The 67,719-nt window shown below is 44.7% G+C and overlaps 7 protein-coding genes and 3 long non-coding RNA genes across 15 annotated transcripts; 5 read left to right on the top strand and 5 right to left on the bottom strand.

Annotated features, from left to right (window-relative positions):
• Positions 1-1,692: 1,692 nt before the first annotated feature.
• Positions 1,693-8,139, top strand: LOC115200974 (UV excision repair protein RAD23 homolog B-like). The gene is made up of 3 exons (XM_029764142.1): positions 1,693-1,821; positions 7,486-7,647; positions 7,767-8,139. Exons 1-3 carry the CDS (start codon positions 1,756-1,758, stop codon positions 7,926-7,928), a joined length of 390 nt encoding a protein of 129 aa, XP_029620002.1. The 5' UTR covers positions 1,693-1,755; the 3' UTR covers positions 7,929-8,139.
• A 1,393-nt stretch (positions 8,140-9,532) lies between these two features.
• LOC115194953 (ubiquitin carboxyl-terminal hydrolase 37-like) lies at positions 9,533-18,119 on the bottom strand. The gene is made up of 15 exons (XM_029754887.1): positions 17,635-18,119; positions 17,441-17,526; positions 17,310-17,352; positions 17,013-17,132; positions 16,711-16,842; positions 13,572-13,710; positions 13,308-13,444; positions 11,580-11,673; positions 11,400-11,479; positions 11,056-11,193; positions 10,879-10,952; positions 10,651-10,718; positions 10,413-10,482; positions 10,202-10,340; positions 9,533-9,988 (listed from the first exon to the last, which is right to left on the bottom strand). The coding sequence occupies exons 1-15, from the start codon at positions 18,117-18,119 to the stop codon at positions 9,952-9,954; spliced, it is 1,842 nt and encodes a 613-aa protein (XP_029610747.1). The 3' UTR covers positions 9,533-9,951.
• A 1,023-nt stretch (positions 18,120-19,142) lies between these two features.
• LOC115200987 (UV excision repair protein RAD23 homolog B-like) lies at positions 19,143-25,761 on the top strand. The gene is made up of 3 exons (XM_029764165.1): positions 19,143-19,943; positions 25,108-25,269; positions 25,389-25,761. Exons 1-3 carry the CDS (start codon positions 19,878-19,880, stop codon positions 25,548-25,550), a joined length of 390 nt encoding a protein of 129 aa, XP_029620025.1. The 5' UTR covers positions 19,143-19,877; the 3' UTR covers positions 25,551-25,761.
• Positions 25,762-27,178: 1,417 nt separating this feature from the next.
• On the bottom strand, positions 27,179-28,632 carry LOC115200962 (ubiquitin carboxyl-terminal hydrolase 26-like). 2 transcript variants are annotated; one of them, XM_029764125.1, is made up of 4 exons: positions 28,487-28,632; positions 28,259-28,326; positions 27,746-28,026; positions 27,179-27,532 (listed from the first exon to the last, which is right to left on the bottom strand). In XM_029764125.1, the coding sequence occupies exons 1-4, from the start codon at positions 28,548-28,550 to the stop codon at positions 27,496-27,498; spliced, it is 450 nt and encodes a 149-aa protein (XP_029619985.1). In that variant the 5' UTR covers positions 28,551-28,632; the 3' UTR covers positions 27,179-27,495. The 2 variants fall into 2 exon arrangements, with proteins under 2 accessions (XP_029619985.1, XP_029619990.1); XM_029764130.1 differs by lacking the exon at positions 28,259-28,326 and having other exon boundaries at positions 27,746-27,884; positions 27,957-28,026; positions 28,487-28,626.
• On the bottom strand, positions 28,334-37,765 carry LOC115200929 (ubiquitin carboxyl-terminal hydrolase 37-like). Of its 2 annotated transcripts, none has more exons than XM_029764063.1 (10): positions 37,734-37,765; positions 35,071-35,633; positions 34,877-34,962; positions 34,735-34,777; positions 34,463-34,582; positions 34,163-34,294; positions 32,618-32,756; positions 32,442-32,490; positions 28,664-29,260; positions 28,334-28,560 (listed from the first exon to the last, which is right to left on the bottom strand). In XM_029764063.1, exons 1-9 carry the CDS (start codon positions 37,740-37,742, stop codon positions 29,247-29,249), a joined length of 1,155 nt encoding a protein of 384 aa, XP_029619923.1. In that variant the 5' UTR covers positions 37,743-37,765; the 3' UTR covers positions 28,334-28,560; positions 28,664-29,246. The 2 variants fall into 2 exon arrangements, with proteins under 2 accessions (XP_029619923.1, XP_029619916.1); XM_029764056.1 differs by lacking the exon at positions 37,734-37,765 and adding an exon at positions 37,583-37,617.
• A 433-nt stretch (positions 37,766-38,198) lies between these two features.
• On the top strand, positions 38,199-39,165 carry LOC115201001 (uncharacterized). Its single transcript, XR_003879663.1, has 2 exons — positions 38,199-38,673; positions 38,793-39,165. It is a non-coding gene; the product is annotated as an uncharacterized LOC115201001 (long non-coding RNA).
• Positions 39,166-40,582: 1,417 nt separating this feature from the next.
• LOC115200712 (ubiquitin carboxyl-terminal hydrolase 37-like) lies at positions 40,583-48,262 on the bottom strand. 4 transcript variants are annotated; one of them, XM_029763915.1, is made up of 16 exons: positions 48,080-48,114; positions 45,533-46,098; positions 45,339-45,424; positions 45,197-45,239; positions 44,900-45,019; positions 44,598-44,729; positions 43,029-43,167; positions 42,765-42,901; positions 42,496-42,589; positions 42,316-42,395; positions 41,979-42,116; positions 41,802-41,875; positions 41,574-41,641; positions 41,343-41,412; positions 41,132-41,270; positions 40,583-40,915 (listed from the first exon to the last, which is right to left on the bottom strand). In XM_029763915.1, exons 1-16 carry the CDS (start codon positions 48,107-48,109, stop codon positions 40,879-40,881), a joined length of 1,953 nt encoding a protein of 650 aa, XP_029619775.1. In that variant the 5' UTR covers positions 48,110-48,114; the 3' UTR covers positions 40,583-40,878. The 4 variants fall into 4 exon arrangements, with proteins under 4 accessions (XP_029619775.1, XP_029619774.1, XP_029619773.1 ...); XM_029763914.1 differs by lacking the exon at positions 48,080-48,114 and adding an exon at positions 48,231-48,262 and having other exon boundaries at positions 41,132-41,412; XM_029763913.1 differs by having other exon boundaries at positions 41,132-41,412.
• Positions 48,263-48,778: 516 nt separating this feature from the next.
• On the top strand, positions 48,779-49,651 carry LOC115201005 (uncharacterized). Its single transcript, XR_003879667.1, has 2 exons — positions 48,779-49,159; positions 49,279-49,651. It is a non-coding gene; the product is annotated as an uncharacterized LOC115201005 (long non-coding RNA).
• A 1,417-nt stretch (positions 49,652-51,068) lies between these two features.
• Positions 51,069-57,033, bottom strand: LOC115200941 (ubiquitin carboxyl-terminal hydrolase 37-like). Its single transcript, XM_029764078.1, has 12 exons — positions 57,020-57,033; positions 56,718-56,849; positions 53,603-53,741; positions 53,339-53,475; positions 53,070-53,163; positions 52,890-52,969; positions 52,525-52,662; positions 52,348-52,421; positions 52,120-52,187; positions 51,868-51,937; positions 51,657-51,795; positions 51,069-51,443 (listed from the first exon to the last, which is right to left on the bottom strand). Exons 2-12 carry the CDS (start codon positions 56,819-56,821, stop codon positions 51,407-51,409), a joined length of 1,080 nt encoding a protein of 359 aa, XP_029619938.1. The 5' UTR covers positions 56,822-56,849; positions 57,020-57,033; the 3' UTR covers positions 51,069-51,406.
• A 7,091-nt stretch (positions 57,034-64,124) lies between these two features.
• LOC115201010 (uncharacterized) lies at positions 64,125-65,129 on the top strand. The gene is made up of 2 exons (XR_003879671.1): positions 64,125-64,326; positions 64,757-65,129. It is a non-coding gene; the product is annotated as an uncharacterized LOC115201010 (long non-coding RNA).
• Positions 65,130-67,719: the final 2,590 nt, after the last annotated feature.

Raw genomic sequence — 67,719 nt, forward strand, 5'->3', positions numbered from 1 at the left:
AACCAAACAAGGTACATAACCAAGATACTGGAAAGGTTTGGTATGTCAGACTGTAAAACAAGGTCAACACCATGTGAACAAAAACTAAACTTTGATGGTGATGGTGAACTTATTGATTCAAAACGGTATCGTGAAGTGATAGGCAGCTTGATATATGTAATGACATGTACAAGACCGGATATCAGTTGGATTGTCAGCAAGCTGTCACAATACCTATCAGAACCAAAAGAGCAACACTGGATAACAGCTAAACATGTGTTGAGGTACTTGAAGGGAACAATGAATCAGGAGTTGTGTTACAAAAAGGGGGTGGAAAAACTCACCTCGTAGCGTATAGTGATGCTGATTGGGCAGCAGATCAAAGTGACAGACGAAGCATAACAGGGTATTGTTAAGTTTAACTAAATGTGGACCTGTCATTTCATGGAGGTCTAAGAAGCAGCCAACAGTAGCTTTATCTACATGTGAAGCAGAGTACATGGCACTGGCTGCTACTACACAAGAAAGTTTGTACCTTGTACAGTTATTGGGCGAGATGGATAGTGAGTGCCAATATACACCAGTAACAATCTTTGAAGATAACCAAGGTGCAATTGCTCTGTCAAAGAACCCAGTATGTCGTCAGAGATGTAAACATGTCGACATCAGATATCATTTCATTCGATCTGCACTCAGTGATGGTAAAATAAGTATTGAATATTGGTCCAACGGCAGACATGGCTGCAGATGTTTTGACTAAACCTGTAACGAAATTCTTGGGTTACATGTTTGGAATATAAACTGACATTTGTGAGATGAATAACTGTAAGCTAAATGTGTTGATAAAGTTAGGTTGAATACGACTTGTACAGTATAAGAGCAAGTGGGGGTGTTGGCATGTGGACTAATATGTTGTTGAGTTGTGTTCTTACACTGGTACAGTCATGCACGATGAGAGATGTATGACTGCGCATGTGCGAAAATAAATAAGTGCATTTTCCCCCCGTTCTGGTTAAAACACCAATGATGAACATGTGTGTTTATTCCTCCGTTAAGTAAACCGGTATTCCTGTCCTGAAGATGTCGGCACCAACAGATACAGATCGAACGTGTAGCTTTGCAATGGTTGTTAGGATGACCTTTGAAAAAGAAGGAGAGCCGCACTCTCTAGCTCAGACTCAATAATTGAATAACCTAATATCCAACGTTCCGACCGACAAGCTGTCTTCATCAGGGTATGTTAGGAGGACCTCTGACCGTACCTCATTGAAAAGGTGCCACTCTGCCTAGTGACTGTAAACTAAACAAAAATACTAACGTTAGTACATTTGTTGTATATTTGCTGTTCTGTACACCCAGTTGGTCGCCACCGCACCGGTCACAACTGTCAACAGATCATGCCATAAATGCAAAGCATCATTTGTTCTCGCAAAGTAGACTGTAGATCCTACTACCACCTGGATGAACTGGCACCCCAGGTGTGTGATTTCACCGGGATATTCATATGATTGACCAGTTAGTGGTTGTAGCAATCAGACTCAGAGAGCGCTCGAGGCTGCAAGTTGGGCAGCAAACCGTTACGCTGCACCTACTTCTGAGTTTTGTGTCATCAAAGATGGCGATTTTCTGAGTGCTCATGGACACATCTCATGGTCATGGATAAATATTCTCTCGCTTGAACTTGTGGTTAAATGTAGTTTGTGTTTTTACTTTTGAATATTTTAAAACACAGCTGTAATCGAAGCTCTAGGGAAAACAGCGTTAGCTACCGCAACAATGCAAATCACGCTAAAAACACTGCAACAGCAGACCATTCAAATTGACATAGACCCAGATCAAACGGTAAGTGCCCATTTGTTCATTTTATCTAGCCCGCTTGGCTAACTATTTTTTGTTATTTGCACGAAAGACCAAATGAATTGGTCCCAGATTATCAATTCGGATAATACAACTAACAGGCTAACGCTAGCTAGCTAGACGTTATTGACACCCCTAGCATTAGCTAACTAGCTAGTTCTTAGTCTTAGCTTTCCAGCATGACATAGTGTCTTGTTTTGTACGCTTTGTACAAAATAATAAAACGCAGAACTACAGGATGTTTCTTAACATAACTCTTTATTAACTAGCTACAACTGCATGTTCGCCCATCTCCAACCACGATCAACTGACCATGACCTAACCGTCTGGGTGGTTTTAACCAATCACCGCACAGTATGATACAGCGGTAAAATGCATCCAATTATAATTCAGTATGTATTCACATATGAATATTACACATAGCTAAAGCAAACTAGCTTGCAAGCTAATGTGTGTCAATTGCTAATCCAATGTTGAGTCTAATTATTAGCTAGCTAGGTAAATTATTCTCCGCTAAAACATCAGCTTGCTACATGACTAGCCAACGTTAGTTATCCCTCATCGCGTTAATGTCAGTTTAAGCCAACTATTGTTATGGGTGTAAGATGGCACAGTGCTGCCATCTGTTGGTAAATGTTAATTACTGCAACTCCAGTGTTTTACCGGTGTGCTTGAAATACCCGGATGTATGGCAATATACTGAACAAGACTGGTTACTCGCATCAATGCCTCTGTCTCGTCATTTAACATTCAAACATGGTGTCAGAGTCGGATAACTAACCATGCTTTTTGCAAATTAGAGCCACCTGTTCTGGTTTACCCCTGAAAAATGCTTATTTGAGTAAAACTTCGCCTGACGCCGGAATTGACCTTAGCTAGAGTGAGTTTGCTAGTTAGCTTCAGTGTTGTTAGCACCGGTTAGACATGGCAGCGAACATTCCCCCTCCCGCCGTTATGAAGCTTAGCGGAGACTGGAGCACAAACTGGGATACGTTTAGAGGTGAATGGGAGGACTATGCACTAGCAACGGGACTTCAGGAAAAGGACGATGAGGTAGTGGCTGCCACTTTGAGGACTATAATGGGAACAGAATGCCGACACGTATACAAACACAACCTGAACCTAACAGCAACTCAGCAAGGTAACGCTACAGCTATTCTTGATGCTCTTGAACATTACTTCAAGCCAGCAAAGAATGTTATCTACGAGCGTTATGTTTTAGGTTGTTGCAAACAGGAGGACGGGGAGTCCATTGACAGCTTTGTCACTAGGCTAAGGGAAAAGGCAGCTACATGTGACTATGGTGCTTTAAGAGATGAACTGATCAGAGATAAGCTAGTGCTTGGCATAACTGATGAGGGCACCCGCAGACGTTTGCTGAGAGAACTTGACCTGACGCTGGTCTTGGCAGTGGAGACATGCCGTGCAGCAGAGCTTACTGATATACGGATAAGGTCCATGGAACTAGAAAGACAACATATGGACAATGTCAATGCTACATTCAGGCAGCCAGTAAGGAAATTCCCCTTTGCCACAGCTAATGCTAATACTACAGCCAACTCTGCAGCAGACAACCCCAATACGTGCAGATATTGTGGCATTTCTCATGGACGAGGAAAAGAATACTGCCCAGCCTATGGAAAAATATGCAAATCCTGTGGTACAGCTAATCACTTCGCAAGGGTCTGCATGAAAAGCAAGAGAAAGGAGGGTAAAGTGCACTCCATTGAAACAAACACAGATGAAGGGAACAACAGCACAGAGGATGTATATGCTAGCGAGTGCATAGGGGCACTGAGGGCAAAAGGACAAAAGTGGTTTGTCACTCTGCTACTTAATAATAAACCACAGCAATGCCAGCTAGATTCAGGGGCCACATGTAACGTTATGAGCCTTAAAGACAAAAGGAGGCTCGCGCCCAGAGACAAACTCACACAGAGTAGCACCAAGCTGAAACTGTATTCAGGACAGTTCATGACCTCTTTAGGCCTGTTTGTGACAGAGTGTGTTTTACGTGGCCAGAAACACACCCTTGAGTTTGAAATAGTTGAGGCTAGTCAACAGCCATTACTGTCAGGTTCTACATGCGAGCGCCTTGGACTTATTAACTTCACCATCCCAGCTGATCTTAACATTATAGACAATGTCCAGGCTGGGCCCCTGAGCAAGGAGACACTCCTAAGCAAGTACCATGATGTCTTCAATGCACCGGTTGAGTAAGTTCCCGGCGAAGTCCACTTTGAGTTGGACGCAGCAATCCAGCCTGTCCAGTGTGCACCCCGCAATGTACCAGTGGCCATGAAAGCAGCTACAAAGGCTCAGCTTGACAAATACGAAGCAGATGGCCACATGATATCCGTCACCGAGCCTACAGACTGGATAAGTAATATGGTCATCGTCAAGAAACCAGACAAGCTACGGATATGCATTGATCCTAAACACCTCAACCGGGCTCTGAGACGCTCACATTACATTATGCCCACGTTGGAGGATGTTCTTTACAAGCTCCCAAAGGCCAGAGTCTTCACGCTCGTGGACGCCAGAGATGCCTTCCTGCAGTGCAAGCTCGACGAGCCCAGCAGCTACATGACCACCTTTTGGACACCCTGGGGCAGGAAGAGGTGGTTGAAGCTCCCGTTTGGTGTCTCCGTGGCTCCAGAGGTGTATCAGCGGAAACAGCATGAGCTGTTGATGGGACTCAGTGGCGTGGAACCCATAGCAGATGACATCCTCGTAGTGGGCTGTGGGGACAGTGATGTGGAGGCAGAATGTGACCATGACGCCAAGCTGCTGGCCCTGATGGTCAGATGCAGACAGGTCAAGCTAAGGCTAAGCATAAAAAAGCTTCAGTTTAAAGTGCCAGAGGTCCGCTTTCATGGGCACATCTTGTCCTCCACTGGATTGAAGGCGGATCCTGAAAAAGTGAAGGCTGTCTTGGAAATGCCCCACCCATCTGACGTGAAGGCAGTGCAGCGCTTCGTCGGATTCGTCACCTACCTGGCCAAATTCCTACCGCGGCTCTCTGAAGTGTGTGAGCCACTAAGGAGGCTCATGGACAAGGACACCATCTGGTATTGGCTCCCAAAACATGACGCAGCGGTGAGGGAAATAAAACAACTGGTCACCCAGACACCTGTACTGCGATACTACGATGTGTCAAAACTGTCACGATTCAGAGTGACTCAAGCCAGTATGGACTTGGCTGTTGCCTCATGCAGGAGGGCCAGCCTGTGGCATTCGCCTCTAGGGCACTCACCCCAACAGAGCAGAACTATGCCCAGATAGAGAAGGAGTGCCTCAGCATTGTGTTTGCATGCCAACGCTTCCACCACTATCTGTACAGGTGCAACAATATTACCGCAGAGACAGATCACAAGCCCCTTATTGCTATATTCAGCAAGCCTCTCCTGAATGCCCCGAAACGACTGCAGAGCATGCTACTGGCCCTACAAAACTACGACCTCAAGGTGGTGTATAAGCCAGGGCCAGAGATGTATGTGAGTGACACGCTCAGCAGGGCTACTGCATCAGGCACTCACACACGCTCCATGCATGAACGACACGCAGTGTGCAGCTTACAAACAGAGCAAGTGGATGTTGAACACATCAACCAGGCTGACTACCTCAATGTCACGGACCAGCGCCTTATACAAATCAGACAGCACACAGACAGGGACGAGCAACTCCAGGCATTGAGGTCTGTGATTCTGATGGGCTGGCCCGACTGCAAGGAAGAAACTGCTTTAGCCGTCAGAGATTATTGGCCAGTCAAAGAGGAGCTCAGTGTTCAAAACGGAGTAATATTCAAGGGTCAGAGAGTCGTTATTCCCCGGTCTCTGCGCCCTGAGATGTTGGCGCGCGTGCACTCAAGTCACATAGGAGGTGAGGCCTGTTACAGACAAGCACGTGACACACTGTATTGGCCAGGAATGCAGAGTGAAATCAAAGACTATGTCAGTAAATGCACAATCTGCAATGAATATGCCACTGAGCAACAGAGAGAGACGATGATGTCCCACGAGCTACCGATGCGCCCCTGGCAGATAGTAAGTCTAGATCTCTTCCAGCACAGTGGCAAAGACTTTCTGCTGGTAGTCGATCATTACTCAGACTTCTGGGAGATTGACCTCCTCCCCGACCTCTCAGCAGAGACAACAATCAAACGCTGCAAGGCTCAGTTTGCCCGCTATGGCCAGCCAGATAGGGTAATTTCAGACAATGGACCCCAATTCTCCGGAGTTGAGTTCCGAAAATTTGCTGCAGATTGGGAATTCGAGCACGTCACTTCATCACCACGACACCCAAAAGCTAATGGGAAGGCGGAGTCCGCAGTCAAAATCGCAAAGAACCTCTGCAAAAAGCTCTGCGAGAGGGCAAAGATGCCTGGAAAGCAATCCTGCAGTGGCGCAATACCCCGACAGAAGGCATGGATAGCAGCCCGGCCCAGCGCCTCATGGCACGGCGCTTAAAAGCAGCTCTGCCAGTAGCCAGCACTCTCCTGGAGCCATGTGTGGTGACAGACGTGCTGGTGAAGCTACGTCACAGAAGACAGGTCTCCAAGTTCATCTATGACAAATCAGCAAAAGACTTACCTGAGCTCAGGGTGGGTGAAACGGTGCGGATGAAGCCACTACCAGGGGACCGGACTGGCCTCTGGAGACTCGGATCCTGTGTACAGAAAGTGGCACCACGCTCCTACTTGGTCGAGGTGAATGGATCACGGTACCGTCGTAACAGGGTTGACCTTCGGATTGCTGAGCCAGCACCTACTCAGAACCCTGATGGTCAAAGGAGTCGCATGACAAAAGACAGAACCCCAGCAAGTCACATGGGGCCTGAGGCACTGGGCGAAGAGCCAGGGGATCACAGGTCGGCCGCTCCCTCGCCCATCAATACTCCCCTTAGACAGTCAGGTGACACGCCTGTGCGGGAACCCGCAGTCCTCGCAGACAAGCCCCCTGTCTTTTCACGCTGTGGGCGTCTGTCCCAGCCACCAAAAATACTTAATCTGTAGGTTTCCCATTAGGGATTGTTGACAGACAGAGATAAAAGTGAAGAGAGTATCAAAATGTGTTAAGTTGTTACCTGAGAAGAAAATAAATAAATAAATAAAATACTAAACTGTTCATGTTGGAAATTATTACTAGGTTTGTTTTGTTAGTGAATTGACAGCTCCTGTCCTATTTTATAAAAGGAAAGATGTTATGGGTGTAAGATGGCACAGTGATGCCATCTGTTGGTAAATGTTAATTACTGCAACTCCAGTGTTTTACCAGTGTGCTTGAAATACCCGGATGTATGGCAATATACTGAACAAGACTGGTTACTCGCATCAATGCCTCTGTCTCGTCATTTAACATTCAAACAACTATCTAGCGTTAGCTAGACAGCCATATTACTAGCTAGCTAACTACGTTATCTATTTTAGTCTATGCAAGTCTAGTTGGACGATTAATCAGCAATATTCTAGCAGACATTTAATAGCTAGGTCATAACGAGTGAAAATGGCTAGCTAGCTACATCATGTAAGGTAAACCGCAATGTAAAAAGTTGGGCAATTCAAACAGTCAGTGTTAGCGAGCAACTTTTTGGTTGCACTGTGTTTAACAATTAAAGCAAGGCTGAACAGCTTATTTTTGGTTTCAACAGGTGAAGGCACTGAAGGAGAAGATAGAAGCAGAGAGGGGGAAAGATACCTTCCCAGTGTCTGGACAGAAGCTCATATATGCTGGCAAAATCCTGCAAGATGACACACCTATTAAAGACTACAAAATTGACGAGAAGAATTTCGTTGTAGTTATGGTATCGAAGGTACATTTCCCTAATCCATTTTACTATGGCTCATAATGAGCTGCACCCACCTGTTTTGGGTTACATGATTGTCTGCATAGATGACAGTAATAGCCTGTTTATATCTCCTCTGGAACTAGGCAAAGTCTGCCACAGCTGCTTCAACACCTTCCTCAGAGGCACCCAAGGCCCCTGTCCAGGACTCTGGGTCGTCTGCGGACCCGGCCCCTGCAGCCATCCCTATCCCCCCAGAGGAGCCCACACCTCCAGTCGCAGAGCCCCCAGCTCTGATGTCCTCTTAGTATTTCCCACAGTAGTTGTGGGTCAAGACTGTCTTCCAAACTGATCTGTGATGTATGGTCTGTTACATTGCCATTCATTGCTCCATTACTTTATTGTATTTGTGGTTACATTCAAATCCTGAGGGAGTGCGTAGATAGACTGTGCACAGACACACAATATTGTTTTAATATTATTAACTTTTTCCACTTTTTACTCAACATGAATGAATGATAGAGATTGCCTCTTATACAGTGCATTCGGAACGTATTCACACCCATTGACTTTTTCCACATTTTGTTACGTTACAGCCTTATTCAAAAAGGATAAAAAAATTACAAATCCTCATCAATCTACACACAATACCCCATAATGACAAAGTGAAGACAGGTTTTTAGACATTCTAGCAAATTTATACAAAATAAAAAACAGAAATACTTGATTTGGAAAGGCACACCTGTCTATATAAGGTCCCGCAGTTGACAGTGCATGTCAGAACAAAAACCAAGCCATGAGGTCGAAGGAATTGTCCTCCATCATTCCTAAATGGAAGAAGTTTGGAACCTCAAAGACTCCTAGAGCTGGCTGCCTGGCCAAACTGAGCAATCAGGTGAGAAAGGCCTTGGTCAGGGAGGTGAACAAGAACCTGATGGTCACTCTGACAGAGCTCCAGAGTTCCTCTGTGGAGATTGGAGAACCCTCCAGAAGAACAACCATCTCTGCAGCACTCCACCAATCAGGTCTTTCTGGTAGTGGCCAGACGGAAGCAAAAGGCATATGACAGCACGCTTGGAGTTTGCCAAAAGCCACCTAAAGACTCTCAGACCATGAGAAACAAGATTGAACTCCTTGGCCTGAATGCCAAGCGTCTCATCTGGAGGAAACCTGGCACCATTTCTACGGTGAAGTATGGTGGTGGCAGCATCATGCTGTGGGGATGTTTTTCAGCAGCAGGGACTGGGAGACTTGTCAGAATCGAGGGAAAGATGAACGGCACAAAGTACAGAGAGATGCTTGATGAAAACCAACTCCAGAGCGTTCAGGATCTCAGACTGGGGCGAAGGGGTCAACTTCCAACAAGACAACGGCCATAAGCACACAGCCAAGACAACGCAGGGGTGGCTTGGGGAGAAGTCTCTGAGTGGCCCAGCCAGAGCCCAGACTTTAACCTGATTGAACATCTCTGGAGACCTGAAAATAGCTGTGCAGCGATTCTCCCCATCCAACCTGACAGAGCTTGAGAGGATCTGCAGAGAAGGATGGGAGAAACTCCCCAAATACAGGTGTGCTAAGCTTGTAGCGTCATACCCAAGAAGACTCGAGGGTGTAATCGCTGCCAAAGGTGCTTCAACAAAGTACTGAGTAAAGGGTCTGAATACTTATGTAAATGTGATAGTTAAGCTTTTTGTTTTCTTTATAAATTTGCAAAAAATTCAAAAAACCTGTTTTTGCTGTCATTATGGGGTAGATTGATGAGAAGAAAAACAATTTAATCCATTTTAGAATAAGGCTGTAACTTAACAAAATGTGGAAAAAGTCAAGGGGTCTGAATACTTTCTGAATGCACTGTAGGTACAGTTATTAACTACCATGTACAGTAAAGGAAAATGAATTGCACTAGGTAGGTGAGATGTTTTATATTTATATAATTGTAAACATACAGTGGATAGCCTACAGTGGTGTAGGCTGTTTCTTCTGGTGGTCTAGGGCAGCCTGATGTCCTGGTGTTGTCTAGAGCAGACTGATGTCCTGGTGGTCTGATGGTGGTCTAAGGCAGCTTGATGGTGGTCTAGGGCAGCTTGATGGTGGTCTAGGGCAGCTTGATGGTGGTCTAGGGCAGCTTGATGGTGGTCTAGGGCAGCTTGATGGTGGTCTAGGGCAGCTTGATGGTGGTCTAGGGCAGCGTGATGGTGGTCTAGGGCAGCTTGATGGTGGTCTAGGGCATCCTAATTCGATGAATCTGATGTTTCTTGGTGTGCGGTAGGTGCTACTCCAGGTGGTCCCTGAGCGCTGTGCCCCTAACGATGGGTTCTCCTGGTGCTTCTCCTAGTAGTGAGGGGCCTGGTCTCCTTCACCTGGTCCACTACAATGAGAAATGACAGGGAGATCTTACATGTACATACAATGTCTGGAAAATAACACATACAGAGGGATTACAGGTTAAAGGGATAACTCTTAATGCATGGTCAATTAATCATCTTTCTAGCTTTGAACAATTTTTTTTCCCTTGATGACTCATTGTCGTGATTGACTCCATTTGTGGCATTCTTCTCAAATGTGTGGGCTAGAGCCTTACCTGCAGACATAGAACAGGATGTAGGCAGTCTGTGCCGTTGCCCTCAGCACAGTGGCCTCATCTGTCCTCAAGACATGTGCGTCATCCAGGCAGAGCCACCCACTGCCACGGCTGTCCAAAACATCACTGATGTAGTGGCCTAGGGAACAAGGGAAACAGAATAGGGTGTACATTAAGCTTTCAGAATTGTGTGTGCGTGCGTGCATTTTACCTGTACACATGTTGTCTCCCAGATGTGAGATCACACTTGACAATTTGTAGATATTGTCTGGCTGGTGTCTCTGTAAGGAAACACATTTAATAATAGGATTGTTATTTTGTCTACAGGATAGGGGTGGCTTCTATAACTGCCTTATCTTGATCCGCCCACTATCTCAACTCGATGGAATTATCTGTTATCTATTTTTCTATCTCTCTCTCTCTTTCTCTATTTCTCTCTCTCTCCTCACCACAGCGGCTGCCTGCTGCTCTTTCTCACTGTCAGCTGGTTTCTCTAGCTGGTCAGAGGAATTTGAAGCTGGTGGGGGTATATCAAATATAGTGTAAATGCAAACCAGAAAGTGAAGTGGAAACCTATCAATAAATATACTCTTAACTTCAGCTTCTGACTTGCTTTCCTCAATAGTCCTGTTTCATGAGAGGCTGTTCTGCATGATGTCAGTAACACAATGTCCTACCTGGTCTATCAAGGGTGCCTTTCGGGGAGTTTGCAGGTGTGTTGTCCATGTTATTTTTCCCCATGGAGCTTGCCCTGTGTAAATTGATGGCATTGAAAATAAATATCTAGTGTGTGAAAATCATGGTGTGTGTTGGCTACCCAATGTGCAATGTGCCCAAACAGAGTCTAAACCAACCTGGCTCCATGCTGGACAGGGGCTGTCGCCCCACATACGGCTGGGAGGGTCAGTTCTGCAGGGATGGATATGGGATCATCCACCTTCTCTGGCTCCCAGTTGCCTGCAGTAAACCGCTTGATATGAAGCATTAGGACCCTGCTCAGAGACAGACAGGCATTCACACACACACACAGACAGACGGACAGACGGGCAGAGGCAGGCAGGCATTCACATACACAGACGACCAGGCAGGCATTCACACAGACAAAGGCATCAGTCTTGTAGTCAAATCAATAACCCAGTTTGGTGAGTTAGATCAGGACTGTCAATTGTAATCTGAGATGATGATGGGGGGGACTCACCGGGGCAGCGTGAGGAAGTGCCTAGTCACAGATGCCATGCTGCCTGAGCACACCCTGCATGCACACTCTAACGCAGATGGCTAGGTAACAAAGAATAGCAATACAATTATGAACATTATGACATTAATGATAGTGTTCCTTGACATACTCACTAACTCTTGGTTGAAGCTAAGTGCTGACCTTAAAGTAGAGGTCCAGGCTGTGTGTCAGGTCTTGGCTCAGGTTCAGTGACAGGTGATTGTAATCCTCCTGACCATACACTATAACTCCACAGCTTCAGAGGTACGGAGAGAAATGCATCAGCTCTCCAACACAAACCTTTTGATCCCTCTACACACTAACTATCTTAACTTAAGCGTCTCATCCCGTTAGCGGGATCATTTTCCAGCGAAAACTCCTAGCGACATTAGCATAACGAAATTCAATATTTTTTTTTCTTTCAAATATAGGACTGTCTCATTTCGTTTTATAGTTCCACCTCTCTTGAATCGACCCTCGTTGTCCGATTTCAAAAAGGTTTTACAGGAAAAGCACAATATTAGATTATGTTAGAGGAGTACATGGTAAAAGTAGCATCATATGAATTTTCCGACCAAGCACATGCATCACATATAACCAAAAAACAGCTAAATGCAGCACTAACCTTTTACAAACTTCATCAGATGACACACCTAGGACATCATGTTACACACAGCATGCAATCTTTTGTTCAATAAAGGTCATATTTCTATATAAAAACAGCATTTTACATCGGCACCTGACGTTGACTAACTATTTTCCCATAAAATGCGTCCCGGGAAACAGTGCTACAAATTTATAAATTACTATTCGAAAACGATTATTTTTTTTTACATTGTCATTCTAAGATTTATATATGAATATCTCTTGAAAACACCCGTCATAACAGATTTTAAATGAACTTTACAGGGTAATCACACTGAGATAAAAGGGGATGCGATACTCAGAAAATGAGCTAGAAAGCCTAGCTCGTCGCCATCTTGGAACAATCGCACATCACATCTGATCTTGTATAATATTGCCAATAATCCCTCACCTTTAGTTGTCTTCATCAGAAAGCACTTCCAGGAATCCCAGGTCCACGACAAATGTATTTTCGGTCGAAAAAGTCCATCCTTTATGTTCCATTAGCTTGATGTTGTTAGCGCGTCCGAAGGCTGTAACCAAAGGTTGATACGGGCGCGGGACTTGGCTAACGAAAAATGACTATTTTCCCTTCTTTAGGTTCGTTCAAACATGTCAAACGTTGTATAACATTAATCTTCAGGGCCTGTTTCAACAAGAGAGCCAATAAGATTCGAGTGGGACGATTTCATTGTGTTTCAAAACGTTTCCAAAGGTGGGGGCAGACACGGCCGCCGACGTCACAATGCTGATGGCCCTACTACTGTGACCAATTGCCTCATCGTCTCCTACACTGAGTTTCGACAGCAGAAGCCTCAAAACACTTTGTAAAGACTGGGGACATCTAGTGGAAGCACTGGAAAGTGCTCAATTATCATTTTTTCACGTTGTGAATTACAGGGAAGGCTGTGAAGTCGAGTCCACAATTCAGAATCCCACTTCCTGGTTCAATCGGTCTCGGGGTTTTGACTGCCATACGAGTTCTGTTATACTCACAGACACCATTCAAACAGTTTTAGAAACTTTAGGGTGTTTTCTATCCATATAAAATAAGTATATGCATGTCCTAGCTTCTGAGTTTGATTAGTAGGCCGTTGAAAATGGGAACGAATTTTTTCCAAAATGCGCTGTGGCGCCCCCAGTGGTAGGATACACGCAAGAGGTTAATGCTTTACCTCTGTATCCTGCATGTTATGCTGACATTAAACCTCCTCACAAATGTGTTGAAGACATCAAGGTACACCATATACAAATGACAGCTGTTACCTGGTGCAGGTACGGAAAGTCTTCAGCTTGAATTCTAACTGCTTCACGGGGCAGGTGTATGGCTCTGGGGAGCCCTTTAATGCCATACCCTCCTCCTTCAGCTGAAAGAGGAGGAGCAACACACATTCATGGGCATCCTAAGAGAAGAATGGGAAAGAAACAGAAAATACATCAACAACTACAACTGAAACAGAGCTAACGAAAAAGATGGTCACGTGTCCCAGGTTTATTGTTAAGTGAGTCTTTTAGCATATAATATCTTACCTGTTCACCGTCGTCCTCATAGTCCTCATTGACAACGGAGAGACAGCGCTTGACTGTTTGAAGGATTTTCATCTTTTCCTTTTTCTTAGCATTGATAGTGCCTCCAGAAAGCCTTGCCTGATGTAACTCGGCAAAGCAGCTGTGGAGGGAGACAAAGAGCATGCATTCAGGTTTCACTCTCTCACTTTGGCCACAGATTAGCTCTGTGCTTCTACTTTAGCCTCTGATCAAATATGATTCAACTGATTCCTGATTGTGACAGGAAATCATCTCTGGTGTTAATCAGTAGCTGAGTTGGGTGTGGTTTTATCTTAAAAATCATATGAGGCACTAAGAGTGTACAAAAGACAGTATACATACATATATACATACATACATACATACATACAGTACACTGAACAAAAATATAAATGCAACATGTGAAGTGTTGGTCCCATGTTTCATGAGCTGAAATAAAAGATCACAGAAAAGTTCCATATGTACAAAAAGCTTATTTTTCTCAAATTCTGTGCACAAATTTGTTAACATCCCTGTTAGTGAGCATTTATCCTTTGCCAAGATAATCCATCCACCTGACAGGTGGTATATCAAGAAGCTGATTAAACAGCATGATCATCACACAGGTACACAGGTAAACCTTGTGCTGAGGACAATAAAAGGCCACTCTAAAATGTGCAGTTTTGTTACACAACACAATACCACAGATGTCACAGGTTTTGAGGGAGTGTGCAATTGGCATGCTGACAGCAGGAATGTCCACCAGAGCTGTTGCCAGAGAATTGAATGTTCATTTCTATACCATAAGCCATCTCCAACATTGTTTTAGAGAATTTGGCAGTACGTCCAACCGGCCTCCCAACCGCAGACCACGTGTAACCACACAAGCCCAGGACCTCCACATCCAGCTTCTTCACCTGCGGCATCGTCTGAGGGGGTGCTGAGGAGTATTACTGTCTGTAATAAAGCCCTTTTGTGGGGGAAATCTCATTCTGATCGGCTGGGCCTAACTCCCCAGTGGGTGGGCCTACGCCCTCCCAGCCCCACCCATGGCTGTGCCCTTGCTCAGTCGTGAAATCCATAGATTATGGCCTAATGAATTTATTTCAATAGACTCATTTCCTTATATGAATTGTAACAGAGTCAAATATTTGAAATTGTTGCATGTTGCATTTATATACACTGCTCAAAAAAATAAAGGGAACACTAAAATAACACATCCTAGATCTGAATGAATGAAATACTTTTTTCTTTACATAGTTGAATGTGCTGACAACAAAATCACACAAAAATAATCAATGGAAATCCAATTTAACAACCCATGGAGGTCTGGATTTGGAGTCACACTCAAAATGAAAGTGGAAAACCACACTACAGGCTGATCCAACTTTGATGTAATGTCCTTAAAACAAGTCAAAATGAGGCTCAGTAGTGTGTGTGGCCTCCATGTGCCTGTATGACCTCCCTACAACGCCTGGGCATGCTCCTGATGAGGTGGCGGATGGTCTCCTGAGGGATGTCCTCCCAGACCTGGACTAAAGCATCCGCCTACTCCTGGACAGTCTGTGGTGCAATGTGGCATTGGTGGATGGAGCGAGACATGATGTCTCAGATGTGCTCAATTGGATTCAGGTCTGGGGAACGGGCGGGCCAGTCCATAGCATCAATGCTTTCCTCTTGCAGGAACTGCTGACACACTCCAGCCACATGAGGTCTAGCATTGTCTTGCATTAGGAGGAACCCAGGGCCAACCGCACCAGCATATGGTCTCACAAGGGGTCTGAGGATCTCATCTCGGTACCTAATGGCAGTCAGCCTACCTCTGGCGAGCACATGGAGGGCTGTGCGGCCCCCCAAAGAAATGCCACCCCACACCATGACTGACCCACCGCCAAACCGGTCATGCTGGAGGATGTTGCAGGCAGCAGAACTTTCTCCACGGCGTCTCCAGACTCTGTCACGTCTGTCACATGTGCTCAGTGTGAACCTGCTTTCATCTGTGAAGAGCACAGGGCGCCAGTGGCGAATTTGCCAATCTTGGTGTTCTCTGGCAAATGCCAAACGACCTGCACGGTGTTGGGCTGTAAGCACAACCCCCACCTGTGGACGTCGGGCCCTCATACCACCCTCATGGAGTCTGTTTCTGACCGTTTTGAGCAGACACATGCACATTTGTGGCCTCCTGGAGGTAATTTTGCTGGGCTCTGGCAGTGCTCCTCCTGCTCCTCCTTGCACAAAGGCGGAGGTAGCGGTCCTGCTGCTGGGTTGTTGCCCTCCTACGGCCTCCTCCATGTCTCCTGATGTACTGGCCTGTCTCCTGGTAGCGCCTCCACACTACGCTGACACAGCAAACCTTCTTGCCACAGCTCGCATTGATGCGCCATCCTGGATGAGCTGCACTACCTGAGCCACTTGTGTGGGTTGTAGACTCCGTCTCATGCTACCACTAGAGTGAAAGCACCGCCAGCATTCAAAAGTGACCAAAACATCAGCCAGGAAGCATAGGAACTGAGAAGTGGTCTGTGGTTACCACCTGCAGAACCACTCCTTTATTGGGGGTGTCTTGCTAATTGCCTATAATTTCCACCTGTTGTCTATTCCATTTGCACAACAGCATGTGAAATTTATTGTCAATCAGTGTTGCTTCCTAAGTGGACAGTTTGATTTCACAGAACTGTGATTGACTTGGAGTTACATTGTGTTGTTTAAGTGTTCCCTTTATTTTTTTGAGCAGTATATTTGTTTAGTATACATAGATACATAGATACATAGATACATACATACATACATACATACATACATACATACATACATACATACATACATACATACATACATACATACATACATACATACATACATACTGTACATACATACCACAGGAGGTTGATGGCACCTTAATTGGTAATGGCTGGAGCGGAATCAGTGGAATGCTATCAAATACATCAAACATATGGTTTCTATGTGTTTGATGCCATTCCATTTGCTCCATTACAGACATCATTACGAGCCGTCCTCCCCTCAGCAGCCTCCACTGACACATACATTGAGGCGGGACTTGTGTACTGTAACTATAAGCGTATAGATGGGTGGGTCAGTATGTGTACAGGTGGGACAGGAGAGTGAAAGCGAGGCTGTATACCATAGCAGTTTAGAGGAGGGGGAGGAACTCCAAGTGTCCTGCTGTCTCAGGATGTCTCTGCAAAATGCTGGCAGCCCCAGCAGGCACTGCAGAGCAGAGTTCATGAAGCAGGTGTTGCCAATATTAGGCAACCTGTGGGAAAGAAGCCATCAGTTACACACTAATATCTGAACAGTGGACCAAAGGTAAACTAATGAATGGATTTGTAAGGCATGAACGCAAGATAACTCTGAATACCACACAGAATTATTTAAAACAAAAAGCAGAGCTCAGAGATAAGAGTAGGTGTGTGTGTGTTTTACCCGAGGAGCTTGGTGTTGTCTTCGCCCTCGCCTGTGCAGCTCTGCTCCCCCAGCTGGGTGCTACTCTTGCTGAACAGGTTTGGGAGGCGAGCCATGGCTTCCCGAGGCATGACCAATGGCCTGGAGGAAGGGAGACTGGTTAGAGGCCTCAGTAGCAGTAGCTCGACACCAACCGGTCTGTTTGAACACTGTTTTAATGTACAAGCATACAGATATTCCTTACCATGTCATGGTGTGAGTGACCACTCTTATGTAGAGTCGAGTGAGATGAAGGTGGCTATTGTCTACAGTACTTACCTCTCCAATGAGACAGAGGAATCCCTCAGGTCAATGGAGGCCTCTGCAGAGAGAGACCGAGAGACGGACAGCGGTAAGAAAGAAGCTGTGTCAATAAAAATAGCACCAACATATGGCACCCGTTTACAGACCTGCGATGCCAGCAAATCGGGGTACCATTCTCTTTGTCTGTGGAACAACTGCCCCCATCTCTTTGACCTCAGAGCTTACAAGATCTCTGTAAAGACACACAGACATATGCATTAGGTTAGCTATATTATATTGGCTTTTTCATTTCAATTCAATGGTGTTGGTTGGCATGAAATTTGATATCAGGCTGCAGTACCTGGCAGTCTCACTGTCTTTGTTGGTCTCTCCACGGTGGTCCAGGGGGTTTGGAGAGGAGGACTGGGGGGCAGGGGAGGAGACGTGGGTTGTGGAGGAAGGGCAGGCAGGACTGGGGGGAGTGGCAGAGGAGGATGACTGAGTTGAGACAGCCAGGGAAACAGAGGAAGCACTAAAAGGGGAGGAGGTCTGTGATCCTTCCTCTGAAGAAGAAGAAGAAGAGACAGATGACAGGTGGAGAGAGGAGAGGGAAGAGAGGCTGAAGAACTTGGAGAGAGTGGAAGGGGATCTGACAGGGGATCCAGGGGGTGAGGGGGGTGAGGGGGATGCAGTGCCGATTGGTGTTCGGCCAGACAAGGGGTCGAGGGGTGTCAGAGATGTTGTAGACGGTTTCAAATGGAAAGAAGAGACAAAGGAAGAATCAAGTTGGTGGTGATCCTTTACGTTCTTCTTCTCCCGGTTTTTCCAAACTGACACAGTTACCATGCTGGCATCCAATGACGTCAGTTTGGGTGGGATTGGGAACGGCGATGGACAGCGGCTCCCAATCCCGAGGCGAACTCTGCACTTCTTTTTCTGTTTGGAGAAACATTATATAGCTAATATAGTACATAACAAATCAAATAAAAAGATCTTACTTGCTTCACAACAGACCTTGTTATATTTGAACTAGCAGCAAAGGTCACACCCAAACCACATGATCTGACCATAAAATAAAGAACTTGTCGCCCAATCATATTGAATTCTGTATCATAGGCTAACAAATAGCAAAAATACATGTTTATAAAAATAAAACCATTGTAACCATACAGTTATACCCTCTGTCCCAAATCCTGCCATATGGGACACATAAATAGACAATGAAACAACTAGGAATAGCTGAAAAGAATAGAATATACTCTAAATTGTAACAGAATTAGATCAATTCTAGCCCAGACTAAACATATACCTTTTTACAGCAACACAAACATCCCATTTCAGTGTATTTGTAGACTATGCCTTACTTTGCAGAACATCAAAATATGTTGCCTATTTAACATTGTGATGTCATAAACCAAATTATGATGCGCTTGACTACGCGTTACCAGCGTAAATAGCCAACAAATCACACAAACCAAAATGTTGAAAAATTATTTACAAAATGAATTGATCGTGTATTCAGAGTTATTCCTATTTCATAAAATATACAAAATAACTAGGTTCTTGCCAATAAACCTGTTTTTTTATTGAGGAAACATTGTCTTCTCTTTCTCCCATGCTCCCTGGGTCACTGACGCGTGATTGTATGGGATATAGTAAGAGCCTAGGAAATTCGAAGTACTGTCTATCAGAATCAAAATAACTTGTATTGCCCAAGTGGCCTACATTCACACATTCACAGAATTTGACTCGGTGAATTGGTGCTGCCAGCAATAGACAAATGTAAAGACACATTTACAGCCTATACAATATACAGTAAACATAAAACATATTTATTAGGTTCTATCTTCTTAAAATACTTTAGAGTAATATTTTATTATGGAAAGTAAAATGCCTATTTCACTTCAGTTGACGCTGATCTGATACAGATCGAACGTGTAGCTTTGCAATGGTTGTTAGGATGACCTTTGAAAAAGAAAAGGAGAGCCTCACTCTCTAGCTCAGACTCAATAATTGAATAACCTAATATCCAACGTTCCGACCGACAAGCTGTCTTCATCAGGGTATGTTAGGAGGACCTCTGACCGTACCTCATTGAAAAGGTGCCACTCTGCCTAGTGACTGTAAACTAAACAAAAATACTAACGTTAGTACAATTGTTGTATATTTGCTGTTCTGTACACCCAGTTGGTCGCCACCGCACCGGTCACAACTGTCAACAGATCATGCCATAAATGCAAAGCATCATTTGTTCTCGCAAAGTAGACTGTAGATCCTACTACCACCTGGATGAACTGGCACCCCAGGTGTGTGATTTCACCGGGATATTCATATGATTGACCAGTTAGTGGTTGTAGCAATCAGACTCAGAGAGCGCTCGAGGCTGCAAGTTGGGCAGCAAACCGTTACGCTGCACCTACTTCTGAGTTTTGTGTCATCAAAGATGGCGATTTTCTGAGTGCTCACGGACACATCTCATGGTCATGGATAAATATTCTCTCGCTTGAACTTGTGGTTAAATGTAGTTTCTGTTTTACTTTTGAATATTTTAAAACACAGCTGTAATCGAAGCGCAAGGGGAAAACAGCGTTAGCTACCGCAACAATGCAAATCACACTAAAAACACTGCAACAGCAGACCATTCAAATTGACATAGACCCAGATCAAACGGTAAGTGCCCATTTGTTCATTTTATCTAGCCCGCTTGGCTAACTATCTTTTTTGTTATTTGCACGAAAGACCAAATGAATTGGTCCCAGATGATCAATTCGGATAATACAACTAACAGGCTAACGCTAGCTAGCTAGCTAGAAGTTATTGACACCCCTAGCATTAGCTAACTAGCTAGTTCTTAGTCTTAGCTTTCCAGCATGACATAGTGTCTTGTTTTGTACGCTTTGTACAAAATAATAAAACGTAGAACTACAGGATGTTTCTTAACATAACTCTTTATTAACTAGCTACAACTACATGTTCGCCTATCTCCAACCACGATCAACTGACCATGACCTAACCGTCTGGGTGGTCTTAACCAATCACCGCACAGTATGATACGGCGGTAAAATGCATCCAATTATAATTCAGTATGTATTCACATATGAATATTACATCCCCCTTCTTTTAAAACAAGATACAAATGTTTTACATATTCTGAGCTTTTCTTTTGAAAACATGCTCTGTAGTTTGAACTCAAGGTAAGTAACCATTTATATTGCATAATACACCAACTGAATCAACCTACTCTGAAACAATGATCCAACATACTGTTACTTTTCAAACAACGGATTCTCAGCAACTCAGCTTTCACTGTAGAAATAACATCTTAACATTTCAAACAAATACAATACCAAAGCATGTCAAGTGAACTTTCAATAACAAGTTTACAGTCTGGAACTCTTTTAGGGCAGCGATCCGCCTACACCCTTTGACATTTCACAGGTCGAGGACAGCTCTGGGCTTGACCTCTCTTCCTGACCTTGTGCGATATGATGTTGAGCATGCTTCTGTGTCAGTCAACAGTTGTTGTGGTGTTGCAGGTAAGTGTGGTGTATGTTGTGCTGTGTGTGTTTTTAGTCCATCACGTTCTCTTTCAGGGGAACAGTTCATCTCATCAGTGTGTTGTTCTTTTGTGTTCAGTAAGTGACGACGATTGCGGCGGTACACTGCTCCTTCTGCTGTGCGGACGTGATATGAACGTTCAGTGTCAGCTGGCTGGATGACGACTGCTGGCTTCCAGAGGCCATGCTCCTGGATTCTAACTGACTCTCCGTCGATCAGTGGTGGCAGTGGTCTAGCTGACCTGTCGTAGTATCGCTTTTGTTGTTGTCTCTGTGCACGTTTTTCATGCATTTCCTTGTAGCTGACGACCTCAGGTTGCAGCTGCTGGTTGGTGCTGGGAAGGGTTGAGCGAAGTCTGCGGCTCATCAACAGCTGGGCTGGTGATTTGAAGTTGTCAACTGGAGTGTTGCGGTATTCAAGGAGACTGAGGTAGGGGTCTCTCTTGTCTGCTTTTGCTTTGTCCATTAGTGATTTAGCAATCTGCACAGATTTTTCAGCAAGGCCATTACTTTGAGGGTAATGTGGGCTTGTGGTGACATGTGTGAACTCCCATGCTTTTGTGAAGGATTCAAACTCATTTGATTTGTAACAGGGCCCATTGTCAGATATTAAAGTCTCTACAATGCCATGCCTGGCAAAGGCTGCTTTCAGCTTGTGTATCACAGCTGCAGATGTGGTGCTGTGAAGCTTGTCGAGTTCGAAGTATCTGCTGTAGTAGTCCACTGTTACGATGTAGTCCTCGTTGTTCCAGGTGAACAGATCGGTTGCCACGACCTGCCAGGGTCGGTCTGGGATACAGTGAGGTAACATTGGCTCTTTGGTGTTTGAGGGGCGTCTTTCAAGACAGATGGTGCATCTACCAACAATGTCCTCTATTTGTTTGCACATTCCAGGCCAAAACATAATGTCCCGTGCTCTCTGTTTGCACTTTTCCATGCCCATGTGTCCAGCATGGATCTTTGTCAAAATCTCTTCTCTGAGACTGGTAGGAATAATGATTTTCTCTCCTTTGAAAAGGATTCCGTTGATCTGTGATAGTTCATCACGATGGTTCCAGAATTCTGAGACGCTCTGAGGGCATTTTCTCCTCTCCTCAGGCCATCCATCCTGTATGACTTTCCTCAGCTGTGTGAGTTGTGAGTCCTTGTCTGTTTCTGCTTGGATCTCCTTCAGTTTCGTGTCACTAACTGGTAAGTTGCTGTACACAGTGTGCATTTGCATGTCCATGCCCTCACTGAGGCTGCTGTCCTTGTAGGTAAGAAACTTCCTGGAGAGTGTGTCTGCGACAGGGATGTCTTTGCCTGGACGGTGAGTGATTGTGAAGTCCTATTTTTGTAGTTGAAGGATCATTCTCTGTAGCCTTGGCGGGGCTGCAGCTAGTGGTTTCCTCATGATTGACTCAAGGGGCTTGTGGTCGGATTCCACAATGACTTGTCGTCCATATACGTACTGATGGAAACGTTTACATCCGAACAGAATGGCATAGAGCTCCTTTTCGATTTGAGCGTAGTTGATTTCACAGTCTGTGAGAGATTTGGAAGCGTAGCCGATGGGCTTTCCTTCTTGCAGTAGCACTGCACCTAGTCCATACTTCGATGCGTCCACGTGGAGTCTGAGCTCTTTGTTGGGGTCGTAGTAGGCAAAGATTGGTCCTGGTTCTCTCGTGATCAAGTCTTTCACATTCTGGAAAGCAATGTCGTGTTGCTTGTCCCAAAGAAACTCACTGGACTGCTTTAGCAGTTGATGCAGGGGTGCATTAGCATTGGAGAGGCTGGGTGCGAACTTGGCTAAGTAGTTGACCATGCCAAGCACTGTTTCCAGCTCTGCACGGTTCTTTGGTGGCTCCATTTCTTTTATGGCTGAGATCTTCTGTGGATCCGGCTTGATTCCAGTCGCTGTGAGAAGATGTCCGAAGTAGCTGACCTCTGTAGCGCTGACTGTGCTCTTCTCGGGGTTGAGCCGGACTCCTCTCTCGCGGGACCTTTGCAGCATCGCGCGGAGGTTTTGGTCGTGCTCCTCTTTGGTTCGACCATAAACAAGGATGTCATCCACAATTGCCACAACTCCGTCGAGGCCTTCGTACACTTCGTCGACTTTTCGCTGAAACTCGTCTTGGGCTGAGATAATCCCAAAAGGCAGGCGACAGAACCTGTAGCGTCCAAACGGTGTGCTGAATGTTGTGAGCTTAGATGACTCTTCTGTGAGCTTGATAGCCCAGTAGCCTGATCTAGCGTCCATGACACTGAAGTAGTGTGCTCCCGCTAGCTTGTGTGTGATACCATCTAGCGTCGGTAAAGGGTAATGGGGCCGTTTGATAGCCTTGTTCAAGTCTCTTGGGTCGAGGCATACTCGGAGCTTGCCTGTGCGTGGTTTCTCCACCACCACTAACGCATTTACCCAGTCAGTCGGTTCTGTAACCTTGGTGACTATGTCAGATTGCTCCATGCTCTCCAACTCTTTCTTCAGACGGGCACAAAGAGCAAGGGGAATCTTTCTCGGGGGGTAGACCACTGGGGTTGCGTCTGGGTCAAGGTGAATGGTACATTCTCCTGGGAATAATCCTATTCCTGTAAAGACATCAGCAAACTCCTCCAGTACATTTCCTGTCTCTACTGGTGCTGTTACTGATAAAACTAGCTTGATGAGGTCCATGTCTAAACATGCTTTAAGACCTAGCACTGCAGGTGCTCTAGTGTCAACAATGTAAAAGTCCAACATCATGTCACTTTCCTTGTATTTGCATTTGAAAGTGCATGTGCCTTTTACTGGGAGCTGTTCACCACCATAACCAGTCAGTCTGCGCATGGTGGGCTGTAGCTCGCACTCAGATGTCAAGCTGCTGTACTTATTCAGAGGAATAATGTTTACTTGTGCACCAGTGTCTAGTTTGAACTTTAGCTTTGAGCCTTGTATTCCTATCTCAATGTCAGCAAAGGCTTGCTCTGTCTCTGATATGTGACTTTTTTGTGTCACTGAATCAATAAACAGTTCATCATCATTTGACTCTTTGATTGACATTTCATCTTCACTCACTGTGTGTACTGTTTTTCCACGGTAAGCTCTGCACACTTTTGCAAAGTGATTCCATTTACCACATTTAGTACACTGTTTGCCTTTAGCTGGGCAATTTCCTTGTTCGCCATGCACTTTGTATCCACAACATCCACATGTTTTGGGGCGTTTTGAGTCTGTGACGCTCTGTTTTGGAGTTATGTCTCTCTCCGTTCTGAAACGCGCTCTCTGGGCACCGGAGGTGTGCTTTGATGTCTGACTGCGTGCACTGCTTGTTCACGTGATGCGCTCGTGCCGCGGCGCGAAATGGTTTTCATCTGAGCCTGTGCTAGCTCGTGAGATCTGGCTATGTCGATAGCTTGGTCTAGCGTTAGCTCAGATCCAACATTCAAACGTTCTCTCTCACTCGCGGTGAGTGTATTCCAAATACAATACGGTCCCTGACCATCTCATCCTTGTTTGCATAATCACAGTCTTTCACAAGCAGACGCAGCTCAGTCACAAACTGTTCAAAAAACTCGCTAGCTCCCTGTACTTTCTCATGGAATTTGTACCGAGCGAAAATTGTATTAGTCTTCGGCACAACATATGCTTCAAAACGATCGTAGTATGTTTTCAGTACCTTTGATTCACCCTCGGTAAGTGTCCATGTGTTGTAAATATCTCTCCCTTTTTCACCGATCCAGAGGAGCAGGTAGCTACACTTTTCCTCTTCTCTTGCCTTCAGAGGACCCGTGAACATTAGCTCTACATGCTGTTTGTATTTACATCCAATTATAATTCAGTATGTATTCACATATTAATATTACACATAGCTAAAGCAAACTAGCTTGCAAGCTAATGTGTGTCAATTTGCTAATCCAATGTTGAGTCTCATTATTAGCTAGCTAGGTAAATTATTCTCCGCTAAAACATCAGCTTGCTACATGACTAGCCAACGTTAGTTATCCTTCATCGCGTTAATGTCAGCTTAAGCCAACTATCTAGCGTTAGCTAGACAGCCATATTACTAGCTAGCTAGCTAACTACGTTATCTATTTTAGTCTATGCAAGTCTAGTTGGACGATTAATCAGCAATATTCTAGCAGACATTTACTAGCTAGGTCATAACGAGTGAAAATGGCTAGCTAGCTACATCATGTAAGGTAAACCGCAATGTAAAAAGTTGGGCAATTCAAACAGTCAGTGTTAGCGAGCAACTTTTTGGTTGCACTGTGTTTAACAATTAAAGCAAGGCTGAACAGCTTATTTTTGGTTTCAACAGGTGAAGGCACTGAAGGAGAAGATAGAAGCAGAGAGGGGGAAAGATAACTTCCCAGTGTCTGGACAGAAGCTCATATATGCTGGCAAAATCCTGCAAGATGACACACCTATTAAAGACTACAAAATTGACGAGAAGAATTTCGTTGTAGTTATGGTATCGAAGGTACATTTCCCTAATCCATTTTACTATTGCTCATAATGAGCTGCACCCACCTGTTTTGGGTTACATGATTGTCTGCATAGATGACAGTAATAGCCTGTTTATATCTCCTCTGGAACTAGGCAAAGTCTGCCACAGCTGCTTCAACACCTTCCTCAGAGGCACCCAAGGCCCCTGTCCAGGACTCTGGGTCGTCTGCGGGCCCGGCCCCTGCAGCCATCCCTATCCCCCCAGAGGAGCCCACACCTCCAGTCGCAGAGCCCCCAGCTCTGATGTCCTCTTAGTCTTTCCCACAGTAGTTGTGGGTCAAGACTGTCTTCCAAACTGATCTGTGATGTATGGTCTGTTACATTGCCATTCATTGCTCCATTACTTTATTGTATTTGTGGTTACATTCAAATCCTGAGGGAGTGCGTAGATAGACTGTGCACAGACACACAATATTGTTTTAATATTATTAACTTTTTCCACTTTTTACTCAACATGAATGAATGATAGAGATTGCCTCTTATACAGTGCATTCGGAACGTATTCACACCCATTGACTTTTTCCACATTTTGTTACGTTACAGCCTTATTCAAAAAGGATAAAAAAATTACAAATCCTCATCAATCTACACACAATACCCCATAATGACAAGTGAAGACAGGTTTTTAGACATTCTAGCAAATTTATACAAAATAAAAAAACAGAAATACTTGTACATGATTGTACATGATTTGGAAAGGCACACCTGTCTATATAAGGTCCCGCAGTTGACAGTGCATGTCAGAACAAAAACCAAGCCATGAGGTCGAAGGAATTGTCCTCCATCATTCCTAAATGGAAGAAGTTTGGAACCTCAAAGACTCCTAGAGCTGGCTGCCTGGCCAAACTGAGCAATCAGGTGAGAAAGGCCTTGGTCAGGGAGGTGAACAAGAACCTGATGGTCACTCTGACAGAGCTCCAGAGTTCCTCTGTGGAGATTGGAGAACCCTCCAGAAGGACAACCATCTCTGCAGCACTCCACCAATCAGGTCTTTCTGGTAGAGTGGCCAGACGGAAGCCACTTCTCAGCAAAAGGCATATGACAGCATGCTTGGAGTTTGCCAAAAGCCACCTAAAGACTCTCAGACCATGAGAAACAAGATTGAACTCCTTGGCCTGAATGCCAAGCGTTTCATCTGGAGGAAACCTGGCACCCTTTCTACGGTGAAGTATGGTGGTGGCAGCATCATGCTGCGGGGATGTTTTTCAGCAGCAGGGACTGGGAGACTAGTCAGAATCGAGGGAAAGATGAACGGCACAAAGTACAGAGAGATGCTTGATGAAAACCAACTCCAGAGCGTTCAGGATCTCAGACTGGGGCGAAGGGGTCAACTTCCAACAAGACAACGGCCATAAGCACACAGCCAAGACAACGCAGGGGTGGCTTGGGGACAAGTCTCTGAGTGGCCCAGCCAGAGCCCAGACTTGAACCTGATTGAACATCTCTGGAGACCTGAAAATAGCTGTGCAGCGATTCTCCCCATCCAACCTGACAGAGCTTGAGAGGATCTGCAGAGAAGAATGGGAGAAACTCCCCAAATACAGGTGTGCTAAGCTTGTAGCGTCATACCCAAGAAGACTCGAGGGTGTAATCGCTGCCAAAGGTGCTTCAACAAAGTACTGAGTAAAGGGTCTGAATACTTATGTAAATGTGATAGTTAAGCTTTTTGTTTTCTTTATAAATTTGCAAAAAATTCTAAAAACCTGTTTTTGCTGTCATTATGGGGTAGATTGATGAGAAGAAAAACAATTTAATCCATTTTAGAATAAGGCTGTAACTTAACAAAATGTGGAAAAAGTCAAGGGGTCTGAATACTTTCTGAATGCACTGTAGGTACAGTTATTAACTACCATGTACAGTAAAGGAAAATGAATTGCACTAGGTAGGTGAGATGTTTTATATTTATATAATTGTAAACATACAGTGGATAGCCTACAGTGATGTAGGCTGTTTCTTCTGGTGGTCTAGGGCAGCCTGATGGTGGTCTAGGGGAGCTTGATGGTGGTCTAAGGCAGCTTGATGGTGGTCTAAGGCAGCTTGATGGTGGTCTAAGGCAGCTTGATGGTGGTCTAAGGCAGCTTGATGGTGGTCTAGGGCATCCTAATTCGATGAATCTGATGTTTCTTGGTGTGCGGTAGGTGCTACTCCAGGTGGTCCCTTAGCGCTGTGCCCCTAACGATGGGTTCTCCTGGTGCTTCTCCTAGTAGTGAGGGGCCTGGTCTCCTTCACCTGCTCCACTACAATGAGAAATGACAGGGAGATCTTACATGTACATACAATGTCTGGAAAATAACACATACAGAGGGATTACAGGTTAAAGGGATAGCTCTTAATGCGTGGTCAATTAATCATCTTTCTAGCTTTGAACAATTTTTTTTTTCTTTATGACTCATTGTCGTGATTGACTCCATTTGTGGTATTCTTCTCAAATGTGTGGGCTAGAGCCTTACCTGCAGACATAGAACAGGATGTAGGCAGTCTGTGCCGTTGCCCTCAGCACAGTGGCCTCATCTGTCCTCGAGACATGTGCGTCATCCAGGCAGAGCCACCCACTGCCACGGCTGTCCAAAACATCACTGATGTAGTGGCCTAGGGAACAAGGGAAACAGAATAGAGTGTACATTAAGCTTTCAGAATTGTGTGTGCGTGCGTGCATTTTACCTGTACACATGTTGTCTCCCAGATGTGAGATCACACTTGACAATTTGTAGATATTGTCTGGCTGGTGTCTCTGTAAGGAAACACATTTAATAATAGGATTGTTATTTTGTCTACAGGATAGGGGTGGCTTCTATAACTGCCTTATCTTGATCCGCCCACTATCTCAACTGGATGGAATTATCTGTTATCTATTTTTCTATCTCTCTCTATTTCTCTCTCTATTTCTCTCTCTCTCTCTATTTCTCTCTCTCTCTTTCTCTCTCTCTCTTTCTCTCTCTATTTCTCCCACTCTCTCTCCTCACCACAGCGGCTGCCTGCTGCTCTTTCTCACTGTCAGCTGGTTTCTCTAGCTGGTCAGAGGAATTTGAAGCTGGTGGGGGTATATCAAATATAGTGTAAATACAAACCAGAAAGTGAAGTGGAAAACTATCAACAAATATACTCTTAACTTCAGCTTCTGACTTGCTTTCCTCAATAGTCCTGTTTCATGAGAGGGTGTTCTGCATGATGTCAGTAACACAATGTCCTACCTGGTCTATCAAGGGTGCCTTTCGGGGAGTTTGCAGGTGTGTTGTCCATGTTATTTTTCCCCATGGAGCTTGCCCTGTGTAAATTGATGGCATTGAAAATAAATATCTAGTGTGTGAAAATCATGGTGTGTGTTGGCTACCCAATGTGCAATGTGCCCAAACAGAGTCTAAACCAACCTGGCTCCATGCTGGACAGGGGCTGTCGCCCCACATACGGCTGGGAGGGTCAGTTCTGTAGGGATGGATATGGGATCATCCACCTTCTCTGGCTCCCAGTTGCCTGCAGTAAACCGCTTGATATGAAGCATTAGGACCCTGCTCAGAGACAGACAGGCATTCACACACACAGACAGACGGGCAGAGGCAGGCAGGCATTCACATACACAGACGACCAGGCAGGCATTCACACAGACAAAGGCATCAGTCTTGTAGTCAAATCAATAACCCAGTTTGGTGAGTTAGATCAGGACTGTCAATTGTAATCTGAGATGATGATGGGGGGGACTCACCGGGGCAGCGTGAGGAAGTGCCTAGTCACAGATGCCATGCTGCCTGAGCACACCCTGCATGCACACTCTAACGCAGATGGCTAGGTAACAAAGCATAGCAATACAATTATGACATTAATGATAGTGTTCCTTGACATACTCACTAACTCTTGGTTGAAGCTAAGTGCTGACCTTAAAGTAGAGGTCCAGGCTGTGTGTCAGGTCTTGGCTCAGGTTCAGTGACAGGTGATTGTAATCCTCCTGACCATACACTATAACTCCACAGCTTCAGAGGTACGGAGAGAAATGCATCAGCTCTCCAACACAAACCTTTTGATCCCTCTACACACTAACTATCTTAACTTAAGCGTCTCATCCCGTTAGCGGGATCATTTTCCAGCGAAAACTCCTAGCGACATTAGCATAACGAAATTCAATATTTTTTTTTCTTTCAAATATAGGACTGTCTCATTTCGTTTTATAGTTCCACCTCTCTTGAATCGACCCTCGTTGTCCGATTTCAAAAAGGTTTTACAGGAAAAGCACAATATTAGATTATGTTAGAGGAGTACATGGTAAAAGTAGCATCATATGAATTTTCCGACCAAGCACATGCATCACATATAACCAAAAAACAGCTAAATGCAGCACTAACCTTTTACAAACTTCATCAGATGACACACCTAGGACATCATGTTACACACAGCATGCAATCTTTTGTTCAATAAAGGTCATATTTCTATATAAAAACAGCATTTTACATCGGCACCTGACGTTGACTAACTATTTTCCCATAAAATGCGTCCCGGGAAACAGTGCTACAATTTTATAAATTACTATTCGAAAACATTTTTTTTTTTTTTTATATTGTCAATCTAAGATTTATAGATGAATATCTCTTGAAAACAACCGTCATAACAGATTTTAAATTAACTTTACAGGGTAATCACACTTTGAGATAAAAGGGGATGCGATACTCAGAAAATGAGCTAGAAAGCCTAGCTCGTCGCCATCTTGGAACAATCGCACATCACATCTGATCTTGTATAATATTGCCAATAATCCCTCACCTTTAGTTGTCTTCATCAGAAAGCACTTCCAGGAATCCCAGGTCCACGACAAATGTATTTTCGGTCGAAAAAGTCCATCCTTTATGTTCCATTAGCTTGCTGTTGTTAGCGCGTCCGAAGGCTGTAACCAAAGGTTGATACAGGCGCGGGACTTGGCTAACGAAAAATGACTATTTTCCCTCCTTTAGGTTCGTTCAAACATGTCAAACGTTGTATAACATTAATCTTCAGGGCCTGTTTCAACAAGAGAGCCAATAAGATTCGAGTGGGACGATTTCATTGTGTTTCAAAACGTTTCCAAAGGTGGGGGCAGACACGGCCGCCGACGTCACAATGCTGATGGCCCTCCTACTGTGACCAATTGCCACATTGTCTCCTACACTGAGTTTCGACAGCAGAAGCCTCAAAACACTTTGTAAAGACTGGGGACATCTAGTGGAAGCACTGGAAAGTGCTCAATTATCATTTTTTCACGTTGTGAATTACAGGGAAGGCTGTGAAGTCGAGTCCACAATTCAGAATCCCACTTCCTGGTTCAATCGGTCTCGGGGTTTTGACTGCCATACGAGTTCTGTTATACTCACAGACACCATTCAAACAGTTTTAGAAACTTTAGGGTGTTTTCTATCCATATAAAATAAGTATATGCATGTCCTAGCTTCTGAGTTTGATTAGTAGGCCGTTGAAAATGGGAACGAATTTTTTCCAAAATGCGCTGTGGCGCCCCCAGTGGTAGGATACACGCAAGAGGTTAATGCTTTACCTCTGTATCCTGCATGTTATGCTGACATTAAACCTCCTCACAAATATGATGAAGACATCAAGGTACACCATATACAAATGACAGCTGTTACCTGGTGCAGGTACGGAAAGTCTTAAGCTTGAATTCTAACTGCTTCACGGGGCAGGTGTATGGCTCCGGGGAGCCCTTTAACCTGTTTGGTATAGGGGGCAGTATTGAGAATTTTGGAAAAAATATGTTCCCATTTTTAACTGCCTCCTACACCAACTCAGAAGCTAGAATATGCATATTATTGTTCAGGTTTGGATAGAAAACACTCTGAATTTTCTAAAACTGTTTGAATGGTGTCTGTGAGTATAACAGAACTCCTATGGCAGGCAAAAACCTGACAAGGTTTCAAGCAGGAAGTACCCTGTCTGACAAGGAGTCGTGCGTCTTACCTCTTTTTATTGAAAAGTAAGGATCTTAGCTGTAACGTGACAATTCCCAGGGCTCCAATAGGCTCTCAGAGCCCGCGAAATAACTGAAGGTTTACGAGGGAACCTCAGGTTGAAATATATTATCGCCTTTTGTAAGTGGATGCTCGGAGGACCTTTCAATGATGCGCGTGCATGAGTCGCTTCTGAGGAGAAATTTTATTCGGCTGTTTAGGCTCAATGCATACTCCCGGTCGGAATATTATCACTTCTCTACGACATAAATGGCATAAAAATTGGTTTTAAACAGCGGTTGACATGCTTCGAAGTACGGTAATGGAATATTTAGACATTTTTGACACGCCAATGCGCCATGCGCGACACCGCGAAGAAGCATTCTAGAACTCACGAACAAAACGTCGCTGTTTGGATATAACGATGGATTATTTGGGACCAAACCAACATTTGTTATTGAAGTAGAAGTCCTGGCAGTGTATTCTGATGAAGAACAAGCAAGGTAAGAACATCTTTCTTATAGGAAATGTGATTTTGGTGGATGCTGACCTGGGTGGGTATCTAAATAGCTAGCCCTGTAATGCCGGGCTATGTACTTAGATTATTGCAAAATGTGCTTCATCCGAAAAGCTATTTTAAAATCGGACATATCGAGTGCATAGAGGGGTAATGTATCTATAATTCTTAAAATAATTGTTATGCTTTTTGTGAACGTTTATCGTGAGTAATTTAGCAAACTGTTAGTAAATTCACCGGAAGTTTGCGGTGGTTATGCTTTTTCTGAACGTCACATGCTAATGTAAAAAGCTGGTTTTTGATATAAATATGAACTTGATTGAACAGACATGCATGTATTGTATAACACAATGTCCTAGGTGTGTCATCTGATGAAGATTATAAAAGGTTAGTGCTGCATTTAGCTGTGGTTTGGGTTTATGTGACATGATATGCTAGCTTGAAAAATGGGTGTCTGATTTTTTCTGGCTGGGTACTCTGCTGACATAATCTAATGTTTTGCTTTCGTTGTAAAGCCTTTTTGAAATCGGACAGTGGGGTTAGATTAACGAGATTCTTGTCTTTAAATAGCTGTGAAATAGTCATATGTTTGAGAAATTGAAGTTATAGCATTTCTAACGATTCAAAAATCGCGCCACTGGATTTCAGTGGCTGTTACGTAGGTGGGACGAGTTCGTCCCACATGTACTAGAGAGGTTAATGCCATACCCTCCTCCTTCAGCTGAAAGAGGAGGAGCAACACACATTCATGGGCATCCTAAGAGAAGAATGGGAAAGAAACAGAAAATACATCAACAACTACAACTGAAACAGAGCTAAGGAAAAAGATGGTCACGTGTCCCAGGTTTATTGTTAAGTGAGTCTTTTAGCATATAATATCTTACCTGTTCACCGTCGTCCTCATAGTCCTCATTGACAACGGAGAGACAGCGCTTGACTGTTTGAAGGATTTTCATCTTTTCCTTTTTCTTAGCATTGACAGTGCCTCCAGAAAGCCTTGCCTGATGTAACTCGGCAAAGCAGCTGTGGAGGGAGACAAAGAGCATGCATTCAGGTTTCACTCTCTCACTTTGGCCACAGATTAGCTCTGTGCTTCTACTTTAGCCTCTGATCAAATATGATTCAACTGATTCCTGATTGTGACAGGAAATCATCTCTGGTGTTAATCAGTAGCTGAGTTGGGTGTGGTTTTATCTTAAAAATCATATGAGGCACTAAGAGTGTACAAAAGACAGTATACATACATACATACATACATACATACATACATACATACATACATACATACATACAGTACACTGAACAAAAATATAAATGCAACATGTGAAGTGTTGGTCCCATGTTTCATGAGCTGAAATAAAAGATCCCAGAAATGTTCCATATGTACAAAAAGCTTATTTCTCTCAAATTCTGTGCACAAATTTGTTAACATCCCTGTTAGTGAGCATTTATCCTTTGCCAAGATAATCCATCCACCTGACAGGTGGTATATCAAGAAGCTGATTAAACAGCATGATCATCACACAGGTACACAGGTAAACCTTGTGCTGAGGACAATAAAAGGCCACTCTAAAATGTGCAGTTTTGTTACACAACACAATAACACAGATGTCACAGGTTTTGAGGGAGTGTGCAATTGGCATGCTGACAGCAGGAATGTCCACCAGAGCTGTTGCCAGAGAATTTAATGTTAATTTCTATACCATAAGCCATCTCCAACATTGTTTTAGAGAATTTGGCAGTACGTCCAACCGGCCTTCCAACCGCAGACCACGTGTAACCACACAAGCCCAGGACCTCCACATCCAGCTTCTTCACCTGCGGCATCGTCTGAGGGGGTGCTGAGGAGTATTACTGTCTGTAATAAAGCCCTTTTGTGGGGAAAATCTCATTCTGATCGGCTGGGCCTAACTCCCCAGTGGGTGGGCCTACGCCCTCCCAGCCCCACCCATGGCTGTGCCCTTGCTCAGTCGTGAAATCCATAGATTATGGCCTAATGAATTTATTTCAATAGACTCATTTCCTTATATGAATTGTAACAGAGTAAAATCTTTGAAATTGTTGCATGTTGCATTTATATATTTGTTTAGTATAGATAGATAGATAGAAAGATAGATAGATAGATAGATAGATAGATAGATACATACATACTGTACATACATACCACAGGAGGTTGATGGCACCTTAATTGGTAATGGCTGGAGCGGAATCAGTGGAATGCTATCAAATACATCAAACATATGGTTTCTATGTGTTTGATGCCATTCCATTTGTTCCATTCCAGACATCATTATGAGCCGTCCTCCGCTCAGCAGCCTCCACTGACACATACATTGAGGCGGGACTTGTATACTGTAACTATAAGCATCTAGGTGGGTGGGTCAGTGTGTGTACAGGTGGGACAGGAGAGTGAAAGCGAGGCTGTATACCATAGCAGTTTAGAGGAGGGGGAGGAACTCCAGGTGTCCTGCTGTCTCAGGATGTCTCTGCAAAATGCTGGCAGCCCCAGCAGGCACTGCAGAGCAGAGTTCATGAAGCAGGTGTTGCCAATATTAGGCAACCTGTGGGAAAGAAGCCATCAGTTACACACTAATATCTGAACAGTGGACCAAAGGTAAACTAATGAATGGATTTGTAAGGCATGAACGCAAGATAACTCTGAATACCACACAGAATTATTTAAAACAAAAAGCAGAGCTCAGAGATAAGAGTAGGTGTGTGTGTTTTACCCGAGGAGCTTGGTGTTGTCTTCGCCCTCGCCTGTGCAGCTCTGCTCCCCCAGCTGTGTGCTACTCTTGCTGAACAGGTTTGGGAGGCGAGCCATGGCTTCCCGAGGCCTGACCAATGGCCTGGAGGAAGAGAGACTGGTTAGAGGCCTCAGTAGCTCAACACCAATCGGTCTGTTTGAACACACAGATATTCCTTACCATGTCATGGTGTGAGTGACCACTCTTATGTAGAGTCGAGTGAGATGAAGGTGGCTATTGTCTACAGTACTTACCTCTCCAATGAGACAGAGGAATCCCTCAGGTCAATGGAGGCCTCTGCAGAGAGAGACCGAGAGACGGACAGCGGTAAGAAAAAAGCTTTGTCAAAGATGAATTGAGAAAAATAGCACCAACATATGGCACCCGTTTACAGACCTGCGATGCCAGCAAATCGGGGTACCATTCTCTTTGTCTGTGGAACAACTGCCCCCACCTCTTTGACCTCAGAGCTCATAAGATCTCTGTAAAGACACACAGACATATGCATTAGGTTAGCTATATTATATTGGCTTTTTCATTTCAATTCAATGGTGTTGGTTGGCATGAAATTTGATATCAGGCTGCAGTACCTGGCAGTCTCACTGTCTTTGTTGGTCTCTCCATGGTGGTCCAGGGGGTTTGGAGAGGAGGACTGGGGGGCAGGGGAGGAGACGTGGGTTGTGGAGGAAGGGCAGGCAGGACTGGGGGGAGTGGCAGAGGAGGATGACTGAGTTGAGACAGCCAGGGAAACAGAGGAAGCACTAAAAGGGGAGGAGGTCTGTGATCCTTCCTCTGAAGAAGAAGAAGAGACAGATGACAGGTGGAGAGAGGAGAGGGAAGAGAGGCTGAAGAACTTGGAGAGAGTGGAAGGGGATCTGGCAGGGGATCCAGGGGGTGAGGGGGATGCAGTGCCGATTGGTGTTCGGCCAGACAAGGGGTCGAGGGGTGTCAGAGATGTTGTAGACGGTTTCAAATGGAAAGAAGAGACAAAGGAAGAATCAAGTTGGTGGTGATCCTTTACGTTCTTCTTCTCCCGGTTTTTCCAAACTGACGCAGTTACCATGCTGGCATCCAATGACGTCAGTTTGGGTGGGATTGGGAACGGCGATGGACAGCGGCTCCCAATCCCGAGGCGAACTCTGCACTTCTTTTTCTGTTTGGAGAAACATTATATAGCTAATATAGTACATAACAAATCAAATAAAAAGATCTTACTTGCTTCACAACATTCCTTGTTATATTTGAACTAGCAGCAAAGGTCACACCCAAACCACATGATCTGACCATAAAATAAAGAACTTGTCGCCCATTGTAACCATACAGTTATACCCTCTGTCCCAAATCCTGCCATATGGGACACATACATAGACAATGAAACAACTAGGAATAGCTGAAAAGAATAGAATATACTCTAAATTGTAACAGAATTAGATCAATTCTAGCCCAGACTAAACATATACCTTTTTACAGCAACACAAACATCCCATTTCAGTGTATTTGTAGACTATGCCTTACTTTGCAGAACATCAAAATATGTTGCCTATTTAACATTGTGATGTCATAAACCAAATTATGATGCGCTTGACTACGCGTTACCAGCGTAAATAGCCAACAAATCACACAAACCAAAATGTTGAAAAATTATTTACAAAATGAATTGATCGTGTATTCAGAGTTATTCCTATTTCATAAAATATACAAAATAACTAGGTTATTGCCAATAAACCTGTTTTTTTTATTGAGGAAACATTGTCTTCTCTTTCTCCCATGCTCCCTGGGTCACTGACCGTGATTGTATGGGATATAGTAAGAGCCTAGGAAATTCGAAGTACTGTCTATCAGAATCAAAATAACTTTTATTGCCCAAATGGCCTACATTCACACATTCACAGAATTTGACTCGGTGAATTGGTGCTGCCAGCAATAGACAAATGTAAAGACACATTTACAGCCTATACAATATACAGTATACATAAAACATATTTATTAGCTTCTATCCTCTTAAAATACTTTAGAGTAATATTTTATTATGGAAAGTAAAATGCCTATTTCACTTCAGTTGACGCTGATCTGATACAGATCGAACGTGTAGCTTTGCAATGGTTGTTAGGATGACCTTTGAAAAAGAAAAGGAGAGCCACACTCTCTAGCTCAGACTCAATAATTGAATAACCTAATATCCAACGTTCCGACCGACAAGCTGTCTTCATCAGGGTATGTTAGGAGGACCTCTGACCGTACCTCATTGAAAAGGTGCCACTCTGCCTAGTGACTGTAAACTAAACAAAAATACTAACGTTAGTACATTTGTTGTATATTTGCTGTTCTGTACACCCAGTTGGTCGCCACCGCACCGGTCACAACTGTCAACAGATCATGCCATAAATGCAAAGCATCATTTGTTATCGCAAAGTAGACTGTAGATCCTACTACCGCCTGGATGAACTGGCACCCCAGGTGTGTGATTTCACCGGGATACTCATATGATTGACCAGTTAGTGGTTGTAGCAATCAGACTCAGATAGCGCTCGAGGATGCAAGTTGGGCCGCAAACCGTTACGCTGCACCTACTTCTGAGTTTTGGGTCTGAATTTTTGTGTCTGTTCGCCATGCACTTTGTATCCACAATATCCACATGTTTTGGGGCGTTTTGAGTCTGTGTCGCTCTGTTTTGGAGTTATGTCTCTCTCCGTTCTGAAACGCGCTCTCTGGGCACCGGAGGTGTGCTTTGATGTCTGACTGCGTGCACTGCTTGTTCACGTGATGCGCTCGTGCCGCGGCGCGAAATGGTTTTCATCTGAGCCTGTGCTAGCTCGTGAGATCTGGCTATGTCGATAGCTTGGTCTAGCGTTAGCTCAGATCCAACATTCAAACGTTCTCTCTCACTCGCGGTGAGTGTATTCCAAATACAATACGGTCCCTGACCATCTCATCCTTGTTTGCATAATCACAGTCTTTCACAAGCAGACGCAGCTCAGTCACAAACTGTTCAAAAAACTCGCTAGCTCCCTGTACTTTCTCATGGAATTTGTACCTAGCGAAAATTGTATTAGTCTTCGGCACAACATATGCTTCAAAACGATCGTAGTATGTTTTCAGTACCTTTGATTCAGCCTCGGTATAAGTGTCCATGTGTTGTAAATATCTCTCCCTTTTTCACCGATCCAGAGGAGCAGGTAGCTACACTTTTCCTCTTCTCCTCTTGCCTTCAGAGGACCCGTGAACATTAGCTCTACATGCTGTTTGTACTTACGCCATGCATCGGGTAAGTTTGTAGACTCCCAGTCCATTCGAGGTGAAGGAACTCCAGAAAAATCCATCTTTTAAGACCATTTACTCTGACACCATGTCTTGTTTTGTACGCTTTGTACAAAATAATAAAACGCAGAACTACAGGATGTTTCTTAACATAACTCTTTATTAACTAGCTACAACTGCATGTTCGCCTATCTCCAACCACGATCAACTGACCATGACCTAACCGTCTGGGTGGTCTTAACCAATCACCGCACAGTATGATACGGCGGTAAAATGCATCCAATTATAATTCAGTATGTATTCACATATGAATATTACACATAGCTAAAGCAAACTAGCTTGCAAGCTAATGTGTGTCAATTTGCTAATCCAATGTTGAGTCTCATTATTAGCTAGCTAGGTAAATTATTCTCCGCTAAAACATCAGCTTGCTACATGACTAGCCAACGTTAGTTATCCTTCATCGCGTTAATGTCAGCTTAAGCCAACTATCTAGCGTTAGCTAGACAGCCATATTACTAGCTAGCTAGCTAACTACGTTATCTATTTTAGTCTATGCAAGTCTAGTTGGACGATTAATCAGCAATATTCTAGCAGACATTTACTAGCTAGGTCATAACGAGTGAAAATGGCTAGCTAGCTACATCATGTAAGGTAAACCGCAATGTAAAAAGTTGGGCAATTCAAACAGTCAGTGTTAGCGAGCAACTTTTTGGTTGCACTGTGTTTAACAATTAAAGCAAGGCTGAACAGCTTATTTTTGGTTTCAACAGGTGAAGGCACTGAAGGAGAAGATAGAAGCAGAGAGGGGGAAAGATAACTTCCCAGTGTCTGGACAGAAGCTCATATATGCTGGCAAAATCCTGCAAGATGACACACCTATTAAAGACTACAAAATTGACGAGAAGAATTTCGTTGTAGTTATGGTATCGAAGGTACATTTCCCTAATCCATTTTACTATTGCTCATAATGAGCTGCACCCACCTGTTTTGGGTTACATGATTGTCTGCATAGATGACAGTAATAGCCTGTTTATATCTCCTCTGGAACTAGGCAAAGTCTGCCACAGCTGCTTCAACACCTTCCTCAGAGGCACCCAAGGCCCCTGTCCAGGACTCTGGGTCGTCTGCGGGCCCGGCCCCTGCAGCCATCCCTATCCCCCCAGAGGAGCCCACACCTCCAGTCGCAGAGCCCCCAGCTCTGATGTCCTCTTAGTCTTTCCCACAGTAGTTGTGGGTCAAGACTGTCTTCCAAACTGATCTGTGATGTATGGTCTGTTACATTGCCATTCATTGCTCCATTACTTTATTGTATTTGTGGTTACATTCAAATCCTGAGGGAGTGCGTAGATAGACTGTGCACAGACACACAATATTGTTTTAATATTATTAACTTTTTCCACTTTTTACTCAACATGAATGAATGATAGAGATTGCCTCTTATACAGTGCATTCGGAACGTATTCACACCCATTGACTTTTTCCACATTTTGTTACGTTACAGCCTTATTCAAAAAGGATAAAACAATTACAAATCCTCATCAATCTACACACAATACCCCATAATGACAAGTGAAGACAGGTTTTTAGACATTCTAGCAAATTTATACAAAATAAAAAAACAGAAATACTTGTACATGATTGTACATGATTTGGAAAGGCACACCTGTCTATATAAGGTCCCGCAGTTGACAGTGCATGTCAGAACAAAAACCAAGCCATGAGGTCGAAGGAATTGTCCTCCATCATTCCTAAATGGAAGAAGTTTGGAACCTCAAAGACTCCTAGAGCTGGCTGCCTGGCCAAACTGAGCAATCAGGTGAGAAAGGCCTTGGTCAGGGAGGTGAACAAGAACCTGATGGTCACTCTGACAGAGCTCCAGAGTTCCTCTGTGGAGATTGGAGAACCCTCCAGAAGGACAACCATCTCTGCAGCACTCCACCAATCAGGTCTTTCTGGTAGAGTGGCCAGACGGAAGCCACTTCTCAGCAAAAGGCATATGACAGCACGCTTGGAGTTTGCCAAAAGCCACCTAAAGACTCTCAGACCATGAGAAACAAGATTGAACTCCTTGGCCTGAATGCCAAGCGTCTCATCTGGAGGAAACCTGGTACCCTTTCTACGGTGAAGTATGGTGGTGGCAGCATCATGCTGTGGGGATGTTTTTCAGCAGCAGGGACTGGGAGACTTGTCAGAATCGAGGGAAAGATGAACGGCACAAAGTACAGAGAGATGCTTGATGAAAACCAACTCCAGAGCGTTCAGGATCTCAGACTGGGGCGAAGGGGTCAACTTCCAACAAGACAACGGCCATAAGCACACAGCCAAGACAACGCAGGGGTGGCTTGGGGACAAGTCTCTGAGTGGCCCAGCCAGAGCCCAGACTTGAACCTGATTGAACATCTCTGGAGACCTGAAAATAGCTGTGCAGCGATTCTCCCCATCCAACCTGACAGAGCTTGAGAGGATCTGCAGAGAAGAATGGGAGAAACTCCCCAAATACAGGTGTGCTAAGCTTGTAGCGTCATACCCAAGAAGACTCGAGGGTGTAATCGCTGCCAAAGGTGCTTCAACAAAGTACTGAGTAAAGGGTCTGAATACTTATGTAAATGTGATAGTTAAGCTTTTTGTTTTCTTTATAAATTTGCAAAAAATTCTAAAAACCTGTTTTTGTTGTCATTATGGGGTAGATTGATGAGAAGAAAAACAATTTAATCCATTTTAGAATAAGGCTGTAACTTAACAAAATGTGGAAAAAGTCAAGGGGTCTGAATACTTTCTGAATGCACTGTAGGTACAGTTATTAACTACCATGTACAGTAAAGGAAAATGAATTGCACTAGGTAGGTGAGATGTTTTATATTTATATAATTGTAAACATACAGTGGATAGCCTACAGTGATGTAGGCTGTTTCTTCTGGTGGTCTAGGGCAGCCTGATGGTGGTCTAGGGCAGCTTGATGGTGGTCTAGGGGAGCTTGATGGTGGTCTAAGGCAGCTTGATGGTGGTCTAAGGCAGCTTGATGGTGGTCTAGGGCATCCTAATTCGATGAATCTGATGTTTCTTGGTGTGCGGTAGGTGCTACTCCAGGTGGTCCCTTAGCGCTGTGCCCCTAACGATGGGTTCTCCTGGTGCTTCTCCTAGTAGTGAGGGGCCTGGTCTCCTTCACCTGCTCCACTACAATGAGAAATGACAGGGAGATCTTACATGTACATACAATGTCTGGAAAATAACACATACAGAGGGATTACAGGTTAAAGGGATGGATAGCTCTTAATGCGTGGTCAATTAATCATCTTTCTAGCTTTGAACAATTTTTTTTTCTTGATGACTCATTGTCGTGATTGACTCCATTTGTGGCATTCTTCTCAAATGTGTGGGCTAGAGCCTTACCTGCAGACATAGAACAGGATGTAGGCAGTCTGTGCCGTTGCCCTCAGCACAGTGGCCTCATCTGTCCTCGAGACATGTGCGTCATCCAGGCAGAGCCACCCACTGCCACGGCCGTCCAAAACATCACTGATGTAGTGGCCTAGGGAACAAGGGAAACAGAATAGAGTGTACATTAAGCTTTCAGAATTGTGTGTGCGTGCATGCATTTTACCTGTACACATGTTGTCTCCCAGATGTGAGATCACACTTGACAATTTGTAGATATTGTCTGGCTGGTGTCTCTGTAAGGAAACACATTTAATAATAGGATTGTTATTTGTCTACAGGATAGGGGTGGCTTCTATAACTGCCTTATCTTGATCCGCCCACTATCTCAACTCGATGGAATTATCTGTTATCTATTTTTCTATCTCTCTCTCTCTCCCTCTCTCTCTCTCCTCACCACAGCGGCTGCCTGCTGCTCTTTCTCACTGTCAGCTGGTTTCTCTAGCTGGTCAGAGGAATTTGAAGCTGGTGGGGGTATATCAAATATAGTGTAAATGCAAACCAGAAAGTGAAGTGGAAACCTATCAACAAATATACTCTTAACTTCAGCTTCTGACTTGCTTTCCTCAATAGTCCTGTTTCATGAGAGGGTGTTCTGCATGATGTCAGTAACACAATGTCCTACCTGGTCTATCAAGGGTGCCTTTCGGGGAGTTTGCAGGTGTGTTGTCCATGTTGTTTTTCCCCATGGAGCTTGCCCTGTGTAAATTGATGGCATTGAAAATACATATCTAGTGTGTGAAAATCATGGTGTGTGTTGGCTACCCAACGTGCAATGTCCCCAAACAGAGTCTAAACCAACCTGGCTCCATGCTGGACAGGGGCTGTCGCCCCACATACGGCTGGGAGGGTCAGTTCTGCAGGGATGGATATGGGATCATCCACCTTCTCTGGCTCCCAGTTGCCTGCAGTAAACCGCTTGATATGAAGCATTAGGACCCTGCTCAGAGACAGACAGGCATTCACACACACAGACAGACGGACAGAGGCAGGCAGAGGCAGGCAGTCACATACACAGACGACCAGGCAGGCATTCACACAGACAAAGGCATCAGTCTTGTAGTCAAATCAATAACCCAGTTTGGTGAGTTAGATCAGGACTGTCAATTGTAATCTGAGATGATGATGGGGGGACTCACCGGGGCAGCGTGAGGAAGTGCCTAGTCACAGATGCCATGCTGCCTGAGCACACCCTGCATGCACACTCTAACGCAGATGGCTAGGTAACAAAGCATAGCAATACAATTATGAACATTATGACATTAATGATAGTGTTCCTTGACATACTCACTAACTCTTGGTTGAAGCTAAGTGCTGACCTTAAAGTAGAGGTCCAGGCTGTGTGTCAGGTCTTGGCTCAGGTTCAGTGACAGGTGATTGTAATCCTCCTGACCATACACTATAACTCCACAGCTTCAGAGGTACGGAGAGAAATGCATCAGCTCTCCAACACAAACCTTTTGATCCCTCTACACACTAACTATCTTAATGCTTTACCTCTGTATCCTGCATGTTATGCTGACATTAAACCTCCTCACAAATGTGATGAAGACATCAAGGTACACCATATACAAATGACAGCTGTTACCTGGTGCAGGTACGGAAAGTCTTCAGCTTGAATTCTAACTGCTTCACGGGGCAGGTGTATGGCTCTGGGGAGCCCTTTAATGCCATACCCTCCTCCTTCAGCTGAAAGAGGAGGAGCAACACACATTCATGGGCATCCTAAGAGAAGAATGGGAAAGAAACAGAAAATACATCAACAACTACAACTGAAACAGAGCTAAGGAAAAAGATGGTCACGTGTCCCAGGTTTATTGTTAAGTGAGTCTTTTAGCATATAATATCTTACCTGTTCACCGTCGTCCTCATAGTCCTCATTGACAACGGAGAGACAGCGCTTGACTGTTTGAAGGATTTTCATCTTTTCCTTTTTCTTAGCATTGACAGTGCCTCCAGAAAGCCTTGCCTGATGTAACTCGGCAAAGCAGCTGTGGAGGGAGACAAAGAGCATGCATTCAGGTTTCACTCTCTCACTTTGGCCACAGATTAGCTCTGTGCTTCTACTTTAGCCTCTGATCAAATATGATTCAACTGATTCCTGATTGTGACAGGAAATCATCTCTGGTGTTAATCAGTAGCTGAGTTGGGTGTGGTTTTATCTTAAAAATCATATGAGGCACTAAGAGTGTACAAAAGACAGTATACATACATACATACAGTACACTGAACAAAAATATAAATGCAACATGTGAAGTGTTGGTCCCATGTTTCATGAGCTGAAATAAAAGACCCCAGAAACGTTCCATATGTACAAAAAGCTTATTTCTCTCAAATTCTGTGCACAAATTTGTTAACATCCCTGTTAGTGAGCATTTATCCTTTGCCAAGATAATCCATCCACCTGACAGGTGGTATATAAAGAAGCTGATTAAACAGCATGATCATCACACAGGTAAACCTTGTGCTGAGGACAATAAAAGGCCACTCTAAAATGTGCAGTTTTGTTACACAACACAATACCACAGATGTCACAGGTTTTGAGGGAGTGTGCAATTGGCATGCTGACAGCAGGAATGTCCACCAGAGCTGTTGCCAGAGAATTGAATGTTAATTTCTATACCATAAGCCATCTCCAACATTGTTTTAGAGAATTTGGCAGTACGTCCAACCGGCCTCCCATCCGCAGACCACGTGTAACCACACAAGCCCAGGACCTCCACATCCAGCTTCTTCACCTGCGGCATCGTCTGAGGGGGTGCTGAGGAGTATTACTGTCTGTAATAAAGCCCTTTTGTGGGGGAAATCTCATTCTGATCGGCTGGGCCTAACTCCCCAGTGGGTGGGCCTACGCCCTCCCAGCCCCACCCATGGCTGTGCCTCTGCTCAGTCGTGAAATCCATAGATTATGGCCTAATGAATTTATTTCAATAGACTAATTTCCTTATATGAATTGTAACAGAGTAAAATCTTTGAAATTGTTGCATGTTGCATTTATATATTTGTTTAGTATACATAGATAGATAGATAGATAGATAGATAGATAGATAGATAGATAGATAGATAGATAGATAGATACATACATACATACATACATACATACATACATACATACATACATACATACATACATACATACATACTGTACATACATACCACAGGAGGTTGATGGCACCTTAATTGGTAATGGCTGGAGCGGAATCAGTGGAATGCTATGAAATACATCAAACATATGGTTTCTATGTGTTTGATGCCATTCCATTTGCTCCATTCCAGACATCATTATGAGCCGTCCTCCCCTCAGCAGCCTCCACTGACACATACATTGAGGCGGGACTTGTGTACTGTAACTATAAGCATCTAGGTGGGTGGGTCAGTGTGTGTACAGGTGGGACAGGAGAGTGAAAGCGAGGCTGTATACCATAGCAGTTTAGAGGAGGGGGAGGAACTCCAGGTGTCCTGCTGTCTCAGGATGTCTCTGCAAAATGCTGGCAGCCCCAGCAGGCACTGCAGAGCAGAGTTCATGAAGCAGGTGTTGCCAATATTAGGCAACCTGTGGGAAAGAAGCCATCAGTTACACACTAATATCTGAACAGTGGACCAAAGGTAAACTAATGAATGGATTTGTAAGGCATGAACGCAAGATAACTCTGAATACCACACAGAATTATTTAAAACAAAAAGCAGAGCTCAGAGATAAGAGTAGGTGTGTGTGTGTTTTACCCGAGGAGCTTGGTGTTGTCTTCGCCCTCGCCTGTGCAGCTCTGCTCCCCCAGCTGGGTGCTACTCTTGCTGAACAGGTTTGGGAGGCGAGCCATGGCTTCCCGAGGCCTGACCAACGGCCTGGAGGAAGAGAGACTGGTTAGAGGCCTCAGTAGCAGTAGCTCGACACCAATCGGTCTGTTTGAACACTGTTTTAATGTACAAGCATACAGATATTCCTTACCATGTCATGGTGTGAGTGACCACTCTTATGTAGAGTCGAGTGAGATGAAGGTGGCTATTGTCTACAGTACTTACCTCTCCAATGAGACAGAGGAATCCCTCAGGTCAATGGAGGCCTCTGCAGATAGAGACCGAGAGACGGACAGCGGTAAGAAAAAAGCTTTGTCAAAGATGAATTGAGAAAAATAGCACCAACATATGGCACCCGTTTACAGACCTGCGATGCCAGCAAATCGGGGTACCGTTCTCTTTGTCTGTGGAACAACTGCCCCCACCTCTTTGACCTCAGAGCTAATAAGATCTCTGTAAAGACACACAGACATATGCATTAGGTTAGCTATATTATATTGGCTTTTTCATTTCAATTCAATGGTGTTGGTTGGCATGAAATTTGATATCAGGCTGCAGTACCTGGCAGTCTCACTGTCTTTGTTGGTCTCTCCACGGTGGTCCAGGGGGTTTGGAGAGGAGGACTGGGGGGCAGGGGAGGAGACGTGGGTTGTGGAGGAAGGGCAGGCAGGACTGGGGGGAGTGGCAGAGGAGGATGACTGAGTTGAGACAGCCAGGGAAACAGAGGAAGCACTAAAAGGGGAGGAGGTCTGTGATCCTTCCTCTGAAGAAGAAGAAGAAGAGACAGATGACAGGTGGAGAGAGGAGAGGGAAGAGAGGCTGAAGAACTTGGAGAGAGTGGAAGGGGATCTGGCAGGGGATCCAGGGGGTGAGGGGGATGCAGTGCCGATTGGTGTTCGGCCAGACAAGGGGTCGAGGGGTGTCAGAGATGTTGTAGACGGTTTCAAATGGAAAGAAGAGACAAAGGAAGAATCAAGTTGGTGGTGATCCTTTACGTTCTTCTTCTCACGGTTTTTCCAAACTGACGCAGTTACCATGCTGGCATCCAATGACGTCAGTTTGGGTGGGATTGGGAACGGCGATGGACAGCGGCTCCCAATCCCGAGGCGAACTCTGCACTTCTTTTTCTGTTTGGAGAAACATTATATAGCTAATATAGTACATAACAAATCAAATAAAAATATCTTACTTGCTTCACAACAGACCTTGTTATATTTGAACTAGCAGCAAAGGTCACACCCAAACCACATGATCTGACCATAAAATAAAGAACTTGTCGCCCAATCATATTGAATTCTGTATCATAGGCTAACAAATAGCAAAAATACATGTTTATAAAAATAAAACCATTGTAACCATACAGTTATACCCTCTGTCCCAAATCCTGCCATATGGGACACATAAATAGACAATGAAACAACTAGGAATAGCTGAAAAGAATAGAATATACTCTAAATTGTAACAGAATTAGATCAATTCTAGACCAGACTAAACATATACCTTTTTACAGCAACACAAACATCCCATTTCAGTGTATTTGTAGACTATGCCTTATTTTGCAGAACATCAAAATATGTTGCCTATTTAACATTGTGATGTCATAAACCAAATTATGATGCGCTTGACTACGCGTTACCAGCGTAAATAGCCAACAAATCACACAAACCAAAATGTTGAAAAATAATTTACAAAATGAATTGATCGTGTATTCAGAGTTATTCCTATTTCATAAAATATACAAAATAACTAGGTTCTTGCCAATAAACCTGTTTTTTTATTGAGGAAACATTGTCTTCTTTTTCTCCCATGCTCCCTGGGTCACTGACGCGTGATTGTATGGGATATAGTAAGAGCCTAGGAAATTCGAAGTACTGTCTATCAGAATCAAAATAACTTTTATTGCCCAAGTGGCCTACATTCACACATTCACAGAATTTGACTCGGTGAATTGGTGCTACCAGCTACAGACAAATGTAAAGACACATTTACAGCCTATACAATATACAGTATACATAAAACATATTTATTAGCTTCTATCCTCTTAAAATACTTTAGAGTAATATTTTATTATGGAAAGTAAAATGCCTATTTCACTTCAGTTGACGCTGATCTGATACAGATCGAACGTGTAGCTTTGCAATGGTTGTTAGGATGACCTTTGAAAAAGAAAAGGAGAGCCACACTCTCTAGCTCAGACTCAATAATTGAATAACCTAATATCCAACGTTCCGACCGACAAGCTGTCTTCATCAGGGTATGTTAGGAGGACCTCTGACCGTACCTCATTGAAAAGGTGCCACTCTGCCTAGTGACTGTAAACTAAACAAAAATACTAACGTTAGTACATTTGTTGTATATTTGCTGTTCTGTACACCCAGTTGGTCGCCACCGCACCGGTCACAACTGTCAACAGATCATGCCATAAATGCAAAGCATCATTTGTTCTCGCAAAGTAGACTGTAGATCCTACTACAACCTGGATGAACTGGCACCCCAGGTGTGTGATTTCACCGGGATATTCATATGATTGACCAGTTAGTGGTTGTAGCAATCAGACTCAGAGAGCGCTCGAGGCTGCAAGTTGGGCAGCAAACCGTTACGCTGCACCTACTTCTGAGTTTTGTGTCTGAATTTTTGTGTCTGTTCGCCAGGCGTTTTGAGTCTGTGTCGCTCTGTTTTGGAGTTATGTCTCTCTCCGTTCTGAAACGCGCTCTCTGGGCACCGGAGGTGTGCTTTGATGTCTGACTGCGTGCACTGCTTGTTCACGTGATGCGCTCGTGCCGCGGCGCGAAATGGTTTTCATCTGAGCCTGTGCTAGCTCGTGAGATCTGGCTATGTCGATAGCTTGGTCTAGCGTTAGCTCAGATCCAACATTCAAACGTTCTCTCTCACTCGCGGTGAGTGTATTCCAAATACAATACGGTCCCTGACCATCTCATCCTTGTTTGCATAATCACAGTCTTTCACAAGCAGACGCAGCTCAGTCACAAACTGTTCAAAAAACTCGCTAGCTCCCTGTACTTTCTCATGGAATTTGTACCTAGCGAAAATTGTATTAGTCTTCGGCACAACATATGCTTCAAAACGATCGTAGTATGTTTTCAGTACCTTTGATTCAGCCTCGGTATAAGTGTCCATGTGTTGTAAATATCTCTCCCTTTTTCACCGATCCAGAGGAGCAGGTAGCTACACTTTTCCTCTTCTCCTCTTGCCTTCAGAGGACCCGTGAACATTAGCTCTACATGCTGTTTGTACTTACGCCATGCATCGGGTAAGTTTGTAGACTCCCAGTCCATTCGAGGTGAAGGAACTCCAGAAAAATCCATCTTTTAAGACCATTTACTCTGACACCATGTCTTGTTTTGTACGCTTTGTACAAAATAATAAAACGCAGAACTACAGGATGTTTCTTAACATAACTCTTTATTAACTAGCTACAACTGCATGTTCGCCTATCTCCAATCACGATCAACTGACCATGACCTAACCGTCTGGGTGGTCTTAACCAATCACCGCACAGTATGATACGGCGGTAAAATGCATCCAATTATAATTCAGTATGTATTCACATATGAATATTACACATAGCTAAAGCAAACTAGCTTGCAAGCTAATGTGTGTCAATTTGCTAATCCAATGTTGAGTCTCATTATTAGCTAGCTAGGTAAATTATTCTCCGCTAAAACATCAGCTTGCTACATGACTAGCCAACGTTAGTTATCCCTCGTCAGCTTAGGCCAATTATCTAGCGTTAGCTAGACAGCCATATTACTACCTAGCTAGCTAACTACGTTATCTATTTTAGTCTATGCAAGTCTAGTTGGACGATTAATCAGCAATATTCTAGCAGACATTTACTAGCTAGGTCATAACGAGTGAAAATGGCTAGCTAGCTACATCATGTAAGGTAAACCGCAATGTAAAAAGTTGGGCAATTCAAACAGTCAGTGTTAGCGAGCAACTTTTTGGTTGCACTGTGTTTAACAATTAAAGCAAGGCTGAACAGCTTATTTTTGGTTTCAACAGGTGAAGGCACTGAAGGAGAAGATAGAAGCAGAGAGGGGGAAAGATAACTTCCCAGTGTCTGGACAGAAGCTCATATATGCTGGCAAAATCCTGCAAGATGACACACCTATTAAAGACTACAAAATTGACGAGAAGAATTTCGTTGTAGTTATGGTATCGAAGGTACATTTCCCTAATCCATTTTACTATGGCTCATAATGAGCTGCACCCACCTGTTTTGGGTTACATGATTGTCTGCATAGATGACAGTAATAGCCTGTTTATATCTCCTCTGGAACTAGGCAAAGTCTGCCACAGCTGCTTCAACACCTTCCTCAGAGGCACCCAAGGCCCCTGTCCAGGACACTGGGTCGTCTGCGGGCCCGGCCCCTGCAGCCATCCCTATCCCCCCAGAGGAGCCCACACCTCCAGTCGCAGAGCCCCCAGCTCTGATGTCCTCTTAGTCTTTCCCACAGTAGTTGTGGGTCAAGACTGTCTTCCAAACTGATCTGTGATGTATGGTCTGTTACATTGCCATTCATTGCTCCATTACTTTATTGTATTTGTGGTTACATTCAAATCCTGAGGGAGTGCGTAGATAGACTGTGCACAGACACACAATATTGTTTTAATATTATTAACTTTTTCCACTTTTTACTCAACATGAATGAATGATAGAGATTGCCTCTTATACAGTGCATTCGGAACGTATTCACACCCATTGACTTTTTCCACATTTTGTTACGTTACAGCCTTATTCAAAAAGGATAAAACAATTACAAATCCTCATCAATCTACACACAATACCCCATAATGACAAGTGAAGACAGGTTTTTAGACATTCTAGCAAATTTATACAAAATAAAAAAACAGAAATACTTGTACATGATTGTACATGATTTGGAAAGGCACACCTGTCTATATAAGGTCCCGCAGTTGACAGTGCATGTCAGAACAAAAACCAAGCCATGAGGTCGAAGGAATTGTCCTCCATCATTCCTAAATGGAAGAAGTTTGGAACCTCAAAGACTCCTAGAGCTGGCTGCCTGGCCAAACTGAGCAATCAGGTGAGAAAGGCCTTGGTCAGGGAGGTGAACAAGAACCTGATGGTCACTCTGACAGAGCTCCAGAGTTCCTCTGTGGAGATTGGAGAACCCTCCAGAAGGACAACCATCTCTGCAGCACTCCACCAATCAGGTCTTTCTGGTAGAGTGGCCAGACGGAAGCCACTTCTCAGCAAAAGGCATATGACAGCATGCTTGGAGTTTGCCAAAAGCCACCTAAAGACTCTCAGACCATGAGAAACAAGATTGAACTCCTTGGCCTGAATGCCAAGCGTCTCATCTGGAGGAAACCTGGCACCCTTTCTACGGTGAAGTATGGTGGTGGCAGCATCATGCTGTGGGGATGTTTTTCAGCAGCAGGGACTGGGAGACTAGTCAGAATCGAGGGAAAGATGAACGGCACAAAGTACAGAGAGATGCTTGATGAAAACCAACTCCAGAGCGTTCAGGATCTCAGACTGGGGCGAAGGGGTCAACTTCCAACAAGACAACGGCCATAAGCACACAGCCAAGACAACGCAGGGGTGGCTTGGGGACAAGTCTCTGAGTGGCCCAGCCAGAGCCCAGACTTGAACCTGATTGAACATCTCTGGAGACCTGAAAATAGCTGTGCAGCGATTCTCCCCATCCAACCTGACAGAGCTTGAGAGGATCTGCAGAGAAGAATGGGAGAAACTCCCCAAATACAGGTGTGCTAAGCTTGTAGCGTCATACCCAAGAAGACTCGAGGGTGTAATCGCTGCCAAAGGTGCTTCAACAAAGTACTGAGTAAAGGGTCTGAATACTTATGTAAATGTGATAGTTAAGCTTTTTGTTTTCTTTATAAATTTGCAAAAAATTCTAAAAACCTGTTTTTGCTGTCATTATGGGGTAGATTGATGAGAAGAAAAACAATTTAATCCATTTTAGAATAAGGCTGTAACTTAACAAAATGTGGAAAAAGTCAAGGGGTCTGAATACTTTCTGAATGCACTGTAGGTACAGTTATTAACTACCATGTACAGTAAAGGAAAATGAATTGCACTAGGTAGGTGAGATGTTTTATATTTATATAATTGTAAACATACAGTGGATAGCCTACAGTGATGTAGGCTGTTTCTTCTGGTGGTCTAGGGCAGCCTGATGGTGGTCTAGGGCAGCTTGATGGTGGTCTAGGGGAGCTTGATGGTGGTCTAAGGCAGCTTGATGGTGGTCTAAGGCAGCTTGATGGTGGTCTAAGGCAGCTTGATGGTGGTCTAAGGCAGCTTGATGGTGGTCTAGGGCATCCTAATTCGATGAATCTGATGTTTCTTGGTGTGCGGTAGGTGCTACTCCAGGTGGTCCCTTAGCGCTGTGCCCCTAACGATGGGTTCTCCTGGTGCTTCTCCTAGTAGTGAGGGGCCTGGTCTCCTTCACCTGCTCCACTACAATGAGAAATGACAGGGAGATCTTACATGTACATACAATGTCTGGAAAATAACACATACAGAGGGATTACAGGTTAAAGGGATAGCTCTTAATGCGTGGTCAATTAATCATCTTTCTAGCTTTGAACAATTTTTTTTTTCTTTATGACTCATTGTCGTGATTGACTCCATTTGTGGCATTCTTCTCAAATGTGTGGGCTAGAGCCTTACCTGCAGACATAGAACAGGATGTAGGCAGTCTGTGCCGTTGCCCTCAGCACAGTGGCCTCATCTGTCCTCGAGACATGTGCGTCATCCAGGCAGAGCCACCCACTGCCACGGCTGTCCAAAACATCACTGATGTAGTGGCCTAGGGAACAAGGGAAACAGAATAGAGTGTACATTAAGCTTTCAGAATTGTGTGTGCGTGCGTGCATTTTACCTGTACACATGTTGTCTCCCAGATGTGAGATCACACTTGACAATTTGTAGATATTGTCTGGCTGGTGTCTCTGTAAGGAAACACATTTAATAATAGGATTGTTATTTTGTCTACAGGATAGGGGTGGCTTCTATAACTGCCTTATCTTGATCCGCCCACTATCTCAACTGGATGGAATTATCTGTTATCTATTTTTCTCTCTCTCTCTCTCTTTCTCTATTTCTCTCTCTGTCTCCCTCTCTCTCTCCTCACCACAGCGGCTGCCTGCTGCTCTTTCTCACTGTCAGCTGGTTTCTCTAGCTGGTCAGAGGAATTTGAAGCTGGTGGGGGTATATCAAATATAGTGTAAATGCAAACCAGAAAGTGAAGTGGAAACCTATCAACAAATATACTCTTAACTTCAGCTTCTGACTTGCTTTCCTCAATAGTCCTGTTTCATGAGAGGGTGTTCTGCATGATGTCAGTAACACAATGTCCTACCTGGTCTATCAAGGGTGCCTTTCGGGGAGTTTGCAGGTGTGTTGTCCATGTTGTTTTTCCCCATGGAGCTTGCCCTGTGTAAATTGATGGCATTGAAAATACATATCTAGTGTGTGAAAATCATGGTGTGTGTTGGCTACCCAATGTGCAATGTCCCCAAACAGAGTCTAAACCAACCTGGCTCCATGCTGGACAGGGGCTGTCGCCCCACATACGGCTGGGAGGGTCAGTTCTGCAGGGATGGATATGGGATCATCCACCTTCTCTGGCTCCCAGTTGCCTGCAGTAAACCGCTTGATATGAAGCATTAGGACCCTGCTCAGAGACAGACAGGCATTCACACACACAGACAGACGGACAGAGGCAGGCAGAGGCAGGCAGTCACATAAACAGACGACCAGGCAGGCATTCACATACACAGACGACCAGGCAGGCATTCACACAGACAAAGGCATCAGTCTTGTACTCAAATCAATAACCCAGTTTGGTGAGTTAGATCAGGACTGTCAATTGTAATCTGAGATGGTGATGGGGGGACTCACCGGGGCAGCGTGAGGAAGTGCCTAGTCACAGATGCCATGCTGCCTGAGCACACCCTGCATGCACACTCTAACGCAGATGGCTAGGTAACAAAGCATAGCAATACAATTATGAACATTATGACATTAATGATAGTGTTCCTTGACATACTCACTAACTCTTGGTTGAAGCTAAGTGCTGACCTTAAAGTAGAGGTCCAGGCTGTGTGTCAGGTCTTGGCTCAGGTTCAGTGACAGGTGATTGTAATCCTCCTGACCATACACTATAACTCCACAGCTTCAGAGGTACGGAGAGAAATGCATCAGCTCTCCAACACAAACCTTTTGATCCCTCTACACACTAACTATCTTAATGCTTTACCTCTGTATCCTGCATGTTATGCTGACATTAAACCTCCTCACAAATGTGATGAAGACATCAAGGTACACCATATACAAATGACAGCTGTTACCTGGTGCAGGTACGGAAAGTCTTCAGCTTGAATTCTAACTGCTTCACGGGGCAGGTGTATGGCTCTGGGGAGCCCTTTAATGCCATACCCTCCTCCTTCAGCTGAAAGAGGAGGAGCAACACACATTCATGGGCATCCTAAGAGAAGAATGGGAAAGAAACAGAAAATACATCAACAACTACAACTGAAATAGAGCTAAGGAAAAAGATTGTCACGTGTCCCAGGTTTATTGTTAAGTGAGTCTTTTAGCATATAATATCTTACCTGTTCACCGTCGTCCTCATAGTCCTCATTGACAACGGAGAGACAGCGCTTGACTGTTTGAAGGATTTTCATCTTTTCCTTTTTCTTAGCATTGACAGTGCCTCCAGAAAGCCTTGCCTGATGTAACTCGGCAAAGCAGCTGTGGAGGGAGACAAAGAGCATGCATTCAGGTTTCACTCTCTCACTTTGGCCACAGATTAGCTCTGTGCTTCTACTTTAGCCTCTGATCAAATATGATTCAACTGATTCCTGATTGTGACAGGAAATCATCTCTGGTGTTAATCAGTAGCTGAGTTGGGTGTGGTTTTATCTTAAAAATCATATGAGGCACTAAGAGTGTACAAAAGACAGTATACATACATACATACATACATACATACATACATACATACATACATACATACATACATACATACATACATACATACATACAGTACACTGAGCGAAAATATAAATGCAACATGTGAAGTGTTGGTCCCATGTTTCATGAGCTGAAATAAAAGATCACAGAAAAGTTCCATATGTACAAAAAGCTTATTTCTCTCAAATTCTGTGCACAAATTTGTTAACATCCCTGTTAGTGAGCATTTATCCTTTGCCAAGATAATCCATCCACCTGACAGGTGGTATATCAAGAAGCTGATTAAACAGCATGATCATCACACAGGTACACAGGTAAACCTTGTGCTGAGGACAATAAAAGGCCACTCTAAAATGTGCAGCTTTGTTACACAACACAATACCACAGATGTCACAGGTTTTGAGGGAGTGTGCAATTGGCATGCTGACAGCAGGAATGTCCACCAGAGCTGTTGCCAGAGAATTGAATGTTAATTTCTATACCATAAGCCATCTCCAACATTGTTTTAGAGAATTTGGCAGTACGTCCAACCGGCCTCCCAACCGCAGACCACGTGTAACCACACAAGCCCAGGACCACATCCAGCTTCTTCACCTGCGGCATCGTCTGAGGGGGTGCTGAGGAGTATTTCTGTCTGTAATAAGGCCCTTTTGTGGGGGAAATCTCATTCTGATCGGCTGGGCCTAACTCCCCAGTGGGTGGGCCTACGCCCTCCCAGCCCCACCCATGGCTGTGCCCTTGCTCAGTCGTGAAATCCATAGATTATGGCCTAATGAATTTATTTCAATAGACTCATTTCCTTATATGAATTGTAACAGAGTCAAATATTTGAAATTGTTGCATGTTGCATTTATATACACTGCTCAAAAAAATAAAGGGAACACTAAAATAACACATCCTAGATCTGAATGAATGAAATACTTTTTTCTTTACATAGTTGAATGTGCTGACAACAAAATCACACAAAAAAAATAATCAATGGAAATCCAATTTATCAACCCATGGAGGTCTGGATTTGGAGTCACACTCAAAATGAAAGTGGAAAACCACACTACAGGCTGATCCAACTTTGATGTAATGTCCTTAAAACAAGTCAAAATGAGGCTCAGTAGTGTGTGTGGCCTCCATGTGCCTGTATGACCTCCCTACAACGCCTGGGCATGCTCCTGATGAGGTGGCGGATGGTCTCCTGAGGGATGTCCTCCCAGACCTGGACTAAAGCATCCGCCTACTCCTGGACAGTCTGTGGTGCAATGTGGCGTTGGTGGATGGAGCGAGACATGATGTCCCAGATGTGCTCAATTGGATTCAGGTCTGGGGAACGGGCGGGCCAGTCCATAGCATCAATGCTTTCCTCTTGCAGGAACTGCTGACACACTCCAGCCACATGAGGTCTAGCATTGTCTTGCATTAGGAGGAACCCAGGGCCAACCGCACCAGCATATGGTCTCACAAGGGGTCTGAGGATCTCATCTCGGTACCTAATGGCAGTCAGGCTACCTCTGGCGAGCACATGGAGGGCTGTGCGGCCCCCCAAAGAAATGCCACCCCACACCATGACTGACCCACCGCCAAACCGGTCATGCTGGAGGATGTTGCAGGCAGTAGAACGTTCTCCACGGCGTCTCCAGACTCTGTCACGTCTGTCACATGTGCTCAGTGTGAACCTGCTTTCATCTGTGAAGAGCACAGGGCGCCAGTGGCGAATTTGCCAATCTTGGTGTTCTCTGGCAAATGCCAAACAACCTGCACGGTGTTGGGCTGTAAGCACAACCCCCACCTGTGGACGTCGGGCCCTCATACCACCCTCATGGAGTCTGTTTCTGACCGTTTTGAGCAGACACATGCACATTTGTGGCCTCCTGGAGGTAATTTTGCTGGGCTCTGGCAGTGCTCCTCCTGCTCCTCCTTGCACAAAGGCGGAGGTAGCGGTCCTGCTGCTGGGTTGTTGCCCTCCTACGGCCTCCTCCATGTCTCCTGATGTACTGGCCTGTCTCCTGGTAGCGCCTCCACACTACGCTGACAGACACAGCAAACCTTCTTGCCACAGCTCGCATTGATGCGCCATCGTGGATGAGCTGCACTACCTGAGCCACTTGTGTGGGTTGTAGACTCCGTCTCATGCTACCACTAGAGTGAAAGCACCGCCAGCATTCAAAAGTGACCAAAACATCAGCCAGGAAGCATAGGAACTGAGAAGTGGTCTGTGGTTACCACCTGCAGAACCACTCCTTTATTGGGGGTGTCTTGCTAATTGCCTATAATTTCCACCCCTTGTCTATTCCATTTGCACAACAGCATGTGAAATTTATTGTCAATCAGTGTTGCTTCCTAAGTGGACAGTTTGATTTCACAGAACTGTGATTGACTTGGAGTTACATTGTGTTGTTTAAGTGTTCCCTTTATTTTTTGGAGCAGTATATTTGTTTAGTATACATAGATACATAGATACATAGATACATACATACATACATACTGTACATACATACCACAGGAGGTTGATGGCACCTTAATTGGTAATGGCTGGAGCGGAATCAGTGGAATGCTATCAAATACATCAAACATATGGTTTCTATGTGTTTGATGCCATTCCATTTGCTCCATTACAGACATCATTACGAGCCGTCCTCCCCTCAGCAACCTCCACTGACACATACATTGAGGCGGGACTTGTGTACTGTAACTATAAGCGTCTAGATGGGTGGGTCAGTGTGTGTACAGGTGGGACAGGAGAGTGAAAGCGAGGCTGTATACCATAGCAGTTTAGAGGAGGGGGAGGAACTCCAAGTGTCCTGCTGTCTCAGGATGTCTCTGCAAAATGCTGGCAGCCCCAGCAGGCACTGCAGAGCAGAGTTCATGAAGCAGGTGTTGCCAATATTAGGCAACCTGTGGGAAAGAAGCCATCAGTTACACACTAATATCTGAACAGTGGACCAAAGGTAAACTAATGAATGGATTTGTAAGGCATGAACGCAAGATAACTCTGAATACCACACAGAATTATTTAAAACAAAAAGCAGAGCTCAGAGATAAGAGTAGGTGTGTGTGTGTTTTACCCGAGGAGCTTGGTGTTGTCATCGCCCTCGCCTGTGCAGCTCTGCTCCCCCAGCTGGGTGCTACTCTTGCTGAACAGGTTTGGGAGGCGAGCCATGGCTTCCCGAGGCCTGACCAATGGCCTGGAGGAAGAGAGACTGGTTAGAGGCCTCAGTAGCAGTAGCTCGACACCAATCGGTCTGTTTGAACACTGTTTTAATGTACAAGCATACAGATATTCCTTACCATGTCATGGTGTGAGTGACCGCTCTTATGTAGAGTCGAGTGAGATGAAGGTGGCTATTGTCTACAGTACTTACCTCTCCAATGAGACAGAGGAATCCCTCAGGTCAATGGAGGCCTCTGCAGAGAGAGACCGAGAGACGGACAGCGGTAAGAAAGAAGCTTTGTCAAAGATGAATTGAGAAAAATAGCACCAACATATGGCACCCGTTTACAGACCTACGATGCCGGCAAATCGGGGTACCATTCTCTTTGTCTGTGGAACAACTGCCCCCACCTCTTTGACCTCAGAGCTCATAAGATCTCTGTAAAGACACACAGACATATGCATTAGGTTAGCTATATTATATTGGCTTTTTCATTTCATTTCAATTCAATGGTGTTGGTTGGCATGAAATTTGATATCAGGGTGCAGTACCTGGCAGTCTCACGGTCTTTGTTGGTCTCTCCATGGTGGTCCAGGGGGTTTGGAGAGGAGGACTGGGGGGCAGGGGAGGAGACGTGGGTTGTGGAGGAAGGGCAGGCAGGACTGGGGGGAGTGGCAGAGGAGGATGACTGAGTTGAGACAGCCAGGGAAACAGAGGAAGCACTAAAAGGGGAGGAGGTCTGTGATCCTTCCTCTGAAGAAGAAGAAGAGACAGATGACAGGTGGAGAGAGGAGAGGGAAGAGAGGCTGAAGAACTTGGAGAGAGTGGAAGGGGATCTGGCAGGGGATCCAGGGGGTGAGGGGGATGCAGTGCCGATTGGTGTTCGGCCAGACAAGGGGTCGAGGGGTGTCAGAGATGTTGTAGACGGTTTCAAATGGAAAGAAGAGACAAAGGAAGAATCAAGTTGGTGGTGATCCTTTACGTTCTTCTTCTCCCGGTTTTTCCAAACTGACGCAGTTACCATGCTGGCATCCAATGACGTCAGTTTGGGTGGGATTGGGAACGGCGATGGACAGCGGCTCCCAATCCCGAGGCGAATTCTGCACTTCTTTTTCTGTTTGGAGAAACATTATATAGCTAATATAGTACATAACAAATCAAATAAAAAGATCTTACTTGCTTCACAACAGACCTTGTTATATTTGAACTAGCAGCAAAGGTCACACCCAAACCACATGACCTGACCATAAAATAAAGAACTTGTCGCCCATTGTAACCATAGTTATACCCTCTGTCCCAAATCCTGCCATATGGGACACATAAATAGACAATGAAACAACTAGGAATAGCTGAAAAGAATAGAATATACTCTAAATTGTAACAGAATTAGATCAATTCTAGCCCAGACTAAACATATACCTTTTTACAGCAACACAAACATCCCATTTCAGTGTATTTGTAGACTATGCCTTATTTTGCAGAACATCAAAATATGTTGCCTATTTAACATTGTGATGTCATAAACCAAATTATGATGCGCTTGACTACGCGTTACTAGCGTAAATAGCCAACAAATCACACAAACCAAAATGTTGAAAAATAATTTACAAAATGAATTGATCGTGTATTCAGAGTTATTCCTATTTCATAAAATATACAAAATAACTAGGTTCTTGCCAATAAACCTGTTTTTTTATTGAGAAAACATTGTCTTCTCTTTCTCCCATGCTCCCTGGGTCACTGACGCGTGATTGTATGGGATATAGTAAGAGCCTAGGAAATTCGAAGTACTGTCTATCAGAATCAAAATAACTCTTATTGCCCAAGTGGCCTACATTCACACATTCACAGAATTTGACTCGGTGAATTGGTGCTGCCAGCAATAGACAAATGTAAAGACACATTTACAGCCTATACAATATACAGTAAACATAAAACATATTTATTAGCTTCTATCTTCTTAAAATACTTTAGAGTAATATTTTATTATGGAAAGTAAAATGCCTATTTCACTTCAGTTGACGATGATCTGATACTGTTGGCATGTGGACTAATATGTTGTTGAGTTGTGTTCTTACACTGGTACAGTCATGCCCTATGAGAGATGTATGACTGCGCATGTGCGAAAATAAATAAAGTGCATTTTCCCCGTTCTGGTTAAAACACCAATGATGAACATGTGTGTTTATTCCTCCGTTAAGTAAACCGGTATTCCTGTCCTGAAGATGTCAGCACCAACAGGTTATGGGCCCAGGAGGGAACATGGAAGCCGATGGAATAGATTATATTTCGACGGAGATGAAAAAAACTACGAGTTATGGGAGACAAAGTTTTTGGGGCACTTGCGTTTGCTTGGGCTAAAGGCCGCCATATTGAGCGTGGATGAAGATGAAGAAGACAGAGAGAATAAGAAGCCTATGCAGAATTGATATAGGTTTTGAATGATAAAAGCCTTTCCCTGATAATGAGAGAAGCAGCAGATGATGGGAGAAAAGCGTTGAAGATATTGAGGGAACATTATGCAGGTAAAGGGAAGCCACGTGTGATTAGCCTCTACACTGAACTAACTTCTCTTCAGAAAGCCGCTGACGAAAGTGTTACGGACTATATCATTCGTGCTGAGACGGCTATTACAGCACTGAGAAATGCTGAAGAGACTTTAAGTGACGGGCTGTTGATCGCAATGATTCTGCCCGAATCATTTAAGCCGTTTGCCATCCACATAACGCAGAGTGACGAGCCGACAACTTTTGGCAAGTTCAAAACCAAGTTGAGGAGCTATGAAAGCACCGAGAAGTTTAGCGCCATTTCCACTGACGACAACGTGATGAAGGCAAGTAACATTAAAGTTAGCTGGCCAAGAGGGAGAGATAAAGGGACCGAGATAACCTGCTTCAACTGTGGCCAGAAAGGGCACAAGGCCCGGGAATGTACCGTTACTGGAGAGCGCAAAGAACGGAGACAGTGGTGTAGTTTTTGCAAGAGCTCCACTCATACTGACGCAAATTGCAGACGAAAAAGAAGAGACAATGTGAAACAAGCAACAGATGCTGAAAGCCACACATTTGCATTCAGAATAAGTGACTGTCAGGTTAGTGGACTGAAACAGAAAGGGCTGATGGTTGATACGGGAGCAACGTCACATATAGTCACGGACATTGGGAAGTTTAAGGAGTTTGACGAGACTTTCAAACCGGAAAAACATTCCGTGGAGCTGGCTGACGGAACAAGAACGAATGGTGTCGCGGAGAGGAGAGGAGAGGTGCAGCGGGGGTTTACCTGAGAGACAACACGGGTCGTCGGGTAAAAACAACGCTGACGAAGGCGCTGTACGTGCCGTCGTTTCCACAGGACATTTTCTCTGTTAAAGCAGCGACAGCCAACGGAGCTTCAGTCAACTTTCGACAGGGGTGTAACAAGCTCATCCACAAGAACGGTACCACTTTTGACATCGAGGAGTACGATAGACTTTACTATCTTAACACTGTAAGTGATGAAAATGATGATGGATGTCATGGGTGCTATGATATTCACACATGGCACAAAATTGTTGGCCACTGTAATTTTGAGGATGTGTCAAAGTTAGAAAATGTGACAGAGGGAATGAAAATCACAGGTAAGATTGACAAATCTACCCTCAACTGTGAAATCTGCACTCAGGGAAAATTTGTTCAGAGCAGAAACAGAGAGCCTGATGAAAAGGCAAAAGCGGCTCTTGAGCTTGTGCACATTGATTTGGCTGGCCCTATTGAGCCAGAGGCGAAAGATGGGTTCAGATATACTCTAGCATTTACAGATGATTATTCAGGGGCAGTTTTTGTGTATTTCCTAAAAGCAAAGAGTGATACTGTAAAAGCTACTGAGAAGTTTATTGCTGATGTGGCCCCTTATGGGAAAATAAAGTGTGTCAGGTCAGATAATGGCACAGAGTTCACAGCCAAAGAGTTCCAGTCACTGCTCAGTAAGAACGCCATAAGACATGAAACTTCAGCCCCTTACTCACCCAATCAAAATGGGACCGCTGAGAGAAATTGGAGAACACTGTTCGAAATGGCAAGATGCATGCTACTTGAAAGCAACCTACCAAAGAACTTGTGGACATATGCTATAATGACTGCTGCAGTAATTCGCAATAGGTGTTACAATAAGCGTGTAGGACAGACCCCACACTACATGTTCACTGGGAGAAAGCCTGATCTTTCAAAGATGAAAGAATTTGGATCTGTTTGCTATGCATATAGACAGAACAAGAAAAAGTTAGACTCAAGATGTGAAAAGGGTATTTTTGTCGGGTATGATAAAAATAGTCCAGCATACCTAGTCTACTACCCAGACACTGGGAAAGTTCTTAAAAACAGATAAGTCAAGTGTATTACAAAAGGTGTAGTCGAACACCAAACTCAGACAGATTTGGAAATCAGTGATGATCTTCATGGGGAGAGATTTGAAAACCCCATGCCGAAAGCCAAGATGGCAGATCAAAACTCAGAAGAGACACAAGATGTGCAAATTGAGACTTCAGATGGTCAGAGTCCACGCTATCCAGAGAGAGTGAGGAAGAAACCCCAGTACTTAAAAGACTATGAGTGTAAAATGAAATGTGATGACCAGATACCACCTAGTGTTGACTACTGCTACAGAGTAATGTGCAATGCACCACAAACCTTCAAAGAAGCAATGATTTCACAAAAATCAGAGATTTGGGCTACTGCTATGAAGGAGGAGATGGATTCCCTTAGGGAAAATGATACATTCACATTAACCACACTGCCAGAGGGTAAAAATGCAGTGGGGGGCAGGTGGGTCTATGCGGTCAAAAACAATTCAGATGAGACTGAGACATACAAGGCAAGATATGTTGCAAAGGGGTATAGTCAAGTGGCAGGAATAGACTATAAGGAGACTTTTTCTCCAACTGCAAATATGACATCAGTACGCTGTTTGATGCAGCTAGCAGCTCAGTATGACTTAGAGTTACATCAGATGGATGTCAAAACAGCATATCTACATGCTCCTATTGACTGTGAAGTGTACATGGAGCAACCAGAGGGTTTTGAAGTCAGGTCAGATACAGGTGAGCAACTAGTCTGCAAACTGAACAAGTCACTGTACGGCCTGAAACAGTCAGGAAGGAACTGGAACAAAATGTTGCATGATCACCTTAGTGAAAATGGTTTTACACAGAACCCAGCTGATCACTGTGTTTATAACAAACAAACTGCAACAGAAAGGATCATTTTGATAATTTGGGTCGATGATCTAATTATCGCTGCTAGTGATAGTGACTCACTCACAAGTGTAAAATAAATGTTAAGTGAAAAATTTAAGATGAAAGATCTTGGGAGGCTTGGACATTTCCTAGGCATTGATTTTACACAAAGTGAAGGCAAAATAACGATGAACCAAACAAGGTACATAACCAAGATACTGGAAAGGTTTGGTATGTCAGACTGTAAAACAAGGTCAACACCATGTGAACAAAAACTAAACTTTGATGGTGATGGTGAACTTATTGATTCAAAAAGGTATCGTGAAGTGATAGGCAGCTTGATATATGTGATGACATGTACAAGACCGGATATCAGTTGGATTGTCAGCAAGCTGTCACAATACCTATCAGAACCAAAAGAGCAACACTGGATAGCAGCTAAACATGTGTTGAGGTACTTGAAGGGAACAATGAATCAGGAGTTGTGTTACAAAAAGGGGGTGGAAAAACTCAACCTCATAGCATATAGTGATGCTGATTGGGCAGCAGATCGAAGTGACAGACGAAGCATAACAGGGTATTGTTTTAGTTTAACTAAATGTGGACCTGTCATTTCATGGAGGTCTAAGAAGCAGCCAACAGTAGCTTTATCTACATGTGAAGCAGAGTACATGGCACTGGCTGCTACTACACAAGAAAGTTTGTACCTTGTACAGTTATTGGGCGAGATGGATAGTGAGTGCCAATATAGACCAGTAACAATCTTTGAAGATAACCAAGGTGCAATTGCTCTGTCAAAGAACCCAGTATGTCGTCAGAGATGTAAACATGTCGACATCAGATATCATTTCATTCGATCTGCACTCAGTGATGGTAAAATAAGTATTGAATATTGTCCAACGGCAGACATGGCTGCAGATGTTTTGACTAAACCTGTAACAAAGTTAAAAAATGAAAAATTCTTGGGTTACATGTTTGGAATATAAACTGACATTTGTGAGATGAATAACTGTAAGCTAAATGTGTTGATAAAGTTAGGTTGAATACGACTTGTACAGTATAAGAGCAAGTGGGGGTGTTGGCATGTGGACTAATATGTTGTTGAGTTGTGTTCTTACACTGGTACAGTCATGCACTATGAGAGATGTATGACTGCGCATGTGCGAAAATAAATAAAGTGCATTTTCCCCGTTCTGGTTAAAACACCAATGATGAACATGTGTGTTTATTCCTCCGTTAAGTAAACCGGTATTCCTGTCCTGAAGATGTCGGCACCAACAGATACAGATCGAACGTGTAGCTTTGCAATGGTTGTTAGGATGACCTTTGAAAAAGAAAATGAGAGCCGCACTCTCTAGCTCAGACTCAATAATTGAATAACCTAATATCCAACGTTCCGACCGACAAGCTGTCTTCATCAGGGTATGTTAGGAGGACCTCTGACCGTACCTCAATGAAAAGGTGCCACTCTGCCTAGTGACTGTAAACTAAACAAAAATACTAACGTTAGTACATTTGTTGTATATTTGCTGTTCTGTACACCCAGTTGGTCGCCACCGCACCGGTCACAACTGTCAACAGATCATGCCATAAATGCAAAGCATCATTTGTTCTCGCAAAGTAGACTGTAGATCCTACTACCACCTGGATGAACTGGCACCCCAGGTGTGTGATTTCACCGGGATATTCATATGATTGACCAGTTAGTGGTTGTAGCAATCAGACTCAGAGAGCGCTCGAGGCTGCAAGTTGGGCAGCAAACCGTTACGCTGCACCTACTTCTGAGTTTTGTGTCATCAAAGATGGCGATTTGCTGAGTGCTCATGGATAAATATTATCTTGCTTGAACTTGTGGTTAAATGTAGTTTCTGTTTTACTTTTGAATATTTTAAAACACAGCTGTAATCGAAGCGCAAGGGGAAAACAGCGTTAGCTACCGCAACAATGCAAATCACGCTAAAAACACTGCAACAGCAGACCATTCAAATTGACAATAGACCCAGATCAAACGGTAAGTGCCCATTTGTTCATTTTATCTAGCCCGCTTGGCTAACTATCTTTTTTGTTATTTGCACGAAAGACCAAATGAATTGGTCCCAGATGATCAATTCGGATAATACAACTAACAGGCTAACGCTAGCTAGCTAGATGTTATTGACACCCCTAGCATTAGCTAACTAGCTAGTTCTTAGTCTTAGCTTTCCAGCATGACATAGCTAAAGCAATCTAGCTTGCAAGCTAATGTGTGTCAATTTGCTAATCCAATGTTGAGTCTCATTATTAGCTAGCTAGGTAAATTATTCTCTAGTTATGGTATCGAAGGTACATTTCCCTAATCCATTTTACTATGGTTCATAATGAGCTGCACCCACCTGTTTTGGGTTACATGATTGTCTGCATAGATGACAGTAATAGCCTGTTTATATTTCCTCTGGAACTAGGCAAAGTCTGCCACAGCTGCTTCAACACCTCGCTCAGAGGCACCCAAGGCCCCTGTCCAGGACTCTGGGTCGTCTGCGGGCCAGGCCCCTGCAACCATCCCTATCCCCCCAGAGGAGCCCACACCTCCAGTCGCAGAGCCCCCAGCTCTGATGTCCTCTTAGTCTTTCCCACAGTAGTTGTGGGTCAAGACTGTCTTCCAAACTGATCTGTGATGTATGGTCTGTTCCATTGCCATTCATTGTTCCATTACTTTATTGTATTTGTGGTTACATTCAAATCCTGAGGGAGTGCGTAGATAGACTGTGCACAGACACACAATATTGTTTTAATATTATTAACTTTTTCCACTTTTTACTCAACATGAATGAATGATAGAGATTGCCTCTTATACAGTGCATTCGGAACGTATTCACACCCTGTAACGATTGGCGTCGGGTGATGAAGAAGCGGACCAAAACGCAGCTGGGAGCGAACACATGTTTATTCTTACACTGAATAAAACACGTACACAAAACCAAGAAAATGCCTGATCATTAACTGCTCAACAAAAAGAGACAACAACCCACAAACATCGTGGGGGGAAAGGAACTTAAATGTGATTCCCAATCAGACATAACTAGCGACAGCTGTCTGATTGGAAATCACCCCCGAGCCCAACATAGAAATAAACCACAAAGAAAGGCTATAACAAAACATAGAAAATAAACCATAGAAATACCACACCCTGACCAAAATAGCAGAGTTCCCCTGGTCAGGGCGTGACAGTACCCCCCTCCAACGGTGCGTACTCCCGGCGCACCAACCTAAAGTCTATTAGGGGGGGGGACCCGGGTGGGCGCCTCACCCTCGGTGGAGGCTCTGGCCCCGGGCGTGTTTCTCCCCCTGCCTCCACCCTAGCCCTACCCCTCTGGCCCGGACTGGACCACGGTGGAGCGGCATGCTCAGGCTCCGGAGCGGAGCCGCCGACCGGAACAGGACTGGTCACCGGTGGACCGGACACAGGCCGTGCCGGACTGTGGACACGTGCCGTGGGCCTGGTGCGGGGAACAGGGACGGGCCGGACAGGACCGGGGACACGCACCACCAACCTGGTGCGGGGAGCAGGGACGGGCCGGACTGGCCTGGGGACACGCACCAGCAACCTGGTGCGAGTAGCAGGGACGGGCCGGACTGGACTAGGGACACGCACCCCCGGCTTGGTGCGGGGAGCAGGGATGGGCCGGACAGGACTGGGGACACGCACCACTAACCTGGTGCGGGGAGCAGGGACGGGACGGACTGGACTGGGGACACGCACCACTGGCTTGGTGCGGGGAGCAGGGATGGGCCGGACAGGACTGGGGACACGCACCACTGGCTTGGTGCGGGGAGCAGGGATGGGCCGGACAGGACTGGGGACACGCACCACTGGCTTGGTGCGGGGAGCAGGGATGGGCCGGACAGGACTGGGGACACGCACCAGGGGAGCAGGGACGGGCCGGACTGGACTGGGGACACGCACCACTGGCTTGGTGCGGGGAGCAGGGATGGGCCGGACAGGACTGGGGACACGCACCACTGGCTTGGTGCGGGGAGCAGGGATGGGCCGGACAGGACTGGGGACACGCACCACTGGCTTGGTGCGGGGAGCAGGGATGGGCCGGACAGGACTGGGGACACGCACCAGGGGAGCAGGGACGGGCCGGACTGGACTGGGGACACGCACCACTGGCTTGGTGCGGGGAGCAGGGATGGACCGGACTGGACTGTGGACACGCACCACATTCGCCCGGCAAGGGCGAGGTGCTGGCACAGGACGTGCTGGACCGTGACCGCACACCGGCGACACAGTGCGCATAAGCGGCGCCGGATATCCTGGACCGAGGAGGCGCACTGGAGGTCTGGAGTGCACAGCTGACATCACCCGTTCTGGCTCAACGCCCACCTTAGCCTGGCAAGTGTGGAGCGCTGGCACAGAACGCACTGGGCTGTGCAGCCGTACCGGAGACACAGTGCGCGTCCTCGGCGCAGGATACATCGGACCGAGAAGGGGCACCGGAGGCCAGGAGCGCTGAGCCGGCACAACACGTCCTCGCTGAACACTCCCCCTAGCCCGGCAAATGCGGGGCACTGGCACAGAGCGCTTTGGGCTGTGCAGGCGCACTGGCGATACCGTGCGCACCTCTGCCACCCAAGGCTCTTCCTCCACGCTGTCCCTACGCAGGTCCTCCAGGACCTGCCACATCTCTGCCTCCTCCTTCGCCGTTATCCCCCACGAGAGCAGTGGTCTGGGCTCTTCCTCTGCCCTTCCGGACCACCCCATTAGCCCCCCAAAAAAATTTCTTGGGGGTGTCTTCCGGGCCTCCTCGACCGCCGCCTGCGACTCCTTCCACCGGCTGGCATCACCTCCTCGACCTGGGAATCCTTCCGCCAGGGTCCTTTCCCCGACATGATCTCCTCCCAGGTCCAGAACTCCTTTCCCTCGCGAGCCCATCTCTCGCGCTCCTTTTCCTCCGGCTGCTTGGTCCTGGTTCGGTGGGTTGTTCTGTAACGATTGGCGTCGGGTGATGAAGAAGCGGACCAAAACGCAGCTGGGAGCGAACACATGTTTATTCTTACACTGAATAAAACACGTACACAAAACCAAGAAAATGCCTGATCATTAACTGCTCAACAAAAAGAGACAACAACCCACAAACATCGTGGGGGGAAAGGAACTTAAATGTGATTCCCAATCAGACATAACTAGCGACAGCTGTCTGATTGGAAATCACCCCCGAGCCCAACATAGAAATAAACCACAAAGAAAGGCTATAACAAAACATAGAAAATAAACCATAGAAATACCACACCCTGACCAAAATAGCAGAGTTCCCCTGGTCAGGGCGTGACACACCCATTGACTTTTTCCACATTTTGTTACGTTACAGCCTTATTCAAAAAGGATAAAAAAATTACAAATCCTCATCAATCTACACACAAT

The sequence above is a fragment of the Salmo trutta genome, chromosome 1 (assembly GCF_901001165.1).
Source record: "Salmo trutta chromosome 1, fSalTru1.1, whole genome shotgun sequence".
Taxonomy (NCBI): Eukaryota; Metazoa; Chordata; class Actinopteri; order Salmoniformes; family Salmonidae; genus Salmo; species Salmo trutta.

What these genes read in the sequence shown, in the direction of transcription:
- LOC115200974 (XM_029764142.1), top strand. Translation starts at nt 1,756, where the DNA reads ATGCAAATCACGCTAAAAACACTGCAACAGCAGACCATTCAAATTGAC. An exon ending in ACATAGACCCAGATCAAACG is followed by an intron (nt 1,822 to 7,485) that starts GTAAGTGCCCAT and finishes TGGTTTCAACAG; the next exon opens with GTGAAGGCACTGAAGGAGAA. An exon ending in TTGTAGTTATGGTATCGAAG is followed by an intron (nt 7,648 to 7,766) that starts GTACATTTCCCT and finishes CTCTGGAACTAG; the next exon opens with GCAAAGTCTGCCACAGCTGC.
- LOC115194953 (XM_029754887.1), bottom strand. Translation starts at nt 18,119, where the DNA reads ATGGTAACTGTGTCAGTTTGGAAAAACCGGGAGAAGAAGAACGTAAAG. An exon ending in CCTGTCCAGCATGGAGCCAG is followed by an intron (nt 10,953 to 11,055) that starts GTTGGTTTAGAC and finishes CAATTTACACAG; the next exon opens with GGCAAGCTCCATGGGGAAAA. An exon ending in ATCCTGTTCTATGTCTGCAG is followed by an intron (nt 9,989 to 10,201) that starts GTAAGGCTCTAG and finishes TTCTCATTGTAG; the next exon opens with TGGACCAGGTGAAGGAGACC.
- LOC115200987 (XM_029764165.1), top strand. Translation starts at nt 19,878, where the DNA reads ATGCAAATCACACTAAAAACACTGCAACAGCAGACCATTCAAATTGAC. An exon ending in ACATAGACCCAGATCAAACG is followed by an intron (nt 19,944 to 25,107) that starts GTAAGTGCCCAT and finishes TGGTTTCAACAG; the next exon opens with GTGAAGGCACTGAAGGAGAA. An exon ending in TTGTAGTTATGGTATCGAAG is followed by an intron (nt 25,270 to 25,388) that starts GTACATTTCCCT and finishes CTCTGGAACTAG; the next exon opens with GCAAAGTCTGCCACAGCTGC.
- LOC115200962 (XM_029764125.1), bottom strand. Translation starts at nt 28,550, where the DNA reads ATGGGGAAAAATAACATGGACAACACACCTGCAAACTCCCCGAAAGGC. An exon ending in AGCAGCAGGCAGCCGCTGTG is followed by an intron (nt 28,027 to 28,258) that starts GTGAGGAGAGAG and finishes GTTTCCTTACAG; the next exon opens with AGACACCAGCCAGACAATAT. An exon ending in ATCCTGTTCTATGTCTGCAG is followed by an intron (nt 27,533 to 27,745) that starts GTAAGGCTCTAG and finishes TTCTCATTGTAG; the next exon opens with TGGAGCAGGTGAAGGAGACC.
- LOC115200929 (XM_029764056.1), bottom strand. Translation starts at nt 37,612, where the DNA reads ATGGACACTTATACCGAGGCTGAATCAAAG. An exon ending in GACAACACCAAGCTCCTCGG is followed by an intron (nt 34,295 to 34,462) that starts GTAAAACACACA and finishes TCTTTCCCACAG; the next exon opens with GTTGCCTAATATTGGCAACA. An exon ending in ATGAGGACGACGGTGAACAG is followed by an intron (nt 32,491 to 32,617) that starts GTAAGATATTAT and finishes TTCTTCTCTTAG; the next exon opens with GATGCCCATGAATGTGTGTT.
- LOC115200712 (XM_029763913.1), bottom strand. Translation starts at nt 48,109, where the DNA reads ATGGACACTTATACCGAGGCTGAATCAAAG. An exon ending in GCCTGGACCTCTACTTTAAG is followed by an intron (nt 42,396 to 42,495) that starts GTCAGCACTTAG and finishes TTTGTTACCTAG; the next exon opens with CCATCTGCGTTAGAGTGTGC. An exon ending in ATCCTGTTCTATGTCTGCAG is followed by an intron (nt 40,916 to 41,131) that starts GTAAGGCTCTAG and finishes TTCTCATTGTAG; the next exon opens with TGGAGCAGGTGAAGGAGACC.
- LOC115200941 (XM_029764078.1), bottom strand. Translation starts at nt 56,821, where the DNA reads ATGAACTCTGCTCTGCAGTGCCTGCTGGGGCTGCCAGCATTTTGCAGA. An exon ending in ACTTTCCGTACCTGCACCAG is followed by an intron (nt 53,164 to 53,338) that starts GTAACAGCTGTC and finishes GTACCTCTGAAG; the next exon opens with CTGTGGAGTTATAGTGTATG. An exon ending in AGGCACCCTTGATAGACCAG is followed by an intron (nt 52,188 to 52,347) that starts GTAGGACATTGT and finishes TACCCCCACCAG; the next exon opens with CTTCAAATTCCTCTGACCAG.